Here is a 72,089-nt window from a genome sequence, read left to right as displayed (position 1 = left end):
ATTCCCCCTTGTGGTGAGAAATCCTATACCCGGATTTGAGTGTAACATAAGATAGGATGAAGAATGTGATCTCGGTGAAACCCTCTAATCTTGGTTCCAAAATCTACTCTTGTGATTTTCCTGGCTGGTTGTGATTAACTGTGCCAATGCATTCTAAGACTGATTTGTACCAGGAGGACCTAGAAACACTTTAACCCCACTTAAAGCCTTTTTTTAGGACGTAGAGCGGTGATTACAAAAGTAATTGTCACGCAGATACTACACTCAGAGAAAACTCTCTTGGAGATACTAGTCAATGTATCTTAAAGGTTGAGCAAAAGCTCTGAGACCCCTAGAACCCGTTCTACAGGTACAAAAATGCTTATCCTTAGTTTACCTTGGGGCGAGGTTAGCGACGTGACTCCATGACCACTATACCCTTCTACCCCATGTTTGATAAAAAATCTTGTGTGTGCATTCATGCATTCATCATAATAATAAAAAACAAAGAGTCTTTTTCGAGTTGTTTTTCAAGGAAACTAAATAACGAACGTTTTGAACTTCAGAGAGTAAAAGAGAGAAACGGAGAAAGGACTTAAGGATATATACCATGGATTACGGAATAAAGAGAGCTAGGAAATACACCTTCAAAATTCCTAAGGTCGAGGAATTGGAAAAGCTCGGAAAACTGGTGGTCAACCCCCAGGCTTTCAAAGAGAAGTATGGAAAACTTCTGCCTCTTCTCAATACCAACATTGTGGATGGGATCCTTCCCATGTTGGTGAAGTTTTACGATCCAACGTTTCACTACTTTACCTTTCCAGATTATCAACTCATGCCTACGTTGGAGGAGTACTCTCGTCTGGTTGGAATACCCGTGTACACGCAAGATCTGTACTCCGGTTTGGAAAAGAATCCTGACGACGTCATCATTGCTGCAACTACTCCCTCAAACGTAGTCGACGTCAGAACTCATATGGAAAGTAAAGGAGGAATCCAAGGATTTCCCTCCAAGTTCCTATTGGATCAAGCTCGGTACTTCGTCAGCATCCAAGATATGAGCGCTTTTGAGGACATCTTGGCATTGCTTATCTACGGATTGTTTTTGTTTCCTAACATTGACAACTTCGTCGACATCAACGCAATTAAGATCTTCTTAATTGGAATTCCAATTCCAACCTTGATTGTGGATGCTTACCACTCTGTGCATTCAAGAAACCTGCATCAAGGAGGATTAATCACATGCTGTGTACTGTTGTTATACGAATGGTTCATCTCGCACCTGCCGAAGTCTACCACTTTCTGGAACATGAGGGATGGCCTTTGCTGGTCACAGAAAATCATGTCCCTCACTCACTCGGACATTGATTGGTGTAGTCCTGACAACGACGAAACCAAGATCATCTACAGTTGCGGAAGTTATCCCAACGTACCCCTTATTGGAACTAAGGGAGGAATCAGTTATAATCCAGCTTTAGCCCGTCGTCAATACGGTTATCCCATGAAAAACATACCAAGTAGTATTCAATTGGAGGGTCTGTTATTCAAGAACATCAACGATCATGGTAACATGCTGAAGAAGGAAATTGTCCAAGTCTGGCGTCTTGTTCACACAAAAGGGAGAAGATTGTTAGGAAAACATCTTTGCATCTCCTTGGATCCTTACCTCCAATGGGTACGCGTCAGGGCATTCAAGCTCAGGATGCCATATCAGCGTCAAGAACCTATTCCCCTAAGGGAACCAATCTTCCTATTCTCCACCGATGTTGAGAAACTACAAGCGGCATTAACCAAGGTATGTGAAGAAAGGAATGCTTGGAGAAACAAGTATCGAATCGTCAACACGGAAAATGTTGAGATTCAAAACATCCTAAGAAGCAAGGATGAATTACTTGAAGTGCTCGAACGACAAGTGACACAAACGTCACTTTCTCATCATATCCCTCCTGTTTCCTGGATCATCGATCAGCTCACGTCAGAAAATGCTCAGCTCAAGAAACAGAAGAAAATGTTAGAACGTGAAGTTGGCTCTTCGTCAAAGTTTTAGAGTCCTTTCTCTCTGTTTCTCTGTATTTCCCTTTTCAAAGTGTGTAAAAAACGGCGTTTCGCTTAATCAATAAAAATTTTGATGTTTCATAACGTAATTATGGTGTTTTCTTGAAAAACATGAATTTAATTGCATGCATCGCTTTAGTCGTACGCATTTTTCACGGTTCTAATCGTCACTTTCCTTACTCCAAAAAGAGAGGAGGAGAAGGAGGTGAACAAAGGCATTCAAGTTGTCTCATTCATACAACACTCGTTCAAGTCGCAAGAAAAGAATGGACGACTTAGAGCAAGAGAATGGAGAACTCAGAGAAGAGGTCACTACTCTCAAAGAATCTGTTGAAAGACTCAACAACATGGTAGAAGCCCTGGTGGTTGCACAAAGTCAACCTCCACCAGAAGAACCACAAAGGACTGTGGTTTCCGAGATTGTTTCTACTCCTATTCTTCAGTATACCATGCCGCCCAACCGACCTTGGGGCATGCCATATAACTTTACTCCAGAAGGGTACATACCCCCAGTTTCTGAAGTTCCAAGAGTCACAATGGATATGCATCCACCGGAGGGTTACAGACCTCCAAAAATTGAAGTTCCAAGAGCAACAACAATGGGTTTCACACAACTGAATGCTGAGATACCAAGATTTGCTGCCATCATAACTTCTCCACAGCCGATTGTGCGTACTTTTCCTCCGCCAGGAGGAAAATTGTATCATCACGCTCCCAGTGAGGACGCTGGCGTGTATGAAATATTGGACGAGGACCAGATCTATTTGGAAAGAATGTTGCAGATCTTTGTCTGGTTCCAAATGTTAAGATTCCTCATAAGTTCAAAGTACCAGATTTTGAGAAGTACAAAGGGAATTCTTGCCCACAAAGTCACCTCGTGATGTACGCTCGAAGGATGTCAACTCAGACTGATAATCAACAATTTCTCATTCATTATTTTCAAGATAGCCTGACTGGTGCTGCACTCAAATGGAACATGAACTTAGACAATTCAAAGATTCGTACTTTTCGAGACCTAGGAGAGGCCTTCGTCAAACAGTATAAATACAATCTGGATATGGCTCCCGACAGAGATCAGCTCTGAGCCATGACTCAAAAGGATAAAGAGAGTTTCAAAGAATACGCTCTGAGATGGCGTGAAGTTGCTGCTCAAATTTGTCCTCCTCTTGAAGAGAAAGAAATGAAAAAGATCTATCTCAAGACTTTGAGTCCATTTTACTACGGACGAATGGTCGCCAGCGCCCCTAGTGACTTTACCGAGATGATAAACATGGGCGTACGTCTAGAAGAAGCAGTTTGAGAAGGACGCTTGAACAAAGAATCAGAATCTTCTATTAGGTCTAGGAAGTATGGAAGTTATTTCTAGAAGAAAAAGGATCAAGACGTCAGCAGTGTCTTACACAAAGCAAGAAAGAGGTTTCAACCTCAAGTTTCTACAATAACCCTGGTGATTAGCTCAGCGCCAGTTTATCAACCTCAGGTTTCTCAACAATCGTTTCAACAAAGGTCACAACAACCTCAGCAACAAGTTCGACCACCAAATTACAATAATCGGGCACCAAGGTATCCTGCCTTTGACCCCGTGCCAATGCTGTATGCGGAATTGTTTCCAACTCTACTGGCAAAAGGACTTATTCAGACGAAGAGTCCTCCTAATCCTGCAAATGAATCTTCGCATTGGTTCAAGGCTGACCAATCATGTCCCTATCATCAGGGGGCACCAGGTCACAGCATTGAGAACTGTTTCCCTTTCAAGGCCGACGTTCAAAGATTAGTGAAGAGTGGAATGTTATCCTTCAAAGATACTAATCCTAACGTCCAGGAAAATCCTTTACCGCAGCATAAAGAAGCTTCAGTAAATCTGGTAGATCAACACCCCAATGTCATTCAAATCTACGACATCCGTCAGATAGGGGAAAATCTCGTCAGAATGCACACTAAATAAGCTGGGTACGGCCACGTACCACCTCACAACTACTTCACATGTGAAATTTGTCCTAAGAATAATCAAGGATGTGCTGTAGTTCAAGCTGCATTGCAAGAGCAAATGGATTTAGGATGGATTCAACACATCCGAGTCAAAACTGAATGCGACATCAACATGGTTCAAGGATTTCCAGGAGAACACAAGATCTACAAAGTTAAAGATCTCGAAGGATCGGTAGTCAGGTTCCATAAGACTTTAAATGGACTTGCCTACTTTGGAACAGATTTCCATCCTTACAGTAGATTCCGAATTTGTCGAAGAAATTCACAAGGATGTTTGCGCGTCCACAACGACATTCAGATGCTAATGGATGACAATACCATTATAGTTCTTGCCAACAGAGAAGATGACGAAGCCTTTACCGTATCTCCTCAAATTAATCAAGTTGAACCAATGCAAGTTAATTATGACAGCAGGAAGACAACAATTGCTCCATTAGTCACTTACTTACTAGGTCCTGTACCGTATGAGTCTGACAAGGCTATACCATACAAGTACAACGCTACATTCATTGAAAATGGTAAGTAAATACCATTACCATCTGTTGTCAACATTGCTGATGTTAGTCGAGTCACTCGAAGTGGACGAGTCTTCAACAGAACAACAGAAAATGTAGAGAAACCTTCAGAAGATGCACCACGTAAGCAAGACAATCATCCGACCAATGCTGTTCAAGCGAAAGAAAATGATGACATCTTAATCCAGAGGAGTGAGTACAACATTGTAGATCAACTGCTACATACTCCGTCTAGGATATCTGTGCTTTCCCTACTATTGAGTTCTGAGGCTCATAGGGAAGCCCTACAGAAAGTTTTGGAACAAGCTTTCATAGAACCTGGTGTTACCATAGGGCAATTCAACAACATCGTTGCCAACATCTCCGCAGGAACTAATCTGAGTTTCTGTGACGAAGATCTTCCTGAAGAAGGAGTGGGGCATAATCTGCGAAAGAAAATGATGAGATCTTGAAGTTAATACAGAGGAGTGAGTACAACATTGTAGATCAACTGCTACATACTCCGTCTAGGATATATGTGCTTTCCCTACTATTGAGTTCTGAGGCTCATAGGGAAGCCCTATAGAAATTTTTGGAACAAGCTTTCGTAGAACCTGGTGTTACCATAGGGCAATTCAACAACATCGTTGCCAACATCTCCGCAGGAACTAATTTGAGTTTCTGTGACGAAGATCTTCCTGAAGAAGGAGTGGGGCATAATCTGCCACTTAACATCTCGGTCAGCTGCAAGGGTGATGTCCTCACAAGGGTCTTAATAGACAATGGATCCTCTCTCAACATCATGCCCAAATCAACATTGTCAAGATTATCCTTCAAGGATTTCCCATTAAGGTACAGTCACGTCATCGTCAAGGCGTTTGATGGATCGAGGAAGTCAGTTTTTGGAGAAGTAGATCTTCCCATAACTATTAGACCTCATACTTTCAAAATCACTTTCCAAGTCATGGATATCCAGGAAGCATACAGATGTTTGCTAGGTCGCCCATGGATTCATGAAGCTGGGGCAATTACTTCAACACTTCATAAGAAACTGAAGTTCATTCGAAATGACATTGTTAACTGTATATGGAGAAAGAGCTCTGACCGTCAGCAGCATGTCGTCATTCTCTGACATAGAACCAAAAGAAGTCGCTGGAACTAAATTCCAAGAACTTTCCTTGAACAAGGAAAAGGGTAAGGAGAAAGCAGCGTCTATTTCTTCCTCCAAAGATGCAATCCAAGTTATAAAGGATGGCACTACCAGTGGTTGGGGGCACATTGAGATTCCTAGCAACAACAAAAACAGAACAGGAGTTGGATTCTTTCCAACATCATCAAAGGCTACTCAAGGAATTGAGGTAGTCCTCCCAATTCAAGAAACTTTTCGTAGCGGAGGTTTTCTTCAACCTGTTCAACAAATAGTCAATATCATCGGTACGGAAAACACCAATGAGAATTTTGAAATAGAATGTATATCCTACCTTCTCAAAGCAGGATATATCTCCCTAACAGAGTCTGGTCCACCTTGTTATTATCCGACTAAAGGATCTGGAAGTAAGACTCAACCAAGCAGTGACTAAGTTACTAACAGCCTCGCCACCAGAGGTCGTGGTTCATCAGAGGAAGTTCCTCCTATCCCCGAAGAAATCTGGGATATATTAGGAGAACCAAGCGGAAAATTCGACTACATGGTGAAATACTCCGCTCCTGAAAGTTCAAAAATCTCTCTTGAAGACATTGTTCCAACTGGATGGAATATTGATCATGAGTACTTTGCTCAGCCAAAAGAGATACACAAACCTTGCTATTCATCATTAGCATCTGGTGAAGTCATCATTGAGGATTATATCCCCAAGTCACCTTCCGAGGCTACAGATTTAGAGTATACATACCTAGTCAATGCCATCTTGGGAGAAGAGCAAGATCAAAATATAAAAGAGGATGATCTTAAAAGTGTCTCCGACAACGAGTCTCTCCATTCAGAAGATTGGAAGTTTCCTCAAAAGAAAATCCGACATACTCCACTTGGAAATGGGTATGCTCACACCGCTCAGTCTGCTGAAGTAGAAGAAGATCGTCTGAGTGTTACAAAGACAGTGGCTGGTAAATCAAGACCTACCACGGGCCAACTCAAGCCTAAGGTGCCAGATTACATAGTGCACAATGGGGTTCGCCACTATTGGACGGCTGTTGAAGTTGCGACTGTTATTCGCACTCCTAAGTAGGAACTTTCACCGTTATTTTGTCCTCTCACCTTAGCCCATGGTGAAGAGATGTTTCATAGGGCTTTGCATTTTACTATTTCTTAGAAAAATGTCCCTCTTAGCTTTGCCCAAAGCAATAGAGTTTTGTTTTATAGGGTCTTTGTATCAAGAAGTGACTGTCGATAAATAAAAATGTCATTTTGTTCCTTCGTTAGTTTTTCCCTTTTCTTTTTTCGGAAATTGGTAATCCTAAAAAACACCCTTAAAAAACATCATAACATTATATTAACTACATATACAGAGTCTTCCCTCGTTGTCTAAATAAAACTCATCACACATATGCAGATTAATCATAAAACACCCCGTTGAAACGTGCGATCACATGACTTCTCCAAGCTTTGAGTTTCCTGTATTCGAGGCAGAGAAAGAAGAAGACGAAGAAATATCAAAGGAAATTTCTCGGTTGCTTCAACAAAGGGAAGATGCCATTCAGCCATACAACGAGCCTCTAGAGATCATTAACCTTGGTTCCGATGGAAACAAAAAAGAGGTTATGATTGGAGCTTCGCTCAATTCAGAGATCAGAGAGAATTTGATACAACTACTCAAAGAATTCTCAGATATCTTCGCTTGGTCCTATCAGGATATGCTAGGGTTGGATACCAGTATAGTGGAGCATCACTTGCCATTAAAACCAGAATGCCTTCCGGTTAAGCAAAAATTGAGAAGAACTCATCCAGAGATGGCCATGAAAATCAAAGAGGAAGTTCGAAAGAAAATCAACGCTGGTTTCCTCGTCACTTTAGAATACCATCAGCGGTTAGCTAACATTGTTCCCATTCCCAAGAAAGACGGAAAAGTCCGCGTATGTGTCGACTACAGAGATTTGAACAAAGCTAGCCCTAAGGATGACTTTCCTCTACCACATATTGACATGTTGGTTGACAGTATAGCAAAATCCAACGTTTTCTCATTCTTGGACGGATTTTCGGGATACAACCAAATCAAAATGGCACCTGAAGATATGGAGAAAACAGCTTTCATCACCCACTGGGGAACGTTCTGCTACCGCGTTATGCCTTTTGGACTAAAGAACGCAGGGGTAACTTATCAAAGAGCCATGACTACACTTTTCCAAGACATGATGCATAAGGAAGTGGAAGTCTATGTGGACGACATGATTGCCAGATTAGAAAATGAGAAAGATCATATACATAATCTGTCAAAGTTATTTCAATGCTTACGGAAGTTTCAACTTCTCCTGAACCCCAACAAGTGTACTTTTGGTGTCTACTAAGGAAAATTCCTTGGTTTCATCGTCAACAAACGAGGAATTGAAGTGGATCCAGACAAAGTCAAGGCAATTCAAGAAATGCCTTCACCCAGAACCGAGAAACAAGTTAGAGGATTTCTTGGACGTCTGAATTACATCTCGAGAGTCATATATCTCATGACTGCAACTTGTGCTCCAATTTTCAAGTTTCTATGGAAAAATCAAAGTTGCGTCTGGACAGACGATTGTCAGAAAGCGTTCGACAGCATTAAGGAATATCTACTCGAACCTCCCATCTTGTCTCCTCTAGTGGAAGGAAGACCTTTGATAATGTACTTAACCGTCTTAGAAGATTCCATGGGTTGTGTCAGTGGACAGCAAGACGAGACAAAAAGAAAAGAGCATGACATCTACTACCTGAGCAAGAGATTCACCGATTGTGAATCCCGTTACTCCATGCTCGAGAAAACCTGTTGTGTTTTGGCCTGGGCTGCCAAGCGTCTTCGCCAATACATGATTCGACATACTACTTGGTTGATCTCCAAGATGGATCCAATCAAGTACATCTTTGAAAAGCCTGCCTTAACCGGGAGAATTGCCCGTTGGCAGATGCTGTTATTAGAATACAACATTGAGTATCATGCTCAGAAAGCCGTGAAAGGAAGCATCCTAGCTGAGCACCTGGCTCACCATCCACTCAATGATCACAAATAAATCGGATTTGACTTTCTGGACAAGGACGTCATGTACCTCAAGATGAAAGATTACAGCGAGCCACTACCAAACGAAGGACCTGAGATAGGATCCCAGTGGGGCTTAATCTTTGACGGAGTGGGGGCAATCATTGTTACCCCTCGAGGTACCCATATTCCATTTACCGCCAGATTAACTTTCAAGTGCACAAACAATGAGGCCGAATATGAAGCTTGTATCATGGGTCTCGAAGAAGCCGTGGATCTGAGAATCAAACACTTGGATGTATACGGAGATTTTGCTTTGGTCATCAATCAAATCAAAGGAGAATGGGAAACACGCCAACCTAGGCTAATCCCTTACAAAGACTACGCGAGAAGATTGTTACCTTTCTTCGATAGGGTGGATTTTCATCACATTCCTCGTGAAGAAAACAACTTGGCTGATGCATTAGCCACACTATCTTCCATGATTAGGATAAATCATTGGAATGACATTCCTCAGATCAATGTCATGCGCCTGGATAGGCCCGCTCATGTTTTCACAACAGAAGCAATCATCGACGATAAACCATGGTATCACGACATCAAAAACTTTCTTCAAAGGCAAGAGTACCCTCTTGGGGCATCAAAGAAAGATAGAAAAACTTTGAGAAAGTTAGCTGGCAGATTCTTCCTGAATGAAGATGTTCTATACAAGAGAAATTTCGACATGGTTCTGCTCAGATGCGTTGACAGAAACGAAGCAGAAATACTCATGAGAGAAATACATGAAGGTTCCTTTGGTACTCACACCAACGGACATACCATGACAAGAAAAATACTGAGAGTAGGATATTATTGGCTGACGATGGAGTCAGATTGCTACCAGTATGCAAAGAGGAGTCACAAATGTCAGATCTACGCCGATAGAATTCACGTGCCACCATCTCTTCTCGTCATACTCTCTTCCTCTTGGCCATTCAACATGTGGGGAATCGACATGATCGGAATGATCGAGCCAAAAGCGTCCAACGGACATCGCTTCATCTTGGTAGCCATAGACTATTTCACCAAGTGGGTTGAAGCAGCTTCATATGCAAACGTCACAAGACAAGTTATCGTCAGATTCATCAAGAATCATATCATCTGTCGCTATGGCATTCCTAGAAAGATAATCACTGACAATGGGTCAAATTTGAACAACAAAATAATGAAGGAACTTTGTGAAGAATTCAAGATTGAACATCACAACTCGTCGTCTTACAGACCAAAGATGAGTGGAGCTGTAGAAGTAGCTAAAAAACATCAAGAAAATTATTCAGAAAATGGTCATCACTTACAAAGATTGGCATGAAATGCTACCGTTTTCTTTTCACGGTTACCGTACGTCTGTACGTACTTCAATTAGAGCAACTCCTTTCTCCCTTGTGTATGGCATGGAGGCAGTCCTACCCATAGAGGTTGAGATCCCATCAATGAGAGTCATGATGGAGGCAAAATTAACAGAAGCCGAGTGGTGTCAAAACAGATTCGATGAGTTGAACTTAATCGATGAAAAGCGCATGACAGCTTTATGCCATGGACAACTATATCAACAAAGAATGAATAAAGCTTTTGACAAAAAGGTTCTAGGGGCAAATGGACTCCCAATTTTGACGGCCCATACGTGGCCAAGAGAGCTTTCTCGGGAGGAGCCTTAATACTCATAACTATGGATGGAGAAGAATTCACCCGTCCTGTGAACGTCGACGCAGTCAAGAAATATTTCGCCTAAATAAACAAAATAACAGCTCGCTAAGTTGAAAACTCGCAAAGAGCGACTTAGGCAATAAAAAGAGCGTCTCGGTGAATCGAAAACCCGAAAGGGCAATTCAGGCAAAAGTTAGAGACATAAAAAATAATAAATCAATCCCGGTAGATTTAAAACCCGAAAGGGGTAATCTACGCAAAAGTTAGGGATATATGGCAAGTAATTGTATTCAGGATAAATTTGATCATCCAGAAAATCCATAACGGTCTTCTTGACCTAGTAAGATGTCGCAGATGTGAAATCCTACGCAGATGTTATTCATACATGTTTCACGCATCATGTCATATTTATCCATAGTCAGCATTGTCTAGTTAAAGCTCTAATCATATTATTGCCCGAGTCACTTGGACCTCAATTCAAGTTTCCCCGACAAGTCGACAAAGGACAGTCTTCTTCATGAAGACAGTTCATACACCAGGATTTCCCCAAAAAGGTTAACAAATGGCAGTCTTCCTCAGGAAGATAGTTTGTTTACTTTTGGAAATCCCTAGAAAGTCAACAAATGACGGTCTTCTGTTCACTTTTGGGATTCCCCAGCCAAGATTCTCCAAGCAGGTCGACAAATGGAAATCTTCCTCAAGGAGATAGTTTGTCCACTTTTGGATTTCCCCATGGAGTCGGCAAATGGCAGTCTTCCTCCAGAAGATAGTTTGTTCACCTCCAAGAATTCCCCAACGAGGCAACGAATGGCAGTCTTCTTTGAGAAGATAGTTTGTTTCGCTTAAGGATTCCTCATCTAGAGTCAACAAATGGCAGTTTTCCTCAAGAAGACAGTTTGTTCACTTTTTTACTTTCCCATTAATCGACAAATGGCAGTCCTTCTCAAGAAAGACAGTTTATCCGTTTAATCCCCAAGGAGTCGATGAATGGAAGTTTCTTTTCAAGAAATAGTTTGTCTACTTCCATGGCACTTATCCCCAAAGAGTTGACGAATGGGAGTTTTCCTCCTGGAAAACAGTTTGTTAACTCCCCATCATAAGTCGATGGATGGTAGTTTTCTTCCCGAAGATAGTTCGTCCACTTTCAAACAAAGTCATTAGCTCCTCAAAAGGACGCACGATCATAGGGCATTTCTTCGAAGAGATTGAATTGAAGGAAAGTATGATAAAGTTTCTTATCAACCATCAAATGGTATCTCTCTAACAAATACTGGTGAGAAGTTTGATGAGGAAACAGACTCTTGGAGATTTTCTCTTTATCTGAGATATCGTCCAAAATTATAACTGAGACCAGTTTTGCGATCAGACATCCGAAACGAGGGGAGGTTATCACAACTTAGACCGGTTTCGCGATCAGACATCCGAAACGAGGGGAGGCTGTTTACATTATTATAACTGAGACCAGTTTCGCGATCTGACATCCAAAACGAGGGGAGGTTGTTTACCTTTTTCTAAGTATCATCACTTAGTTAAACAAGATGGATCGCGTATTCTACATTGCCATCCATTCACCAGAATTCGCGTAGGCACATTTCTACAGGAGTTTGTCTCCCTATCCACCGCCGAGTGCGACAACGGGATCAAGTAATGCACGAGCATTTCATTATCACTACAACATCTCAGGAACGCCGAAAATTCGGGCATTCTTCGATATTTAAGTCTCTTTCACTCAGAAAAGATCAAGATGTCAATCTTTCTCCCTCCAGATGAAAGAAACTTAAATAGGGGCATCTGTCATACCCTAATTTTGACCCCCCCTGAGATGTCACACTTCCAAACATTTCATCAATCCAAGATAAGTGTAATACGGTGAACTGACTTTATTCGAAATGTCGCGGTAAGCAAGAGTCGCCACCGACTTTTATTTATCCAAATTAACAGAAAGGCTAAAAGAACAGGAAAAACTTTTTAAATAAAAACTGAGTTCGGGGGGTAATTTATACAAAGGGAAGGTGTAAGGCACCCTTTGCATCAGTGGTTTTCCATTGGATCTTAATTGCTTTGCTCTTTAGTTTTGAAGCCAAAATTTTTAGAAATGTAGAAGAAGAGAAACAAGGACTTTAGCTCGTAAATGAGCGTAGCCTTTTTGAATGTTTATGAAAAAAGTGTAAGAAAAAAGATTTAAGCCAGAGCAAGGCAATTAAGGGAAAATTACCTGGTTAGATGAAAAATGTTCTTTTAGCCTTTCAGGGCTATCCATACCATAAGAGGGTAAGGAAGTCCTTCGATTTGGAGGTTAACGGGTCATCGAATTATCATTCGCCACAAGACTGTCCCATGCCATGGAAGGGCAGGTAGACTAGGGGAAGGATCAGAATAGCCATTAGTTTAGGCAACCAGAGGATACCTCAGCACTTCGTAGGCAACTTCGAGGGACGAGATCATATTAGCGAATCGAAGGCAGCACCATTAGGGACTTATGATCTTTGAATGAACTGAGGGCAACATTGCTGAGGTATCCTCGTATTCGAGGGACTTGGCTATTCTGCATTAAAACACAAGGCAACATGCAACAAGAGGGGTACCATAAAAGCTGAATGGGTGCAACAATCGCGTGATCAGATTGAGTTATATTATCTTGTAATTAAATGACTCTAATTCAATTCAAGGTTACACTCCCTAAGTTACTAACCACGCATTATTATAATGCAGTTTTAAGTGCCTTCAAGGCCAAACAATACAACCTCGAAGCAGATACATAATACCATGGGGATGGGGAAAAAGGAATAATAGAACCAACAGTGCAATAGGTCTGACACAAGTAATAATTTAAAAGAAAAATAAATTGAGTTAGGTTTTAGGGTTACCGACTAGTCGAGCTTTGACGGCTGGCTAACCCTGAAAATTGGGGAAAAGAAAAATAAACACAAAAAGGGTGTGTATGGCCAGTTCATCGATCAGAAAGGCAAAGATAAATAATTGAAATTAAAAAGGCAAAAATAATTAAATTAAATTAACGGCAAAAATAAAAGTAAAAAGAGAAGGCAAAAATAAATGTAAAAAGAAATAGAATCGGGGACTTAGCTTTGATCTGATATGGTTCGTAGTCGGAGGAAATCCTGGTGCTAACCCTGAAAAAACTGCACAGCAAGAGAAAATTTCAGTGTAGGTGTGATCTTCGTAAACCCTGATTAAGGTACGAATTAGATAAAATTGGCAGAATAAATAATCAATTTAATTAATTATTGGATTTTTAACCTAATTAATTAATTCGATGGAAAAATAAATTTCGATTAAATATATGACCTCACCATAATTTTTATCAATTAAAAGAAATCAATTATGATTTATTAAATTATTTGAATAAATAAAATCAATTTAAACCAAATAAATTAGAATATAAATTTATTTTAATATTTGAAAAAAATAAGAATTTAGAAAAAAATAAGTAAAATAAGTTTGTTAAGAAAAATTATTAAAAAAAACATATATAAACATATATATCTATATATATAATAAACATAAATATTGGATTATGTAATAAAAAAAATTATAAAAAACTTAGCTTAGGATCTGGTGTGGCAAGGTTGAGGGCGTATGACATAGACCCAAATTCCTGGACGTCTGATCAAGAGTTGACCTAATCCAATGGCTCTTCTTTTCGGGTGCATCATGAACGTGTTGGGAGTGTATGCACTGAATCCTCAAACACTAAAGAAACATGCGCGCTTCTGGTTTTAAATTGGGCCAATGATAACGCGCCACGCTTCATCCCCTTCCTTGAAAATTTGCAGAAACGGTTCTACAGCGCTCTTTTCTAAAGCACTATAAAAGGTCCTTATCTTTTTACACCTGTGAAAACGCATAGCATCCAAAACGCAACAAAAATTTCTCGCGATCACACAGTTGTGATCGTCCAGATACGACGAGTCCACTGGTAACCAAGATCAGCCCTAATTTTTCCTAGAACAAGAAACCCTAATTTGAAATCCTAAACCCTAATAATGGCGGAACTCACATAACAGGGTATTAATGCAATTAATTTTCCATAATCGATCAGAGAGTCAATACAAACATGAATATATCATTAGAATTCAATTATGATGCATGTATCAATGGAATCGAAGTTGGTTTAGAAGTGCACAAACTGTGAGCTTTTTGGAGGCAATTCTGGGGGTGTTGAATGCGTGTGATGGTTCCAATTGCTTCAGAGACCTTCAGGGAACGTGTTGCAATGCTTGGAATGCCTTGAATCTTTGCCAATCTTCAAAACCGAACCTGACTTGCTCTTGAAAATTTGGAAGCTCCAAGGTGCTATTGACTGCCCAAAATTTTGTAACCTTTGCCTCTGGGAATTTTGTGATCTTATAGGGGGACGAATTAGGGCAACAATTATAGACTGAATCTCTTTGAATCATTGATTGGCAAATTGGCAAAATTTGATTTGAAATTCTTACTAAATTTGTCCAATATTTGATTCAATCACTCTTAATCCTATTTGCACAAATTTGATTGAATATTTGGTGTGAATGGTGATTGGATCTGATTCCCATATATTTCTAAATCAAATATTTGATTTTCTATACTTTATATGAATTTATTTATCACTTTTAATTGATTAGTAATTCATAAAATCAAAATAAAAATCAAACAATTCGTGGAAATCATGTTTGGGGCCTTGGATGACTTGTGGATCAAGTTTGGATCATAAAAACTTGGGCCCCTTTGTAAAAATATTCATTTTGAATCCTTTTTCTTCACATTTTTCCCTTCAAAATTAGTCACCTTTGACAAGGCATATCTCTCTCAATTTTTGAGGTATGGAGGAGTTCTAGGACTTTTTAGAAACCTTGAAGAGTCCTCTAACAAATGGTTGTGGTCTCATGTCAAAATAATTTTCCATGCTCCTTGTGTGCTCTTTTGAAAGAAATGACTTTTGGTTGACTTTTGAAAAGGACCTATAATGTTTTGATCCATATCTCTCAAATGAAGCATTTTTAGACTTGGCTTGTGAGAGACAAAATTGTAGGGAATTCAATTTCCTTCAAAATGAGCATTGGATGGAAAATTTCTGATGTTCCATGTAGGAGTTATGGCTGGTCAAAGTTTAGTTGACTTTCTCCTATGAAAACCCTAATTTAGAAACTTCTAGATTTGTTGACTTATGATCTTTTCGTGATGAACCATGATCAATCCTTGACCAAATGGTGAATGATACTTCATGATAAGGATGTTGACAAAAATCAGGAGTTTTGACTGTACTTTCACCACAATTGACTTTTAGGTCAAATCAGTCGACTGTTGACTTTCTGGGCAATTGAGTGGTCAATCTTTTGAATTGAGCCCTGAATTTTGTCATGGAAGTGGTTTAGAATATCATAGGCCATATAGGATGCCTTGGAGCTTTTGATCCATTGATTTCTCCTCAGAACAACAAAACCCTAGTTCTTTGAACCTTGCTTAGGAGGGGTGTCTTAGAGCCATGTGCCTTGACTTTGAATTTGAGAAAGAGAAATAGTATGGGCAAATTTTGGGGTATGACAATAAGTACCCAGAGCAGTTACTTGTTTACCTAATACTCAATTAAGGGTGTTCAAGAACAAAGAAGCTCAGGCAAAGGATCAATCAATAAAGAAAATGAACTCTAATACAATCATGGGACTCAAATGATTATTTTATCCACCTATGTTGATTAGACACCAATCATCAGGACTCAGGATTGCTCAGGTCACCAGACTAGGGTTTTGAGCCCATCAAGGACTGAAATCAGGGACCACATTTGGGAAACCCTAAAAAGCTCCAGGACATCACTCAAATGGTTCAATCATCTTCAAATGATCCATATGACAATATCCACTGGGCATTGTACTTCAATTCAAGATCCACAACTCAAAACATGGCTCCACAACTCAAAACATGGCTCAAGAACTTTTATTACCTCGATATAATCCATTAATACCATTCATTTGAGGAGGAGAGCTTGATTCATCACAAAAGTCCAAGATTTCACTCCATTTAGAAAAAGTCAATTGTACAAGATCACCTTTGACTTTTAGGGTTTTGGGTCAAACCATGACTTTTAAGGATCAAAATCATCAATATATGATTATTGAAGTCATTTGACCAAGAAAAATCAAGAAAATCAATCAAGAATCAAAAAGTAAAAGATTGACTTTTCATACTTAGAAATTTTTCTAAGTGTTTAAAGGTCTTATTTTTCAAAACTTTGGAAGGAAATATCTCAAAATTTCAAGTACAAACTGAAAAAAACTTCCAACATCAAAGTTGTAGATTTTGATCCAATGAAAAACTTTATCCCAAATGATTTTTTGGCTAGAAATCAACCATTGAAGAGATATGGAGCTTCAAAGTGACTGCCTTCATAAAACTAGCAAAGAAACCCTAGTTTTCTTCAAACTTTAAGCCCATTTTACACATATTTCCCAAATGATTTTGAAGAAACTCCAAACTAATGAATTGAAGTATATTTTAAGGGCTTTCCAAATTATGCTCAACCTCCTCTAAATTCATTTTGAGCTAGGAGTCATGCTTGTTCAAAGTTAGGCTCATGAAGTGAAATTACAAGTCATGACCAACTTTGGTTTTGGTCATTTTTGTGCAAAGGCCTACACTAATTGGTACATTTACACTTCAAATATATCAGAAGAGATTGAAGAGAATCGTTTGCATCATTTGCATCAAGATTCCAAAACACCCAAAAATCAAAAGCCATGTGATTATGTAATCAGTACATTTAGGAATTTATGGCAAGTGATGATTCATCAAATGGAATCTTCTCCTAAGACAATTAAAAGCCTCTACACATCAGAAATGTCTCCTAAGATCAGAAAAGTTCAATGGCTATGGAGCTTGCTCGGATTGGCCATCATTGCATTTGTGTGATTCCTTGAATTTCTTCATGGCCAAGAAACCAAAGTGACTTCACTAAGCAAGCTCACTCTCTCCAATTACACTGAACTCTTTTAATATAAATAGAAGAGTCATCCTCCATTTAATTCACACCAAAGCAACTCCAATTCTTGCTTTTTCTTCCTCCCTCTCATACTTAGATTTTTCAAAGGTCCTTTGGCAAGAAGACTCGGGTTCTTCAAACCAAGGCTTTTCCTTTGAAACTAAGCATTCAAACATCTCAAGGGGGTCCATTAGAAGTGATCCAAACCCTTGGAACACTTCTGTAAGTGCAAGAACATCATCTTCACTTTCAATTTGGAGCAAGGTCAGTTGGAGGTCTGTAGAGCAATTCAGAAGGTGTCAAAGCATTCTAAGCATTCCAACACATTCCTTAGGGTGTAGTGAAGCTATTCAGATGGTCGCAGCTCATCTGTAAGTGAAGAATCATCATCATCCATTCTCACTTGGAGCTCAAGCAAGAGGGGTCGAGCAAAGCATTCTTTCAAATCAATTTAAGTGCCCAGATAGCATCAACGAGGTCCCAAGATGCTTTTGCATTCATCCAATCATTGTCAGAAGCTCTCCACCATCCTCACGACCTTCAGTTTCAGAGGTAAGTTTTTGAACTCCACCTCTTTAATTCACGTACCTATTTTAATAACGCTCGATACCAGTTCATTCAGTATCATTAGAGGATCAAAAGCTCTCTATTCTCATGCATTTATTCATCAGCATCATCATTTAATTTTATTTTTGAATTTTAGGGTTCTTCACGTATTTTGTTTAATTCAGTAGATATAGTTAATATAAATTTATTTTAGTTATATATCTAGAATCGTGAGTGAATTTAGAGCAAGTTTGCTCTTTACATCTTTGAAAATGGTTGAGAATTGAGAGAGTTCAGAATTTCAAAATGTTGGAGCTTGAGGTTGAAGACGAAGATGGTGAAGCGCGCCATTTTTCAAACTCTCAGGGGAAAGTTTAAAATATAATTAATTGAAGGTGTATTCTAAACGAATACATAGTTTAGCTCACTTGGTCACATGCGCTTCTGTAATACGGTGAACTGACTTTTAATCGAAATGTCGCGGTTAAGCAAGAGTCGCCACCGACTTTTATTTTATCCAAATATTAGAAAGGCTAAAAGAACAGGAAAAACCTTTTAAATAAAATAGGGTTCGGGGGGTAATTATGCAAAGGGAAGGTGTAAGGCACCCTTTGCATCCATGGTTTTCCATGGGCTCTTAATTGCTTTGCTCTTTGTTTTGAAGCCAAAAGTTTCAGAAAATGTAGAAAAACATAAATAAGGACTTTAGCTCGTAAAATGAGCGTAGCCTTATTGAAGGTTTATGAGAAAGAATATATAAAAAAAAATTTAGAGCAAGGCAAAGCAATTAGGGGCAATTACCTTATAGTTTGAAAAAGAAGTTCTTTTAGCCTTTCAGGGTGAAAGGGTCTTTCCATGCCATGAGAGGGCAGGAAGCCTTTCATTTGGAGGTTGAAGGGTCATCGAGAGTTCGTTCGCCATAAGACTGTCCCATGCCATAGAGAGGCAGGTAGTCTGAGGGAAGAACCAGAATAGCCTTTCGTAGGCAGCCAGAGGATACCTCAGCCTTTTCGTGGGCAACTTCCGAGGGTCGAGATCATGTTTAGTGTATCGAAGGCAGCATCATTAGGGACCCATGATCTTAATCGAGGCAACATGGCTGAGGTATCCTCGTATTCGAGGGACATGGCTATTCTGCAAAAAACACAAGGCAACAAGGCAACAAGGCAACAGGCAACATAGAGGTTACCCCAAAAGTGTGCGTGTGTGCACCAATCACGTGATCAGTTCAGAATATATTATCTTATAATGATTAAGTGATGCTAATTTAATTCAGGGTTGCACTCCCTAAAATTACTAACCACAGCAATTAATATTAATAATTAAAATAATAATGGGGAGAGGGAGAATGAAACCAGCGGGGAAGGGAAATTGAAACCAGCGGGATAATAACGCTATAGGTTTAACACAAGTAATAATTAAGACCAGGGTTTAGGGTTACCGATATTCGAAGCTTTGGCAATTGGCAAACTCTGAAAGGTGGGAAAAATAAGAAACCAGATATATGTGAGTGCATTATAGTTCAAACATCGAATATGGTAAACCCTAATCAATAAAAATAAAAATACGAGGAAAGGGTAAAAATACTTAGCTTCGATTGATGAAGGTTGATGGGTAGAGGTTTGCCTTGAGCATTAAGCATTGACCCTGACCATTAAAGAATTGGCAAAAGAATAAAAGGGAAAAGTAAGTGTAGGAGGAGTTCATTGACGGGGGTAATCAAACCCTAATTAAATAAAAGGAAGAAAAATATTTAAATAGTAAAGACTAGAACTTAGCTTTGAATTTGACGTGGCGCGTAGTCGGAAGGCATCTGAAAAGTTAACCCTGAAAAGTTGCAAAAAGAATGAATTTTTCAGTGTAGGCGCGATCTTCGTAAACCCTGATTAGGTTACGAATTAAATAATATTAACAAAAAATATAATCGATTTATTTAATTATTGATTTTCAACCTAATTAATTAAATCGATGAGAAAACAAAATACAATTAGATATTAACCCTAATATATTTTTTATCAATTAGTGAAACCAATATAATTGGTTGAAGAAAGAATTTAAATAGATTAACTTAAATAAAAAACAATTAAAATAAATTATCTTAATAATAATTGTGTTTTTAGAAAAAGAAGTTTAGAAGAAATTTTGATTAAAAGAATACTTTAAAGGGATTATATATAAGAAAACAAGTAAATAATCAAAATAAAAACAAGTTATATATTTAAAAATAAGATAAAAATAAAAAAAAGGTTTAGAGGAACTCAGCTTGGATCCTGCGTGATGAGGCTTGAGGGTTCATGGTGAGGAGCATATCCTTGAGTGTTGGATCTCACGCTGGGAGATCTGGTGGTTGAAATTCATAGGTGTACCGTTAGCTTGGTGGAGACGTGGACACCAGATCAGTCTGCTAGCCATAACATACAAACTGCAAAAATAATAGCGTGGAGAGTAGGGTTCGAACCCAGGCCCTCACGCAAAGCATGGGAAGGCCTTAGCCAACCAAGCCAATTGCACTTGCTGATAATGAATTCGCGCGTGATCAATATAACCCATAAAACGACGCTAATTAATTTAAAAAATAAAATAGCGCGCCCAGACTTCGTCTTCCTCGTGGAGACTGGACTTTTGCCCACGGTTTCAGAACCTTTTACCTACAGATTTGCGCCATGGCTATAACCTGCAACCTTTCAATTCACGTTATAAGCCAAATAAATCTCAAATAAGAACCCAGATCGGACGAACACTACCCCCCAAGTACGAAAACCTCATTAATTTTAGTTAATTTGGCTTCTATTTGCGTGGCCCCAAATCATAACCTCGGAACCCTAGTCATGGTGAATTACTATACCTATAGCTTAACTCAAATCAAACGGTCCAGAAACGCTACCTGCTTCTACACAAACACGAATATGCAACAAAATCGTGCTAACAATGCGTAAATCATAGGATTCGAGGATTGAAAAAAAGTACATAAACCGTGATGTACCAGGACCGATTCTGCACGCTTTGAGTTCTTGTATCGATGGGGATTGCCTCAGAGATGTTCCACAAACGCGTTTTGACCTTTAAATTGAATTGAAAACGATTGTAATCCCAAAACCGAAGTTGGATTGTTCTTGAGTTTTTTTGAAGAATTGAAGATGATTCTTGGCTGCCAAAAAACCTCTCCTGCGTCTGACTTTGTTTATGCATTTATAGGAATGCATTAGGTTAACAAAAACAAGAGTAAATCTCCTTTGAATCCTTGATTTGCAAGCATCAAAATTTGATTGGAAATTTTCTTTAACTCTTTCCAATTTTGGCTAAATATCAATCTTTTTGTCTCAATCTCCAATTGCACGAATTTTGTGTCAAATATGGAACATTATGGTGATTGATTGTAATTGGAATAAGATCCTTAATTGAATATTTGATTTTCTATGATTTATATAAATTAAATATCACTTTTAAATAAAAAATCATATAAAATCAAACAAAAATCAAAAATTCGTGGCAAGCAAGTTTGGGGCCTTGGATGACTTGTGGATCAAGATTGGGCCATAAAAAGCTGGGCTCCTTTGTAAAAACATTCATTTTGAATCATTTTTCTTTACATTTTTCCTTTAAAATCGACCAACTTTGACAAGGCATATCTCTCTCAATTTTTAGGATATGGAGGTGTTCTAGGACTTTTTGAAAACCTTAAGATGTCCTCTACAAGCCACTTTGGAAGCTTTTTTCCATTTGAAGAATTTATCTTGATGATATTGGCTTTGACAAAAAACTGCTTTCGGTTGACTTTCAAAAAGGACCTATAATGTTTTGATCCATATCTCTCAAACGAAGCATTTTTAGACTTGGCATGTTAGAGACAAATTTGTAGAGAATTCAATTTCCTTCAAATTGAGCTTTGGATGGAAAATTTCTGGTGTTCCATGTGAAAGTTATGGCTGGTCAAAGTTCAGTTGACTTTCTCCTATACAAACCCTAATTTGGAAACTTATTGATCTGTTGATCTTTGATCTTTCCTTGATAAACCATGATCAATTCTTGATCAAATGGTGAATGATACTTCAATATTAGTATCTTGACAAAATCAGGAGTTTTGACTGTTCTTTGACCACAGTTGACTTTTAGGTCAACTCAGTCGACTGTTGAATTTCTGAGCAATTGAGTGGTCAATCTTTTGAATTGAGACCTGAAATTTGTCATGGAGGTAGTGTGGGGTATCATAGACCATATGAGATGCCTTGGAGCCTTTGGTTCATTGGTTTTTCCTTAGAACAACAAAACCCTAATTCTCTGAGCCTTATTTAGGAGAGGGTGTCTTTGAGCTTTGTACCTCGATTTGATTTTGAACTAGAGAAATAGTATGGGCAAATTTTGGGGTATGACAGCTTCCTCTCTCTCTTGCCATAAGGTCTGGGGTTCAATCCCCCCTCAGACCTTTTTATTTCATTTTTCAAAATAAACTTTGTTTTTCACATATAACCAAACAAAACCCCTCTTTAGTCACACTGAGCGTGTGGCTCAGTTGGCTTTGTTTTGTGTGATGGCCATGGGGACGTGGGTTCAAGCCTTGGTGGAGACAAAACCATATTTCTTATCACTTTTCCCATTCAATTTCTTCACAACTTTAACCATTTGATTCACACTTCAAATTAAATCATTTTCACTTGATTTTTCACACACTCTTCATTTAATATATATATTTTATGAATATCCAAAAAAATCATAAAAATACATTAATCTTAATATATTTTAATTAGGTTTAAAATCACATGTTTTTAAGTATGTTTATTACTTTAAAATATAAATTTCCCTTTGATTTTCAAACCTAAATATCTTTGTAAATATTTTGTGATAAAACCCTAATCATTTAGGTCTTAATTAGGTTTAGATTTTGTCTTTACCTTAATTAAGTTGACTTTTGTCAATTTTCAAACTGTTTTCAAATCTCCGATTAAACAAATGATCTAGGTTTTCAAACAACAAAACCTTGTATCTTTAAAAATCTTTCAACAGTAAATCATAAGACCAAACACCTCTTTTTAGTTTGTTTCCCAAAACATATTTAGACAGAAAACTCATCATCTGTTTTCAAAACTTTCTTCTGGTGTTTGAAGGGCATTATTCCCGGTGAAACTCTTCAGATACCTATATGACCTAGTGTCCATCCTCACTTCTTCTGTTTTTCAAAACAAAAACATTTCAAAACTGTATTCAATGAACATTCAACTGTTCACAATCAAACTCTCAAACTGTTACCAATAAACAACCAAGCTGATGGTAAAGCTTTGTACATACATCTTTCAAAGGTCTCCATTCCATCAAGGTTAGGCTTTATAACTTTCTATTTACAAGCTTTCATTTAAATTACTATTAAATATAAACTGTATATATATATATTGTTTAGAACTCCGTCTGAGTACAACCTTAGGACAAATAAACTATATATATATATATATATATATATATATATATATATATATATATATATATATATATTAGGGTTAAATATGTTTTTCGTCCTTATAAATAACCTAAAATTCGATTTTAGTCCCTATAAAAATTTTCTTCAAGGAATGGTCCTCCTAAAATTTTTCGTCTCCAATTTTGGTCCCTGCCGTCTATTTGCTCTAACGAAAGATGATATGGCACGCCACTTGTCATGACACGTCACTTAAAGTCAGCAGTTTGTATGACTGTAAAAAATGCGTCAGATTGCAGGAGTTTGAAACCTCCCTAAATTTAGTTATTTTTCTCGTCTTGCTCTTTTTCTTTTGATGCATTCCTCTCACAACCATTTCATCAAACAGTTGGCGTGCACTATGAATCAAACCAAAATCGTTTCATCCATCTACAAACTTTTTCCAGAAGAACACATTTGTACAACTATTTCATCAAAATATTGTTAGCAACGTGGTTACCACGTGTAGTAATGACCCTGAATTAAATTCACATTGTGTGGAAGGTTTATAAGAGGATGGTGAAGGATAGAAAAACACTTAGAAAGGGGGGGATTGAATAAGTGTAACTTTAAATCTTGGACGATAAAAATAAATTGCACAATTATTTTTATCCTGGTTCGCTGTTAACGAAGCTACTCCAGTCCACCCCCGCAGAGATGATTTACCTCAACTGAGGATTTAATCCACTAATCGCACGGATTACAATGGTTCTCCACTTAGTCCGCAACTAAGTCTTCCAGAGTCTTCTGATCACACACTGATCACTCCAGGAACAACTGCTTAGTTCACTCCTAAGACTTTTCTAGAGTCTACTGATCAACACGATCACTCTAGGCTTAGTTCACTCCTAAGACTTTCTCTAGAGTATTCTGATCAACCTGATCACTCTAGTTACAAACTGCTCAGCCAACTGCCAAGACTTCCTAGAGTATACTGATCAACACGATCACTCTAGTTCCTTACAACTTAATGTAATTCTAAGAGTTTACAAATGCTTCTTAAAAGCGATAATCACAACTGTGATATTTCTCTTAATCGTTTAAGCTTAATCTCACTAATATATTACAACAGCAATGTAGTGAGTTGATGAAGATGAAGATTCTGAGTTTTGATTTGAACAGCGTTTCAGCAAGTTTGATATAAGTTGTTTTGGTGCAGAATCGTTAACCTTGCTTCTCATCAGAACTTCATATTTATAGGCGTTGAGAAGATGACCGTTGAATGCATTTAATGCTTTGCGTGTTCCGTACAGCATCGCATTTAATGTTATACGCTTTTGTCAACTACCTCGAGCCTTGTTCACGTTGTGTCTACTGACGTAGCCTTTAGTAGCTTTAACGTTCCTTTTGTCAGTCAGCGTAGTCTGCCACGTGTACTTCCTTCTGATCTGATGTTTGTGAATACGACGTTTGAATATCATCAGAGTCAAACAGCTTGGTGCATAGCATCTTCTGATCTTCTGACCTTGAAGTGCTTCTGAGCGTGATACCATCTTCTGATCTTCAGTGCTTCTGATCTCATGTTCTTCTGATGCTTCCATAGACCCATGTTCTGATTCTGCTTCGACCATCTTCTGATGTCTTGCCAGACCATGTTCTGATGTTGCATGCTGAACCATTTGAGACACAACTTCTGAGCGCTGAATTATGCGTACTCTTTATATATTTCCTGAAAGGGAAATTGCATTGGATTAGAGTACCATATTATCTTAAGCAAAATTCATATTATTGTTATCATCAAAACTAAGATAATTGATAAGAACAAATCTTGTTCTAACAATCTCCCCCTTTTTGATGATGACAAAAACATATATAAGTGATATGAATTTGCGATCAGAAAGAGTAGACGGCAAAAGACAAATTACACAGCTATAGCATAAGCATATGAATATGTCTCCCCCTGAGATTAACAATCTCCCCCTGAGATAAATAATCTCCCCCTGAAATAAATACTCGAAGAACTTTGATAAAAGACTTCCCTGATTATTTCGGTAGAGACGATCATATAAGCTTCTGCCTTCAGAGAATTCATAGCTTCTGACTTCTGCTTCCATTGGACAGCTTCAGAACTTGAATTTCTTTAGATCCTTAGAACACTCACAGCTTCTGACTTCTGCTTCCATTCAGGACAGCTTCAGAACTTGAGTTTTCTGGATCTTTTAGAACATTCACATCTTCTGATTTCTGCTTCCCTCGGATAGCTTCAGAACTTTGAATGTCTACCAACATCACTTCATGCTAGATTTGTATCAGAACATTGTTGAATGTACCAGAGCATCATCAGAGCATCTCTACATCCTGGAATGTTACAGAACAAAAACTAAACGACAAAAGTCAGCATGAACGAGTTAGAACATAAAATGTATGTTTGAGCACATTATATGTATCAGAGCCATATAGGCTGAAATAATGTATCAGAGCAAATAATGTATCAGAACCATAACATTATATGTATCAGAGCAAATAGAATTTTGTCAGAACAGGATAGACAATGATATTCAAATTCTATTATCAGTGCTTCTGATTCATTCTTCTTTCTTGCTTCTGATCTCTGAAGCTTGACAGCACTCAGCTTGCTTCAGTTTCCAAGAGCTTATTCCTTTTACAGAATAACGCTTCTTATGGTTTTGCTTCTTGTGTTTGCTTTGAAGATTTTCTTCACTTCTTTGTACCTGCAAAACACTTAAACCATATAGAACTTGCAGTTCTTGTTAGTGAATGTGTGGGAGCCTTTACCCAGCAACTGATAGATTTAATCAAATCATTTATCATTTATCTTCTCCCCCTTTTTGTCATAACATCAAAAAGAATATTTAAAAAGATTCAGATGTATAAAACGACAAATAAAATGGAACACACGGAGAAAGAAGTTGATTTCATTGAAGTTTCAAACAGCAGGTTTAGAAGTACATGAGGAAAGGAAAGATCAGATGCACAAAGACAGATGCAACGAGAAGAAAGAAACAACACAGACTCAATCTAAGATGGCCCTAGTCTTGACAAGATCTTGGTCAGCATCTCTTGAACCATATTGTTGTGTCCTTCTTGCCTCACCATGAAAGCACTATACTGATCATTGAGTGAGCTTTGCTCATCCTGTCTCCTCTGAATCGCTTCTAGAGTCCTTGCAAGACGAGAAGGTTCATCAGAAGAAGCTTCACAGCTTTGATCCACAGGAATGACAACTTGATCTGCAGCTTCCATAGAAGTATCATTTGCTGGGATATCCTCAACAGGGTCTGATTCAACAGCATGATCTTCAGCATCTGCTTCTTGCATAGAAGCATCTCCATATTCTGCAGCAGGAATTTCAGAGTCTCCATTCTCTAGTGCCTGAAGAATGGCAGCTAAATTCCTGGGAGCAGAGGGACCTTCAACTTCTGGTGGGTCAACAACTTCTGGAATGACCAAGCTAGGGTCTTTCTTAGAAGGGTTTTCCCTCAGAAAGTCAAATAAGGTCTTGAAGTCTCCAAGCAGAACAGGATACTCAGGAATCCAGATAACCATGTCCCTGCATGGGTTTGCTTCCATTGCAGCAGCCAGTCTCAACTGTTCCATCTCATCCACAAAGGGCTTCTCCTCAGCAGCAACACAATTTCTGAGAGGATGGTAGTATATACCATTATCTTCCTCCAGAAGGTAACCAGGGTAACCAGGGGCAGCAGCCACTAGTCTTTTCTGAACTCCCATTGCTTCTACTTGAAAATCCTTGCGAAATCTTCTCCAGAGATTTCTTGTAGAAACATCATCCAGACCATTCAGGAATGCATCCTTCAGAAGGTCTAGACTGCTAATCACCTCATGTCTGAAGAGTTCCAGGTATGTAGAAGGTTCAGGTTCAGGCGGATTGAAGGTGGATTTGTAGTCAGGAAAGAGAAGACAGTAGGGTTGGGATTTTCTGGTAGGTAATGGATGGGATAAAGAAGGTGGAGGTGCGGTGGTTGAGGAGGAGGGAATATCTGAGAGAATGATTGATGAGGTTGGAGTGTCAGATGGGATGAATTGAGGAGAGGGTGGAGTATTTGTAAAGGGAATTGGTGAGGGGAAATTATCAGAAGGAGTTGGTGGAAGAATGCTCAACGGTGTGGGGTTTAGAATGGGAGAGGAGGAGGATGATGAAGAAGGATTTGGAAGAGTGAAGTTTACTTTTGGTTCAGATGGAGGTGATTGGAAAGATGGTTTAGGGACAGAAGGAGGTGGAGTAAAGACATTTCTGGAGATTTGTACAGAAGAAGAAGAAGATCTGGTTCTGCGAAAGGAATCTCTGATCCTTTTATCTCTTCTTTCTTTAGAGTCCACCTTGTCAGGATCATAGGTGACCCTCAACTTCTTGGCTCTCTCAACCTCATCTTCTTGTGCCTTTCTTTTTAGCCTTGCCTGACGTTCCTTTTTATCCTTTTTCAGAATATCATCTTTGGATGGAAGTACTCTGCCACGGATCCATGCAGGATCAACGTCTGATTGCTTCCTCACACAATCTTCCAAGTAAAACTTGACAACTTGATCAAGTTCTTTATGATACAAAGATATGAATCCTTTAACAGCAATTCTTCTTGACAGAATGTCCGGAAAGCTTGTGCACATAACAGGTACATTCTTAATGACTTCCAGTCCAAACAGATCAACACCATTGAAGATGGGACCATGAGTTGCTTCAAGAGAGAGCGATGCATTTGAATTCCTGACGAAGTCCACCACTTTGCTTTCAATCAGAATGTCTGAAATCATTCTTCCGAAAGGAATGGTTGTTCTTGGAATATGAGGGTACTTCGCCCTTTCATCTTCTCTTGACTCAAAGATAGAGGTTTTCAGATTCTCAAATAGAATATGAGAGATGTTGATCTCTATCTTTTTGCCAATGCAGAAAAGAGTATACTTGTGAGTAGGACTGATGTAGGAGGAGCAGCGCATCCTTTTTCTATGGTGAAGAGAACCCAGAATAATCTCAGCCCATACTTTATAAAAAGGCTTTAAGTTGCCCGTAAAATGAGAGTCAGTTCCAACAACCGTAGAGATTTGTTTTTCAACTAAAGTCCAGTCAACTGTATGGGGTTGAAACTCAGACCAACCTTCTTCATCATCAAGATTGTACAGCTTTCTGATGAGTTTCTCAGTGATAGTCACTTCATGCCCTAGCACGAATGAAATGATGGCAGTTGGGGTAACTGTTGCATGTACCCAAAATTCCTTTACAAGTTCAGGATAAATTGGACCAACCAATCTATCAAGATATTTTGACCATCCTTGCTCAAAGATTCTTGCATCACACTGAAAGCCATTTGCTTTAAGGTTGTTGACGTCCACAGCCGATTCACATAGAACTTCCAGTTCTTTCGTGGGTATTAAGCAAGTTTTCAACGGAGCATCATTTTTGCTTAAACGGTTCTGTGTGGAAGTGATACTATCTTTAGAGATTGATGAACGAGAAGATGGATTCATTATGATAATGCTTTGAGATCAAATCAAGAACTAGGGTTTGAAGAGAGATGCAACGAAGTGAATGCACAAAAGAGAGAGAAAGAGAAAAAAAAATGGGAATGAAGATGAAGCGGGTTATTTAAAAGATTTAAAAAGAAATCATTATGCATTTAATGAGAAATGACATTAGGAGAGAGAACACAGTAAATGAAATGATTTAATACAGTTACCTAGGTCGGCGTCTTTTCAACTGCACGCTTTGTACTAACCGTACAGATACGTGTTCACCATCAGATAATAGATGACAGCTGTAGATATCAGAGAGATTTTACGCCTTCAAATTCTGATTACTGCTTCTGAATTGATCAAGTTTCTCTTCTGGAAATACTCCTTCTGAAGTGTGCTGATATAAGTCTGAATGATCTTCTGATCCATTACTTCTGATGTACACAGCTTCTGGAGGTTCACTTCTTTGTTCTGCAGCTTCTGATAAGATAAAACTGTATCTGCAGAAATTCTTAAGCTCTTTGTTTCATCAGAAACAAGTTTATCATCAAAACAGATGTTTATTGATTTGTCCACAATCAATGTTTCAATGTTGTATATTCTGTAGCATTTAGAGCATTCAGAAAAATCAAGAATGAAACATCAATGCTTTTAGAGACAAACAAAACAGATGGTTCCAAGACTAATAAACTTTCTTTTCTGAATTCCTACAAACATAGTTTCTTCAACAGATTTAAGAACCAGAACTTGAAAGACAATCTTTCTTCCCTTCAAGTGTTGAGACCAACTTGAAACCAGGTGTCATGTCATGTTGAATGTTGTCTTCTTTGTTATCAAGAGAATCTGCAAAAGAAATAATCTTTTTCTTTGGTACCCACATCTTCTTGGGTCCTTTCTTGTTAGATTTTCTCAAGTTCTGATTGAACTTGGATTTAACATTGTAAGCAATAAGAGGAACAGCATGATAATTTTTAATATGAGTTTCATGATATTTCCTAGGTTGTGTCACATGCTTCTTGGTGTGTGTTATGTGAAAACTTTGTGCATGTGAAGTGTGCCTAATATCATGAGAGTGGCCATACTTGAACTGATCATACAATGGCTTGTATGTAATTTTCATTTCATCAACAGGTTCAAGTTTGTATGGGGTTTCACCCTCATAACCAATGCCAACTCTTTTGTTTCCAGATACGGCATATATCATAGAAGCTAGCTGACTTCTGCCAATACTTCTAGATAAGAACTTCCTGAAACTTAAATCATATTCTTTCAAAATATGGTTTAGACTGGGAGTGGATTTTTCTGAATCAGAAGGAGATCCAACGTTATTGGATAATTTTAAAAGTTTTTCTTTTAATTCAGAATTCTCCAACTCAAGCTTCTTTGTTTCAAATTCAAATTGCTTTTTCAGCTTTTTGTATTTGAGACTAATCTGAGACTTGAGTTCCAGAAGTTCAGTTAATCCGGAAACTAACTCATCTCTAGTAAGTTCAGAAAATACCTCTTCAGAATCTGATTCTGATGTAGATTCTGATCCATCATCTTCTGTCGCCATCAGCGCACAGTTGGCCTGCTCATCTTCTGAATCATCTTCTGACTCATCCCAGGTTGCCATAAGACCTTTCTTCTTATGAAACTTCTTCTTGGGACTTTCCTTCTGAAGATTTGGACATTCATTCTTGTAGTGTCCAGGCTCATTGCATTCATAGCACATGACCTTCTTCTTGTCAAATCTTCTTTCATCAGAAGATTCTCCACGTTCAAATTTCCTTGAACTTCTGAAGCCTCTGAACTTCCTTTGCTTGGTCTTCCAGAGTTGATTTAGCCTTCTGGAGATCATGGACAGTTCATCTTCTTCTTCAGATTCTGATTCTTCAGGATCTTCTTCTTTGGCCTGAAAAGCGTTAGTGCATTTCTTGATATTAGATTTTAATGCAATAGATTTACCTTTCCTTTGAGGCTCATTTGCATCCAGCTCAATTTCATGGCTTCTCAAGGCACTTATCAGCTCTTCCAGAGAAACTTCATTCAGATTCTTTGCAATCTTGAATGCAGTCACCATAGGACCCCATCTTCTGGGTAAGCTTCTGATGATCTTCTTTACATGATCAGCCTTGGTGTATCCTTTGTCAAGAACTCTCAATCCAGCAGTCAGAGTTTGAAATCTCGAAAACATCTTTTCAATGTCTTCATCATCCTCCATCTTGAAGGCTTCATACTTCTGGATTAAGGCTAGAGCTTTAGTCTCCTTGACTTGAGCATTTCCTTCATGAGTCATTTTCAAGGACTCATATATGTCATAGGCCGTTTCCCTGTTAGATATCTTCTCATACTCAGCATGAGAGATAGCATTCAGCAAAACAGTTCTACATTTATGATGATTCCTGAAAAGCTTCTTTTGATCATCATTCATTTCTTGCCTTGTCAGCTTTACGCCTCTGGCATTTACAGGATGTTTGTAACCATCCATCAGAAGATCCCATAGATCACCATCTAGACCCAGAAAGTAACTTTCCAGTTTATCTTTCCAGTATTCAAAGTTTTCACCATCAAATACCGGCGGTCTAGTATAACCATTGTTACCGTTGTATTGCTCAGCAGAGCCAGATGTAGATGTAGTCTTTTCACTTTCATCAACCATCTTTTAAATGAAGCGTTTTTCTCTTCCTGAATCTTTTCTAAACACGGTTAAGTGCTTGCACCTTAGAACCGGCGCTCTGATACCAATTGAAGGATAGAAAAACACTTAGAAAGGGGGGGATTGAATAAGTGTAACTTTAAATCTTGGACGATAAAAATAAATTGCACAATTATTTTTATCCTGGTTCGCTGTTAACGAAGCTACTCCAGTCCACCCCCGCAGAGATGATTTACCTCAACTGAGGATTTAATCCACTAATCGCACGGATTACAATGGTTCTCCACTTAGTCCGCAACTAAGTCTTCCAGAGTCTTCTGATCACACACTGATCACTCCAGGAACAACTGCTTAGTTCACTCCTAAGACTTTTCTAGAGTCTACTGATCAACACGATCACTCTAGGCTTAGTTCACTCCTAAGACTTTCTCTAGAGTATTCTGATAAACCTGATCACTCTAGTTACAAACTGCTCAGCCAACTGCCAAGACTTCCTAGAGTATACTGATCAACACGATCACTCTAGTTCCTTACAACTTAATGTAATTCTAAGAGTTTACAAATGCTTCTTAAAAGCGATAATCACAACTGTGATATTTCTCTTAATCGTTTAAGCTTAATCTCACTAATATATTACAACAGCAATGTAGTGAGTTGATGAAGATGAAGATTCTGAGTTTTGATTTGAACAGCGTTTCAGCAAGTTTGATATAAGTTGTTTTGGTGCAGAATCGTTAACCTTGCTTCTCATCAGAACTTCATATTTATAGGCGTTGAGAAGATGACCGTTGAATGCATTTAATGCTTTGCGTGTTCCGTACAGCATCGCATTTAATGTTATACGCTTTTGTCAACTACCTCGAGCCTTGTTCACGCTGTGTCTACTGACGTAGCCTTTAGTAGCTTTAACGTTCCTTTTGTCAGTCAGCGTAGTCTGCCACGTGTACTTCCTTCTGATCTGATGTTTGTGAATACGACGTTTGAATATCATCAGAGTCAAACAGCTTGGTGCATAGCATCTTCTGATCTTCTGACCTTGAAGTGCTTCTGAGCGTGATACCATCTTCTGATCTTCAGTGCTTCTGATCTCATGTTCTTCTGATGCTTCCATAGACCCATGTTCTGATTCTGCTTCGACCATCTTCTGATGTCTTGCCAGACCATGTTCTGATGTTGCATGCTGAACCATTTGAGACACAACTTCTGAGCGCTGAATTATGCGTACTCTTTATATATTTCCTGAAAGGGAAATTGCATTGGATTAGAGTACCATATTATCTTAAGCAAAATTCATATTATTGTTATCATCAAAACTAAGATAATTGATAAGAACAAATCTTGTTCTAACAGATGGTCCAAGGTAAAATGGAAAGTGTGTGGTTCCCGATAAGTTTATGTTCCATCCCAAAGTAGATAAGTTTGAACGGATATTCATTAATTCTTTTATCTACAATGGAAAAAAAGCTATCAAAAAAGAAAGAAAAAAAACATCGTGGTTAAAATTAATTTGTTGTAGAAAACTTCTTAAAGGATAATCCATTAACTTGAAAGATGTGGTTTAGAGAATGGCATTTGAGAATGATTGAAAGAGATGTAGTGCAACTCTAACATGCGAGCCTACCGGTCAATGCAATTGTAATGCAAGGATGTAATCTAGCAACCTTAACATTCACTCTGATACAATCCAAAAATAGTACTTAAATAAAAGTTTCATATGATAAATTTAATATTTCATACTTGAAGTTTCAGGGAGATAATCCAAAGCCATATATAACTAATTAATTATGTAATCTATCATACTTGAAGATGTCTAGTGCATGAATTATTGTTCTTGCTGTTTCCATCACCCATGTGGGTTAAGGTATATATGTTTGATATGAAATCCTTTAATTCTTATTATCTTCATTGAAAAAAAGCTTTATATGAAAAATAATAGTGTGGTTGAAATTCATCTGTTATAATGTCCTTCTACTGATATCAATATTCAACTGCTAATCAGTCTAGTGCAAACTATTTGGTAGTCTAACCGTAAAAAACGTTGTCTTGCAATATCCAAAAATAATTGTCCAAATTTTGAGCATATGAAAAGTGAAAGCCAAATTCTCAAAAGTGCAGCCATATCCCTTTATGACAAAAGTTAGTTTCTACTGTGATGCAATAATTCAAGTGCATAGAAATAAATAATTCTCAAATTCAAAATTGTTATAAATTATTATGGGTTAATTATTTCAGCATATAGACAAAGTTAAAGATCTGACAAGCATATTTTGAATAAAAAAGAAGCAACAATATTATACTAATAAATAAATAAATATCTTGCATGAACTGTTAACAATGATTGAGTTTCAACTGTTGAGTTTTTCAAAAGGGTAAATACACAAACACCTTATGTGCACTCTCCTGAATACTACAATTTCATGGTTCACATATTAGGTAAATTCGAATAACTTGATCTCATGTGGGAATTAATGAAAGAAATTCACAGATTGAAGGGTATGTGACATTGGTGCAGAGTTAGTTACCTCATTGTCAATAAGAAGGAACATGGGTTTGAGCAACATGATAAAAGAGAAAAAGAAGAGCAAGATGAACACGAAGAAGATCATTAGAATTAGGGAGGTTTGTAACTCCCTCAATAATGCATATTTTGTAGTCAAGCTAGCTGTAAACTTTAAGTGACATGGCGTGCAACGTGGCATGCCACATCAGCTTCTGTTAAGTGAAATAGACGGTAGGGACTAAAAGTGTAGACGGAAAATTTTAGGAGGACCATTCTTTGAAGAAAAGTTTTATAGGGACTAAAACCGAATTTTGAGTAATTTATAGGGACTACATACATATTTAACCCTATATATTATAGGACTATGGCCTAGGATTGAGAATGTCTTCCCGGTGAAGGCTCTTTCCTAATTAGAGATCTTTAGTTCAAACCTCAAGATGAATTATTCCCGGTGAAACATCTTGAAAAAGCCTTAGAATAAAAATAGGGCACATCCACCCAAGAGGAATTATTCCCGGTGCAACCTCTTACCCATTTGCTTAGAGCCAAAATAAGTTCAAAACCACATAGCTTTCTCTTGTGCTATAACAAGGACCCTCGATGACCCTCGATTAGCCTCCTCCTGGGCTTACAATACAAGGAGCCACAGGCTTCTTAAAAGCATATTTCCAGCTTTCTCTTGAGCTTGTATACAAGGACCCATCAGGTTTGTTATAAACATAGGAACAGGTCTTTAGTCACCTTTTAGCCTACCCTGGTGAGTTCCTTCTATTCTTCAAACCAGACTTTAAACAAGCTAAGAATGTCTCAAACTCAGTATTGAGTTCACCTTTTGGAATGAGAGACCTGGCCAGTCTCTGTCACCATTATTCTCAATCTCCAATAATTTTCCTCCTTAGCAGAGTCTAGGTTCCACATCTGTCTATCCTCAGTTAGAGTCAGCCTTAATCTTGGGCTTTAAACAAGAAGTCTAAAACATTTAATTAATACCCCTGGAAAGGGTCAGCCTCCAAAAATTCAACTTTCAAAAGATAAACTCTCCAGCTGAGAAAACCCTTGGAAAGGGTCAGCCTCCAAAATCAATCCTTCAAATCCAAAATTTCCTGGAAAGGGTTAGCTTCCAAAATCATCTCTCAAACCTTTAAGACTCCCCAATAGAGTCTAGGTCAATTACTCAAAAAAAACCCCAGTAGAGTCAATCTTCAAACCTGGGTCTTTCATTCATCAATCCCTACTTAACAAAAGCACAATCCCTAGAAGGGTCAACCTTTAGTCTCTAAATAAAAGAGAAATCCCCTCTGAGTCAAAAGATCCCATGCTGGTAGGTCTTTTCCCTATTAAGAGTCGGCCACAACCTTGGGCTTTGTACAAGGCACACACTCCCCTTGGAGTCAAAAACCCTACTCATAGGTGTTCCCCTATCCAGAGTCAGCCACAACCTTGGGCTTTGTACAAGGCAGATAATAGAGTCTCCCCAGTGAGTCTTTCCCCATCAAGTAGCCACAACCTTGGGCTTTGTACAAGGCAGATAAACATCATTCCCTATGTCAAAAGATTCCTAACCTTCAGGATCTTTTCCCTAGAGAGTCAGCCACAACCTTGGGCTTTGTACAAGGCATAAAATAAAGTAATCCATACTCAGTTTCCTCAACAGTCAGCCACAACCTTGGGCTTCATACAAGGCACAAAATAGAGTCTCCCAATGTAGAGTCATCCTCAATTCCGGGCTTTGTACAGAACACTAAATAAACCTTTCAATCAAAAACAAAATAAACACTCTCTAACTAGAGTCAACCTCAATTCTAGGCTTCATACAGAACACAAATTTCTTTAAGACAAAGTCAATTCCCAGTGGAGTCATCTCCCAGAGTCAATAAAAAAACCTTTTAAGCCTCAAGCTTGGGCCTCATACAAGCCAGCTAAAAATCAAATCTTTCAAACAGTAAATAGCCATGACTTATCTCTATAGAGAGATGTTTCTCCTATTTCACCACTTTCAAACAAACAAACAAACTTTTAAATTTTAATTTCAAACATTCTCCCATTTAGGACTTTGAAAGGCATGCTCTGGCATATCCCCAGACTTTTACAACTTTCCCTAATTTGGTCGAGAATCTTTCTTTCATTCAAGAGAGACGTGACTGGTATACTTGTACATCCAAGTAAGGTCCCTCTCTTATGAAACGAACTCAACTTTTCTGTCACTTTAAATGTTTGTGGTAGAATAGTAGAAATACCTCTCTGTAAAGATGATTTCATGTCTCTTTACTGTAAACAGAGATTTAACTCAAGCTTCAACCTTGAGCTTCAAGCAAGGCACCCAAAAACAATTAATTTCCCTAATTAGTTCCCCGAACTACAAAAAACTCTGACTTCCATTAGGGATATGTAGGCATGAGATTCACAAGGAATCTCAGCGAGCTAATCAAAAACCAAAAACAGACTGTCTTTCAATTCAATTCAATTCTCTCTCTTAATACAAAGGAGAAACTTTCCCAATCAAGCAGCAACACACACACATAGGCACAGAGAAGGTTCCCGTAGAGTACTTCGGATATGTAGGGTGCTTAAAACCTTCCCTATGTATAACCGACCTCCCGGACTACAGAATTTCTAGTCTAGGTGAATCCCCACACTTAGCAACTCTTAGGGTTTATTTGAGATCTTTTTCCCCTTCCTCCTCGTAGGATAATTAAAAAGTTCGTGTGCTATCGTAGGAAGAACTGGAATAAAATTCATCCCACAAGGGCGCTTCTCTCCTTCCAAATTTCGCGTGAAGGGTTTAGCGCGCCGTCCTCCCAAGTGAAACGGGGAGGTAAAAAAATGACACCACAGATATCTAACAATATAATACGATGCATGATAAATAATATAATAGAAATCATATCATATAATTTACCACTTCACAACTTTCAAACAACAATTAAAACAACAATTATAATCACAAATAGCAACAACAGTTATAATAATAGTTATAATAACTATTACACATCTTCCCAACAATATTTTTCACAATAAATCGTTAGTATAATTTCACACTAAGTCATCAACAACGTATTACAACAAAATAATCAATTTAATACAACCTTTATCCATCATCACAACAACATCATCAACAACAACAATTAATCAACTCGAAATGCGACTCATAATAATGCACATGTATGTGGTACCATTGGAGCAAAACTCCCAACTTAAAAACCGCTAATACATGCCATCGTGTTTGCCATTTTCAGGCCATCGTCGTTGCCATTTTCAGACTATCGTCATTGGTACCATTTTCAGGCCAAGGCATAAGCCTTCATCACAAAGTATGAAAATGTATGTGACTCAATGAATGCAACAATCACATACAACACAACAAAAATCTCATCACGAGGCATACGCTTATATTACTGTTATTACCAATTATTAAAGGTAATCATCATCACAAAAGGCATTAGCCTATATCGTCACTACAACACTGGTAATAGGCCTACAACATCATCATCGTATCAATAACATATTCATAACGATAATATAATCATAATCACATCACAATATTAACAACGTATTCAACATCATAAAACATTTGTCATAAGGCCTATAATTAACGGTGTCCATAAATCGGACAAATCAACTTACCCGGTTGTACCTGCAAGTCAGCATTTTCGACATAATTCCAACAAAATAAATCAGCCGAATTTACTTACTAATTTATCTTAGTTACCCCGTAAATTTTCATTTAATTTCGGACAACTAATTGTACCGCCTAATTCGGCTAATTCGACCAAACGGGACTGTTTCCAATTTAATACTAATATTTCTGCTATTAAGTACTAGTCATGTTATAAACACCAACTGTTATTTCTACTGCATATGTACACTGCTATTCTTTAATCGAGTTGATACTAAATTATTTTACTACTGATATTGATTCATTATTCTGTTATGTAATGCTTCTACTCTACAACTTCCATAATTCCTACTGGATACCGATTCAATAATTAATATGAACTAATTTATCTTAGTTTAAACTATATATATTGACTATAGTTAATATAAACTAACTAGTAATTTAATATGTTGCATGGATGAGTAAAATTATATTAATATACTACTTCCTATTCATTACCTATAATTATTAAACTATATTAGTGATATAACATGTTCCTAACGACACATCATCATTGTCTACCACCAACATCTCATGACTACCCTTACGCCTACCACCATTATCTCATGACTATCCTTCAATTTATCCTGACTACTATCCAATTTATCATGACTACCATATATAATTAATGTATACTACGTGGAAGCTAAAAAGAAAAGAAGAAGTGTCTCTCAAACAAGTATGTCGAACGGCATACTCCCTCCACCAAACTTGTGTTGATCGACACATCTACTGCCGTTCGACAGGGCTTCTTATGACGAACGTCACCCTTTTTCCAACGCAGTTTTTCCAGTTCAAGTCTCCAATTTATTTAATAATACCTGCATCTATATTCCTTCATAATCTCTTCGCCCAATAATTCCTGGTCAATACCACGTCCAACCGTAATTCCAATTCCAGTATCAATTAATTTCATATATACCGCAACATATATTTTTACCACGAACATCAACACAATTTTACATAATCCAAATTATTTGAATCAATCAATTTTAGCATCAACAATAACAATCACACACAAACAGAGGCGGTTATACAAACCCAATCCCACATGCAATTCATCATAAATCCCATTATAGAATCGGAACCCCACCCTTACCTTAGTTTGGACACCGCTCTAATATCCGACTGAGAGCAATCCTTTGCCCCTTTGCCTTTTTCCCATTAATCATCGATCAATTCCTTCTCTCGGCCAAAACCTCGTTCCTCTTTTGTTTGCAACTTCGCTTCACGATCTATTCCCCAAAAGCCAAAACCTTATTTTCCACAGAGACCTAATTCCCATATATTCTTTTTATTCCTTTAATCCAATAAATCTAAATAATAATAATATAATTACTATTATTCCAATAATACTCTTGGGCTTAATTTACACCTCCACATTGCTTCATACCACCCACCACTAAACCGACTTAAATAAATAACAGTCCAATAATAATATTATTCCTAATATTATTTCTCTAACATAACAAACCTTATTAATCTTCGATTAACTGACTAACTAATCCAATTACGCCGACAATTCCCAAACTTCAACTAAATTCCAATAATTAAATCCTTAAATAATTTAATTAAATAATTAATTAAATTCGGGGCGTTACAGACTTAGGCAAGATTAGGGTTTTGAGACCCACAAAGGAGCTCAAACATTCTCATATGCTTAAATGATTATACCCAACAATATTCAAGTCCAAGTGTGGCTCAATTCAAGATTAGTCACTTCCAATTTCATCTGGCACACAAATTAGGGTTTTTGACCTAATTCCTCTGGAGGGTTGACTCTTAATCAGGACATAGCTCCATGGCTCAAAACATGATTCAAGAATCTTCAATGCCTTATTATGATCAACTCATGTCATGAATTTGAAGAGAAGAGCTTGATTCAATTGAAATCCACAATAATGCAATTCATTTGGAAAAAGTCAATTGTCCAAGACTACCTTTGACTTTTGGGAAATTTGGTCAACTATGGACTTTTGAAGATAAAAATCATTAACTTATGATTATTGAAGTCATTTGATCAAGAAAAATCAAGAATAAAAAGTCAACAAAAGTCAAAGTTAGAAAATTTCTGTGTTTTTCAAGTATTTTTAGCCATAACTTCATGTGCAAGTAACTTCAAAATTAAAGAAGGAACTAAATAATATTCCAACATGAAAGTTTTAGATCTTGATCCATACAACAACTTTGTCACATATAACTTTTTCCCAAAAAATGAATCATTTGAGAGTTATGGGATCATGAAGTTTCAAGCAAAAAACTTAGAAAATTTCTAAGTGTTTTAACCTAGTTTTCCCCTAACTTTATGGACATTTTTCACCAAGATCCAAGATGAATTTGAAGGGGATCCAAAGACCAAAGTTGAAGAGTGTTTCAAGAGCTTTCCAAAGAGACCATTAGCACAATATTTCAATGCTTGAGGTAAGAGATATGAATTTATGAATAAGGCACCATAACACTTGATTTCAATCCATGAACATGAAGGACCAAGCTTGCAAAATACCATTTCAAGCATAAAGCCATGACTTCCATTTTGGAAAAGTGACTTTAATCACCAACAACTCTTGCATTGAGCTCCCAACTTGTTTGATCACACCAAAAGCAATCTAAACACAAAAAGCAAACTCCCAATATGCAGAAGAATTTCTCCAAGCATGCTTAAAGGTTGTACTTCACTCTTGAAACCATAACTTTCACATTTCTTCATCAAGAAGAAAAGTGGGATAACTTTCACATGTGATCACCAATTGATTTGATTCTTTCACCCACAAACCCTAATTTTTACCTATAAATAGAAGGCTTTGCCTCTTGCATCAAACACACCATAATTCTCCAAGTCACCCTGTCGCTACCGCGAAAAAATGGAATCAGAGTCGCCACTAATATATTTATCCCATCGCGGGAAAGGAATATCAGAAACCTAACTCAGAACAAGAACAAGGTCTTTCGACCAGAGAACAGGGCACGGGAGTCGGTTACGCGAGGGGAAGGTGTTAGCACCCCTCACGCCCATCGTACTCGATGGTATCCACCTATGTTTGTTTCTATCTAAAGGGTGTCTAATGTCTAAAACCTAAATGCGAATGCATGCAAAAGAAATACGAGGAAAAGAAGGAATTATTTACAAGTGTGCTCGCTTAGGCCCCGCGACCCAATGCCTACGTATCCCTTTCGGGAATCAGAACGACCGTAGTTCGGCTCCATAGTTTCCATGTGTTTTGTGTTTTTTAGTTGAACAGAGGTTAAGGTCACAATCCACGATGCTCGACCTTTGGAGACTTATACGCCTACTTTTGGAAAGGACTTAACTTGTTCTTAGGCGCCTAACAAGGCAAAAGAATGAACTTGGGTTTATGTTTTTTATGTAACTACATGATGAACAAAACCCAATACAAGGTTTCGCACCACTTCGTCACTTTGTTTTAATTCGAGCCTTTATTAAGTGTTTTAAATGTTTTTGGTTGGGTATTTTTTAAGGGAATTTACTTTGTGATTAGAATCACATAAAATGTATAATGATCGAGAAGCAGATTAGGGAATGAATCCCACTCACTTCTATCCCATTATATAATGTTCAAGAAACAGATTAGGGAATGAATCCCACTCATTTCTATCCCATTAATTAATGTTTGAGAAACAGATTAGGGAATGAATCCCACTCATTTCTCTCCCATTAAGTAGTGACCGAGAAACAGATTAGGGAATGAATCCCACTCATTTATATGCCACTAAGTGATTGAGAAACAGATTAGGGAATGAATCCCACTCATTTCTCTATCACTTTCTTAATGTGATTCGCCTCTTTATTTATTAGTGTTTTAAAGTTGAAAAGAAAAAGAATGAACAAAGGGGAACTAACCTATTCTCTAATCTAAGTTATTCTATTCTACAAGTGACCCTAAGGTCAAGGATAAGGGATATCTACCTATGTTATCATGCATAGACTACAACCTAAGTTGTTCTATGTGACTAATCTTAATGAAGATTGAAGTCACCACCCTAAGGGAACATGGTAAGCATATAGTAAGAGATAAGAAGAAGCAACAAGCAAGGTAGGTGACTTAATGAAGTCCCTAACCAAGTCTACTCCTAAGAGAGACTACACACAATGAATCCCAAGAGAAAACAATCCACAAAAGGTGGAGGAAGAACAAACAATCGTCGCCTCTTTAACTAACAACAATCAAAGTGTGAAAGAAGAGGCAAAGCATAAGAAAGAGGGAAGAAAGCCTTAGGGCAGTAGCAAAACAAGGAAATAAATGTCCTAAATCAAACACAAAAGCCATATGGCACTACACGAAAATATTCACAAAGAGTTACCAAGGTATCGCGTAAATCGTCACTTAACAATTAGCGAACAAACATCCATTAATCAAAACAAAAAGCAAATGAAAACATGAACAAAGCTTAAAGTCAGTAGCAATTAGTTCATTTATAGGTCCAAGACCTTGTACCAATCTATGTTAGTCAATTAACTTGAAACAAACAAAGTTCTAACAAAACTATACAAGACTAGGTCAAAACTAGTTAATAGAATTCAAATGGTGAATGAAGTTTAGAAAAATGAAATCAAATGCTATGAGTCAGTAGCTAATGACCTCTAAAAGGTGTCTAAGCAAACACAAAACAAGTCAAGAAGTTTCATAAAAAATTATAGGTCATTCGGACAAGTTATGGTGCAATCGTTAACCAAAGGTGAGTTATTTCCAAGTAAAAAAGAAAAATCAAGTAAAATAAGAAAACATGACTTGAAAAATTCAACTCCAGGTCTTAGGACCTCTAAACATCCCTACTTATATGTACCAAAAGAAACTAAGTCAATTGCATAAAGGTAAAGCAAATTATAGGTCAAATTCGCATGATTATCCGTTTAGGAACGCACATAAATCGGGTATAGAAAATCTAATGAAAACCTAACCAAAACATAGAATTAAACTTTTATTTTTTTCACACAATATGGTATATGAGCCTACTGATATCACACAAAAAATGGCAATACTCCTAAGGTATTAAACAAAATTAATTTGAAAAACCGATCAAACTTAAAAAACACAATGAACACACTAAAGAAAATGATTTATTAAAAACAACAAACTAAGTCCTAAAAATCTAACAAAAATATCAAAAATTTCTACACACATTATTCTATTTAAAACATATTTTTATTGATTTTTTATTTGAACCAAAACAGATTTATGAATCAAAAGTTGTGGAAGAAACAAAATTAAAAATAAAATCTAAGTCTGTCTAGAACTGGGGGTGAAAAAGTAATTTGAAGTGAACGAGCCTCTAGTTCATAGCGCGCTGGGCCTGTTTTATGGGGGTGTGGAAAATAAATTGCAAGCCCAAACTAACTCACGCGTGGCCCAGTTTATTTATCATCTTGTCCCAAACGAAATTCAGCAAGCATAAAGAAAAATTTGTAACGTGAACCCTTACATAAACATATCAATTGGTCAAGTTTCATTAAGTGACTAAAAGACAAAAATAAACTTCAGCCAATCACGATCCGCCACATAGCCATGCCAATCATATGAATGAGACAAACAAACACAAAATAATGGGAAACAAGCCAATGGATGGGCGACACATACGCAATCGGTGAGAGAAAAGGGGCCAGAGATTCAGACGCCGGAGCTCCGCTCTGGTCGTCTTCTCCGGCGGCTTCCACGGCGGAGCCAGACCATATTTCTCAGAAATACAAAAAGCCAACGTCTTCCTCTTCGGAATTTCACGCTGGTTACGGATCCGGTGTCCAATTTCACCAAGCTTGCCGCTATTACGCAAACTGAGGGCATCAAGTAAACCCTAACAAGAACTAAATTCACCAAAGCTCAATCTAAACATATCACTGCACTCACAGTCGATCATAGGAGACGAAAATGTGACTCAAGCATTCAAACAATCATCATCTTAGCGAAAACGAAATTGAATTCAAGAATCCACAAATTCCATACAAATGCAACAAACACTTGAAAACATGGTGGTACTAATTCCTAACCCAATCCCTGATGACGGGTTCCAGGCCTATACATGCTTCTAATGCCATGGAAAGAATCACTTACTTGGGGAGAATATTGATCAAGATTTGAGGAGAAATCCGAGTACTCTTTTGTTCTTTGAAGAAGATGAATGCGAAGCTTTTCGAGATATATCCCTATCCGAGAAATAAACTCGGATTTGTTGAAAATTCGAACTTGACCAATCCACTAGTAATGAAGAAGGTGATGGATCTTGAGATGCGTATCCATGGAGAAAGATCCGGATTCTTGAATAGGAGTGTGGAGAGTGATGGTTGGTCAAGAATGAAGGAGGTGGTTGAAGAAGAATGGGAGTTTGTGGTGGTGGTGGAAAAAAAGTGGTTATGGTGGTTAGAGAGAAGAGAGAATGAGCAAGAGTGAATGATGGGTGAGAGGTTTTTGAAAACTGGAAGAAAATGAAAAAGGTCCCTCGTGTGTGACATGTGTAGAGTTTTTATAGTGAGAGTGTGGGTGTATGGTATGGAGTGTTGTAGTGTAATATATTCTTTTACAAACTTAATGAACAAGGAGTGTATACTTGTGGTATGTTTTATGTAAGCTTTTTGCATTCAGTGAGGTTGCATGGGCAATTGGGGTGGTGCCGTGGTATGCTGCAGTATTTTTCTGACTTGATGTTTTTGTTGTTGTGGCCATGATGCTCACTTTGTGCTCACATATTATTAGTTAGGGCTTACCGTTGGGCTCGATTTTTGTACCACAGTGAAGAAGACATGGAATAGCAAAGGTTTCATGTTGGAGATCTCTTGAAATAAAGCTTTGAAGTATGAGCAATATGATCAAAAGTATGTTGAATCCTCATTGCATGGGCCTGCGTGAGCGTGGCTTGGAACTGTGCCTTTGTTTTGGCCAAACGTGACTCGACGAAGTCATAACTTCAAGGCTCGATAAATGATTCAACTCCTATCAAAATTGCTTAATTCTTGAACCAATGGATAGACAACATGGGGATGAAGAGATCCATACTAAGTTTGCACTTTGTGGGCCTTTATATTTCTCTAAAATCAATCTCAAAGTCAGCACACCACGTGCTTGATCATTTGCATGCGATGGCGAAAAACTGCCTGGAAACTTGCCCTGATCCAGTGGTAATCTTCCCACTTTGAGCTTCTATATCTCTTGATCCTTGCCCCATATGGAAAAACTCCCAACTACAATATTGTAGAGGGCCATGAAAGGAACAATGTTGCTCTTGAACTTGTCTCGAAATAAGGCCTAGATCCCTGTGTAAATATGACCTGAAGTCAGCTGCCCAGCTAAATTTTAGAATTTCAAAACTCCCCAAATTTTTCTAAGTGTTAGAACTTTCTATTTGTGGCAAGATCAATTTTTAACTAACTTTCCATATTTGGCAACTTTGAATATTTCTTGATTTTATTTTGTTTTGTTGACTTTTCTTTGACCGATTTTTCACCATGAGTCAATATTTACCAGTTGACTTTGACTTTGACCAAAAAGTCGACTTTTCTTGATTTTCCCGATTCCAGATAAATTTCCCGATTAATCCATTTCTGATCTAATTCTCAATCAATTTTCAACCAGAGAAGCTTCAATGAACAGGACAACCATATTTTGCATCCACAAACATTTTCCTGATTAAATTTTGACCAGAAAGTCAACTGGGTTGACTTTGGTCAAAAAATCCTAATTTGACGACCCTGATGAACATGAGATTTGTATCTTTTAATATGAACCCTGTCTTGGAGAGAGTGAAATCCTGATCTTTAGGGGAACTTCCATGAGAATAGTATTGTGCAGTCAAACTCTCAATCTCTCTCCTTTGATCCCAGATGTCTCACACATAGAAACTCTTTTTCATCAGTTTTCTTGGATAGTAACAATGATGTGAATGAATGTATTGGGTGAATGGCCTATATGAGGTATGCACATGAATGTGATGTGAAAGCCAATCAGGAATAAATAAATGGGCAAATTTTGGGGTGCAACAGCTGCCCCTATTCAATCTTCTTGGACCTGAATGTACGAACGACACAAGTTCTGGACATTTGAGGTGTAAGTGGATTGAATACTCGAAAGTACCATCAAAATTTGCATTCTGCGGTAAATCAAAGAGTGTTGAATGTTATCAAAGGATACCAGCCGAAGGTGGACCTTACACAGGTTGCTAACCACAGTTAGACTTCAAAAGGAGACACAGCCGAAGGGTGACTCGATAAAGGATGTAACCAGCCGAAGGGGAAACCGATCCTAATTTGCTAACCTCAGTTAGACTTCAAAAAGAGACACAGCCGAAGGGTGACTCGATAAAGGATGAAACCAGCCGAAGGGGAAACCGATCCTAATTTGCTAACCTCAGTTAGACTTCAAAAAGAGACACAGCCGAAGGGTGACTCGATAAAGGATGAAACCAGCCGAAGGGGAAACCGATCCTAATTTGCTAACCTCAGTTAGACTTCAAAAAGAGACACAGCCGAAGGGTGACTCGATAAAGGATGAAACTAGCCGAAGGGGAAACCGATCCTAATTTGCTAACCTCAGTCAGACTTCAAAAAAGAGACACAGCCGAAGGGTGACTCGATAAAGGATGAAACCAGCCGAAGGGGAATCCGATCCTAGTTTGCTAACCTCAGTTAGACTTCAAAAAGAGACACAGCCGAAGGGTGACTCGATAAAGGATGAAACCAGCCGAAGGGGAATCCGATCCTAATTTGCTAACCTCAGTTAGACTTCAAAAAGGAGACACAGCCGAAGGGTGACTCGATAAAGGATGAAACCAGCCGAAAGGGAATCCGATCCTAATTTGCTAACCTCAGTTAGACTTCAAAAAGGAGACACGGCCGAAGGGTGACTCGAAATCTAGAAGGGTATGCCAATAATCATTGGACTTGGCGAAACACAAGAACTACAAGGTTCCTTCAGGCCGAAAGGCGGGATGTAATTGTACAAGAGTGACAATCATTCGGATTGCCATACACAAAGTATGAGTTATCTAAACGATTGAACTCAGCAAACGGGAAATCACCAAGGAGATAATGATCTTTGTGCAGAATGACTTTGTATCCAATCCACACTGGAGTGAGACTTCTTTTGGGAATATATTATCTTGTGCCTTTTAGAGCACATACAAACTTGGCTTATGCATTGATGCATGTTTGAACTTTCTTTACGTAATGCTCCATATTCATGGGAATGCTACGCTTTTGAGGATGCAGTGTGAATGCAATGATTACTATATGCAAAGTGCCAAATAAAGGCATTCGTGTGAACACCGGAGAAAGTCTTTTATCTGATGAACTCTGTGGGGATTCTTTTTGACTTTTTGACTTTGTGAGGCCATCAGATGGTTTCTTGGACGACCCCCAGTATGTCACTTCTGTGGGGGAGGACTTACACCAGAGGGGCCGTATCGTCATCTTGCTTGGAAACTTTGAAGATTGCACCTCCCCTTTTGAACTTCCACATCTTTGTCGAAGAATAAGGGAATCTAATCAACACTGCGGAGCATTTGAGCCTTGGATGAGAGTTCCCCAGAGAAGTAAAGGAGACCTTTGGGTTCCATATCGACAGAGCTGTTTGGTTGATGCCGCTTGAGGCGTAGGTACTGGCATCCGACTGTGCTGAATGATCGGAGATTCCTGCAAAACAAATCAAGCAAATATGCCCCAGGTATGATGGTTCTACCTCGTCCACCATCCCAAGTACTCAAAATCTTTAAACAATTCTATTTGTTTTAGCTCATGTTCTTTTTGTAGGACTTCGATGTTAGAAATGCAATGCTTACCAAAATAATTGGATGCTTTTGTAAACAAAACAGTAAAAATAAAACGATGTAGGAATTTTTGAGTGAAATATCTTTTTTATTAATGAAAAGAAATGCCTAACATAGGCGAGTACACCAGGAAGCGGCCCCTTAAGGAGGTGGCCACCAAAAAGGAAAACAAACAGCTTTTACAAACATGGCAACGTAAGAAAAGATTCCATTGGGTTCCAATCTTGCTATGCTCTACAGATCTTCGATATTCCTTCTGCTTTGCTTTCTGAAATGGATGAATGGATTGATCCTTTGCCCTTGTGAGCCCTCCAGTTATGGTGACTAACTATGCTCGAGGATCTAATGCACGACGCAGTCATTCGCTTTTTGTCCCTCTTTTGCCTGGACCGCCCTTTCGGGTTTTCAATCCACCAGGACCCCTTTTTTGCCTAAGTCGCCCTTTCGGGTTTTCAACTTAGCGGGTGTACTTTATTTCTTTTTCATTCTTTTTCCTGATCTTTTCCTTTTCTTTTATTTTTATTTTTTTGATCAGGTTTATGCGAAGTATTTTTTAACTGCGTCGGCATTCACGGGAAGTGGGAAGTCTTCGCCATCCATAGTTGAGAGGATCATGGCGCCACCTGAGAAGACTTTCTTTACGACATAAGGTCCTTCGTAATTCGGAGTCCACTTTCCCCTAGGATCGTTGTGAATAGGCAGGATCTTCTTGAGCACAAGGTCACCAACCTGAAAGTGTCGAGGTCGAATCTTCTTGTCGAAGGCTCTCTTCATCTTCTTTTGATAGGCTTGCCCGTGGCATATGGCTGCTAGTCTCTTTTCATCAATAAGGTTCAATTGATCAAATCTGGTCTGGACCCAATCAGCTTCACTGAGCTTCACATCTGTTAATACCCTTAATGAAGGAATCTCAACCTCAACCGGAAGAATCGCTTCCATGCCATATACCAACGAGAAAGGAGTTGCCCCTGTGGAAGTGCGCACCGAGGTACGATAACCATGTAAAGCAAAGGGCAACATCTCATGCCAATCCTTATAAGTGACCACCATCTTTTGCACAATCTTCTTGATGTTTTTATTGGCCGCCTCAACTGCGCCATTCATCTTTGGCCGATACGGGGAGGAGTTATGATGCGTAATCTTGAAATTCTCGCATAATTCCTTCATCATCTTGTTATTGAGGTTGGATCCATTATCAGTGATAATTCTCTCAGGAACCCCATAACGACAAATTATATGGTGCTTGATGAAGCGAGTCACTACTTGCTTGGAGACATTTGCATAAGACGCAGCTTCAACCCACTTGGTGAAGTAGTCAATAGCAACGAGGATGAAACGATGTCCATTAGAGGCGGTGGGCCTAATTTCCCCAATCATATCGATGCCCCACATAGCAAATGGCCAAGGAGATGTCAACACATTCAGAGGAACCGGAGGTACGTGAACCCTGTCTGCATACACTTGACATTTGTAACATACCACCACATGGTTGAAACAATCATGTTCCAAGGTTGACCAATAATAACCTGCTCTCAATATTTTCCTAGCCATGGTGTGCCCACTTGCATGTGTACCAAAGGATCCTTCGTGTACCTCTTGCATGATCTTTGCTGCTTCGTGTCTATCCACGCATCTGAGCAACACAGAATCAAAGTTCCTCTTATACAAAACACCTCCAGCCATGAAGAACTTGGCAGATAGTCTCTTCAAGGTTTTCCTATCTGTAAGGGAAGCACCTTCAGGATACTCTTGGGTCTCCAGAAATTTCTTAATGTCATAGAACCATGGTTTCTCATCAGGCACATTGTCAATGACGCCGCAGAATGCAGGTTCATCCAACCTTTTGATCACAATGGACGGCGCTTCATTGTCCCATTTGACTTTGAACATGGATGCTAAAGTGGCCAAAGCATCAACCAAGTGATTTTCCTCTCGAGGGATGTGATCAAAGGTGATCTCATCAAAGTATTGAGCCAATTTCACCACATGTTCTCTATAGGGAATCAAGTTGGGGTGGCGTGTTTCCCAATCTCCGTTGATCTGACTAATCACCAAAGCAGAATCTCCATAAACTGCGAGATTTTTAATCCTCAAATCAATGGCCGCCTCAATACCATATATGCAAGCCTCGTATTCAGCCACATTATTAGTACAATCAAAACAAATCCTGGCCGTAAATGGAATATGAAAACCTGTTGGAGAAGTAAGCACAGCCCCAATACCATTACCCAATGCATTAGAGGCACCATCGAACACGAGCGTCCATCGCGCCCCTGGTTCAGGTCCTTCCTCTTGATCTTGACTTTTGGAAGTTTCTGCCACGCACATTATATCTTCATCAGGAAACTCAAAGTACATAGACTGGTAATCGTCCACAGGTTGATGTGCCAGGTAATCAGCAATTACGCTACTTTTAATGGCCTTCTGAGTAGTGTATTGTATGTCATATTCTGTCAAGATCATTTGCCAACGGGCGATTCTCCCTGTCAATGCCGGTTTCTCAAATATATATTTGATTGGGTCCATCTTTGAAATCAATAAAGTAGTGTGAGTCAACATATACTGTCTCAGTCGGCGAGCAGCCCATGCCAAAGCACAGCAAGTTTTCTCGAGTAGTGAGTATCTTGATTCACAATCGGTAAACTTTTTGCTAAGGTAATAAATTGCGTGCTCTTTTCGACCGGACTCGTCATGCTGACCCAGCACACACCCCATTGAATTCTCGAGGACTGTCAGGTACATAATCAAAGGTCTACCTTCCACTGGAGGCATGAGGATTGGAGGCTCTTGCAAATACTCTTTAACCTTATCAAACGCCTTTTGACAATTGTCATCCCACTTTATTGCCTGATTCTTTCTCAATAGCTTGAAGATAGGTTCACACGTGGCGGTAAGGTGTGAGATGAACCTTGCAATATAATTTAACCTTCCCAAGAATCCACGAACCTGTTTCTCAGTTCTCGGCTCAGGCATCTCTTGTATAGCTTTTACCTTGGCGGGATCGACCTCGATACCCCTTTCACTTACGATGAAACCAAGCAACTTTCCTGATCTCACTCCGAAAGTGCATTTATTGGGATTCAACCTTAACCTGAACTTTCTTAACCTTTCGAACAATTTCTTCGGGTGAACAAGGTGCTCCTCTTCTGTATGGGACTTTGCGATCATGTCATCCACATAGACCTCAATCTCTTTATGAATCATGTCGTGAAACAAAGTCACCATAGCTCTTTGATAGGTTGCCCCAGCATTCTTCAACCCGAATGGCATGACCTTGTAACAAAAGGTGCCCCAAGGTGTAATGAATGTTGTCTTTTCCATGTCCTTGGGTGCCATTTTTATTTGATTGTAACCAGAAAAACCGTCCATGAAGGAGAAAACTGAGAACTGAGCAGTATTATCTACCAATACATCAATGTGAGGAAGCGGGAAATCATCCTTCGGGCTCGCCCTATTCAGATCTCGATAGTCGACACACATTCGTACCTTCCCATCTTTTTTAGGTACAGGTACAATGTTGGCGACCCATGGTGGATAAACTGTTACAGCAAGAAAACCTGCATCAAACTGCTTCTGAACCTCTTCTTGGATTTTCTTGGACATATCAGGACGTGTTCTCCTGAGTTTCTGTTTGACGGGCGGAGAATTTTCTTTAAGGGGTAGCCTGTGCACAACAATATCAGTATCTAATCCAGGCATATCTTCGTAAGACCATGCAAAGATATCAGAATACTCCTTCAACATTCCAATCAACTTTTCTTTCACATTCTCATTCAAAGAAGCCCCTATTTTAACCTCCCTTCTCGTCTCTTCGGTGCCAAGATTCACCGTCTCAATAGGCTCTTGATGTGGCTCGATCACTTTCTCTTCTTGTTTCAACAATCTGGCCAACTCATCGGGCAATTCACAATCTTCTTCATCCCCTTCTTCAGCGGCGTAGATAGGTTTGCCAAAGTCATGACGAGGCATAGCAAGATCGTTGTCAATAGAATCTGGAGGAGAAGTGGATCTGCACGGATTATGATTTATGCTTTATTTTAGAATGGGGGGATGATGATGAATAAGAAACGTTGCCATTTTTTTTGATTAATTATAAATATAAAAGTAAAAACGAAAGACAGGGAACAGAATATTTGAATGCAAAAACGTCCTTTTATTAATGATTTTAACATTGAAAAACAACAAATGAGGCCCTACATATGTTCACTGTGTCTTGGGCAGAACACAGGAATTATTGCATGATAAACAAAAACAAACATTATTACTTTTGATCAAGAGCAATTGAGATGATGTCTTCGGATGACCAGTTGAGAAGCTTCTGTCCCGGGACACACGGCTTGATCCATTCTTCAATGTCATAATCACTATCCATATCATCATCAGCAGCGCAAATATGATCCTTGACAATGCTAGCACTAGAGAACTTGATCGGAACGAAGGTTCCGGCCTTCTTGAAGGACCCATCAGAAGAACTCTGCCCCAACTGATATCCAATCCCACACTTATCCTGCTTGATTGGTAGATCCAAGACTCGGCCCCATCCTTCAGGATGACCAGATTCAACCACAGCTTTGGCTTCCTTTAGTGAAGACATAGGAGCCTCCAACTTCTTCTTTTCAACATAAGGGATCTTGATAGTCTGGACAGCCTCAAACGCTTGACAAGGTGTTTCGTGGACCTCCCCTTCCACATCAATATATTTGAAAGACGCAAGATGGCTTACCACATGCTCTTCCTCCCCACATATCGTGACTATCTTCCCCTGAGTGGCAAATTTGAGTTTCTGATGCAATGTGGAAGTCACGGCCCCAGCAGCATGGATCCATGGACGCCCCAGGAGACAACTGTAAGCCGGGTGGATATCCATCACAAAGAAAGTAATAGTGAAGAGTTGAGGTCCTATCATCACTGGTAAATCAACCTCCCCAAACACCGACCTCTTTGAGCCATCAAAGGCTCTCACAGTTAATTCGCTTGGCCTTATCTCTACACCAGAATAGTCTAGCCTCATCAAAGACGACTTTGGTAACACATTCAAAGAAGATCCATTATCAACGAAAACACGAGATAGCATAGTCCCCTTGCACTCCACAGATATGTGCAAGGCTCTATTATGTTTTCTACCTTCAGAAGGCAAATCTGCATCAGTGAATCCCAATCCATTTCCAGCATTGATATTAGACACAACCCCTTCAAGCTGATTTACTGAGATCTCAGGAGGGACAAAGGCAGTGCTTAAAAGTCTCAACAAAGCGTTTCGATGTGTCTCCGAACACAAGAGCAACTGCAAGATCGAAATCTTTGATTGAGTTTGACTCAATTGGTCAACCACTTTATACTCACTTTTCTTGATGATCTTTAGGAACTCTTCCATCTCTTTGGCCACAGTATCTTCAGAGTTAGAGCTTTTCCCCTGATCCACCGTATCTTCTACCACTCTTTTCCCTTTTGCTTGAGCTAGAGCTTCTACATTGTCATCACGAGTATTCTGGGGAGGATTGAAAATACGACCACTTCTCGTCATTCTTCCAATGCCCACAACATTATCAACATCTTCTTTCTCAACCGGCGCTTTAACCTCATACTTGGCCCCTTGGTAGAAAACTTCTCCTCCATAATTCCATGGGATCGCTTTTTCACTGTTATATGGGACGGGACCAGGAAGTGTGATAACCAAAGGAGGTGCTCTCGTAGGAATTGGAATCTTGGCAGGAGTATACGGGATAGATGCCACATTAACTGCGTTTTCAACCATTTCAGGACGTCGCACACGCTCAAACTGTAGATACCCACTATCTATCAACTGTTGAATCCCATCTTTCACCTTATCACAAACTGATGAAGTGACCATGCAATTAGGACAGAATTCTCCACAACCAGCGTATAGTCTCATCCTCAACAATTCCTTCTTCAATAATGGCAACAATGAACCCAATTCGATCACATCCTTAACCAGGTGAGTGTCTTCAACAACCTCAATAGCATTTGCCGCGTGGGTTCCATGGGGAGGCATAGGATTCTGAACAACATTAGGTCCTTGAGTAGGAGTAAACTCGATGGCTTTGGAGTCGAGCAAATCCTGGACTTTATGCTTCAACGCTTTACAGTTTTCAATATTATGTCCAGGTGACCCAGAGTGGAATTCACACCTTGCATTAGCATCCCAATTAGGAGGCAGCTTAGCAGGAGTGGCTAGAGTCCTCAATTGGACCAAGTTCAAATCGAGGAGATATGGCAATACTTGTGCGTATGTCATCGGGATCGGATCAAAAGCTCTTTCTGGCAATTTCGGTTGTTGTTGGTACTGACGCGGCTGATACCCTTGTTGTTGATGTTGGAAAGGAGCATTTGGGATAGTCACAGCGGCTACTTGTTGATGAGCCTGATTTCTGCCACTTCCATAGTAAGCAGCACTCGTTTCACCTTCTCTTTTCTTAGCAAATCCATTATATGGCTTCTTTCCACCAGCCCCAGAGGAGGAACTAGCAGCACTCGGATTCTGTATTCTACCAGCCTTAATTCCACTTTCAATTCGCTCACCAATCATAACCAACTCGGCAAAACTCGAGGATGCAGAACAAGCAGAATAGTATTGACCTTCCAAAGTATTGGTGAACAGGTCCATCATTTCTCTCTCCAACATAGGTGGTTGAACTCTGGCTGCCAACTCGCGCCATTTTTGCGCGTATTCTTTGAAGGATTCATTAGCTTTCTGAGATAGATTCTGCAATTGAGTGCGATTGGGTGCCATGTCAACATTATATTGATACTGCTTTATGAAGGCATCAACCAAGTCTCTCCAGCTTCGAATACTAGCTCTTTCCAGCCTCATATACCATTCCAAAGATGCCCCAGTTAGGCTATCTTGGAAGAAATGCATCAACAGCCCCTCATCTTCAGAATAGACATGCATCTTGTGGTAGTAAGCTCGAACATGGGTCTTGGGACAAGTATTCCCCTTGTACTTCTCAAAATCTGGCACCTTGAATTTCGGCGGCACACGGACCCCAGGAACCAAACCCAAGTCATTAATGTCCATACCAAGTCCTTGGCCTTCCATGGCCCTCATCCTTTCCTCCAGTCCTCTGAACAACCTTCCAGCATCATGTGGAAATCCCAACTCACTTTCAGGAAACAGATCCTCATGTCGATCCTCTTCCAACACGGGGATGGCAGCAGCTCTTCTGATTTGTTGTGTGGCTTGTCCTTCAGGAATGGGCTGGGGAGGCCCATAAGGATTACCTTGATTAGTAGCAGGAGGAATCACACCAGGTCCTCCGATCACAGGCTCACCATTGACACGAATATCAGCAGGGTTTCTTTGCGGGGGGTCCGCAACAACCTGAGCAACTGTGTCCATTCGGATCCTGAGCTCTTCTTGTCGATCAACCATGTTTTGCATGACTTCCATGAACTGAGCCATCTGAGCAGTAACCTGAGTTCTCATATGGATAAGATCGTCCCTTAACTGATCCATTTGCAGTGAGTGATTAGCCCTTGTGTAGTAGCGATGTGTAGGCGGAGGTGCAATTGCTGAAAGGGAAAACTTGATCAGTCAGATAAGAACACCATCTGATGTACCTGTTTGTGCATGATGTGCATGAGGTGCATGTGTGCATATGATGTGAGGTGCCATTTTCAGAGTATCCAAAATATTTAATATTAATCAAGAATGTTTAACAATGTGACAAAAGATAAGCATCAAGAGGAAACAAAAAAGACTCAAATTTCATTAATAATCTCTTTTTGAGTTTGGGCATACCCATACATTGACAAGATAGTTCAAACAACAGAAAAGACAAAGGACCCCATCCAACAAGCCTGGTGGTGGTCATGAAATACAAGCTCAAACACTAATCCATCTTGGTGTAAAACAAAGGTCCTCCTTGTTTAAAGTGCTCGTCGCTCCACTTCTTAGTTTCATCAAACATCTTCTTGGTCACTTCTCGATCTCTTCCTTTGACAAAACTTTGAATCACCACATCTTTGCGAAACAACTGCCCATCTAACATATCACAGTGGGCCACCAAGCTCTCACATCCTTTGCAATCAGGGAGGGTATTCTTTTCAGATGTGCTTTCCATTTCTGCTATCTGGTTTCTGAGCTTTGCATTCTCTTCTGTTAGTCGAGCGGAACGGAGATGACTATCTTTGAGTTGTGTCTCCACGGCTAACCTTTGAGTAATTTCCTCTTCAAGCTTCTTCTTGATTGCTACCCTCTGAGTGGTTTCCTCTTCAAGCTTCTTTTTCAAACCCTTTACCTCGGCCCTAGCCTCTTTCTCTACTCTGAGCTTGTGAGCCCTTAAATCTTCTCTGTACTCTTGCTTGAGCTTTTCTTCTGCTTTCTTTACCGCTTCTTCTATAACCCTTTGATGGTCCTCAATACGAACAGTGGTAACTCTTTCACCCTTTTCAGTTCTAGCCCTTTTTTGAACTCTGGAAGATCCTCCTTTCAGTATTTTAACCTCATGTGCTAATTCAGCCCTTTTCTGATCCACCAAGAAGTACTTTATTTTAGCGTCTTCCCCTTTTTCTCGCAACCTGATATTCTCCACATGTACTTGGTTGTACTCCTCAGCTGGTACAGTGGCAGTTAAAATCTCAGGTGGTTGTTCATATAGAGGGCTAACCTTCGGGAAAGGCAGCAGGCGCTCCTTAACTCTTTCTTCAACCCATTCAGTATAAGCTTTCTTAGCAATAGCATTCTTTCCCCCCAAGGTAGTTCGGTCTTCTGTATGAATTTTGTTCCACGCACTCCTCACTTTCTCCAACCCTTCTGGATCGGTTCCTTTTTCAAAACAAACGGACTCAAATATCTCTTTTTCCAAAGGCTTGTCCTTCAGTGCAAAACCCAACTGGCGCAGTGCTAGCTTCGGATTATAGTTGATAACTCCTTTTGTCCCTATGAGAGGAACATTGCCAAAACTTCCACATCTGGTTATAACTTGCTCGATGTCCGTTCGGAGGTGATACCAAACAATATCATTAGCAGTAAGTCCCATAATCCTTTGGGGCCACTTCTGTGAATCTCTCGTAGTGACAAATGCTCCGCTTTTAGGCAAATGTGAAGAAAACCATTCGTACAGTATTGGCAAACAACCCCCAACTGATCCCTTTTTTCCATACCTAGAATGGATGGCATAATAAGTGTCGGCCAACAGAGTGGGTACAGGATTTTGATCCATGAAGAGACAAATGGCAGTGAGATCAACAAAATTTGGAATATTCGGGAACATCACTAATCCATAGATCATGACGGCCAGGAGAGCATTGAATTCTTTCCACTTTTCCTTATCAGCAAGGGTTTCGGCTTCCCTCATCAGAAATTTCACATAGAATCCATGGGTCCCACCATTAGGCTTCCAGTTATCCTTAACGTCTTTCATGCTCAAATAAAGAGCACCAGCAATGCGATCCATTTTGGGCTTTTCAGGTGCACACACAAAAGGAACCTTATGTTGAACTTTGATTTGAAGAATGTGTGCATACTCCTCGAGGGTAGGGGCTAGTTGGTAATCTTGAAAGGTAAAGCAACGCAGCTCAGAATCATAAAACTGAAGAAGAGTGTAGAGACCCCACTCATCAATACGAGTAGTTAACATAAGCAGAATGTGGCCATAAGTCTTTCTGAATTCATCCAAATTTTGCCCAGTAACTCGGGTGCCCAATCGAACCAAAGGTGTGATATCCTCACGGTAGAAACTGCAAGAGAAGGTATGCTTCGTAGTCTTTTTGTTGACGGTCACACTGTTAGCCATTCTTGATGAGAAGTGTTGACTTTGGATACCTGAAAAATGGCATGCATATGAATATTAATCTCTTTTCTTTTTCTTTTCTTTTTTTTCTTTTTTTCTTTTTTCTTCTTTTGAAATTAAACATGCTATGATGATTATGATGCAATGAAAGATCCTCCCCACATAGGAGAAGTATATGTTTCTTCTGAACAGGATTGGATGTTGCAGGACAAAAAATCCGGCATAGATACCGCAAATGAGAACCATAGTCACCAACATAACAGAACAGTCACCAACGGTACCTGTCATGAATATCCCACCCCACTCACAGGTGAATCTAGGTCCAGGTAGGTCAAAAGGTCTCCAGCGTTAGCAACTCTCCTGAAACACCATCATTGTTGCAAATACATGCCAACAACGGTATCCCATTCGAGTCTCAGCTGGTCGTGGGTCTCATGATCGCAATCAACAGAACCTGACATTCTGTTGGCGTCATGACTATCCACTCTATCCTAGGTATCCTATGTGTTAACTCTGGCCTGGGTATTGGGCCTTTTACCTCATAGAACAACCCACCCAACCTGCAAAACAGAACAGAAGACCCCAAGGAACACAGAATATAATCCATATGCATGATGTGCAAACAGAAATAAACATGATATGCAAGCAGAAAAGTAAACATGTAAACATATATACAAGGTATAGACATAAAAACAAATGAACACCCAGTAAATAAACAAACAAACGCAGGCTAGGATCGACTCACTAAGGATGGACCAGCAACAGGTCTATCAACATCCCCAGCAGAGTCGCCAGCTGTCGCTACCGCGAAAAAATGGAATCAGAGTCGCCACTAATATATTTATCCCATCGCGGGAAAGGAATATCAGAAACCTAACTCAGAACAAGAACAAGGTCTTTCGACCAGAGAACAGGGCACGGGAGTCGGTTACGTGAGGGGAAGGTGTTAGCACCCCTCACGCCCATCGTACTCGATGGTATCCACCTATGTTTGTTTCTATCTAAAGGGTGTCTAATGTCTAAAACCTAAATGCGAATGCATGCAAAAGAAATACGGGGAAAAGAAGGAATTATTTACAAGTGTGCTCGCTTAGGCCCCGCGACCCAATGCCTACGTATCCCTTTCAGGAATCAGAACGACCGTAGTTCGGCTCCATAGTTTCCATTTGTTTTGTGTTTTTTAGTTGAACAGAGGTTAAGGTCACAATCCACGATGCTCGACCTTTGGAGACTTATACGCCTACTTTTGGAAAGGACTTAACTTGTTCTTAGGCGCCTAACAAGGCAAAAGAATGAACTTGGGTTTATGTTTTTTATGTAACTACATGATGAACAAAACCCAATACAAGGTTTCGCACCACTTCGTCACTTTGTTTTAATTCGAGCCTTTATTAAGTGTTTTAAATGTTTTTTGTTGGGTATTTTTTAAGGGAATTTACTTTGTGATTAGAATCACATAAAATGTATAATGATCGAGAAGCAGATTAGGGAATGAATCCCACTCACTTCTATCCCATTATATAATGTTCAAGAAACAGATTAGGGAATGAATCCCACTCATTTCTATCCCATTAATTAATGTTTGAGAAACAGATTAGGGAATGAATCCCACTCATTTCTCTCCCATTAAGTAGTGACCGAGAAACAGATTAGGGAATGAATCCCACTCATTTCTATGCCACTAAGTGATTGAGAAACAGATTAGGGAATGAATCCCACTCATTTCTCTATCACTTTCTTAATGTGATTCGCCTCTTTATTTATTAGTGTTTTAAAGTTGAAAAGAAAAAGAATGAACAAAGGGGAACTAACCTATTCTCTAATCTAAGTTATTCTATTCTACAAGTGACCCTAAGGTCAAGGATAAGGGATATCTACCTATGTTATCATGCATAGACTACAACCTAAGTTGTTCTATGTGACTAATCTTAATGAAGATTGAAGTCACCACCCTAAGGGAACATGGTAAGCATATAGTAAGAGATAAGAAGAAGCAACAAGCAAGGTAGGTGACTTAATGAAGTCCCTAACCAAGTCTACTCCTAAGAGAGACTACACACAATGAATCCCAAGAGAAAACAATCCACAAAAGGTGGAGGAAGAACAAACAATCGTCGCCTCTTTAACTAACAACAATCAAAGTGTGAAAGAAGAGGCAAAGCATAAGAAAGAGGGAAGAAAGCCTTAGGGCAGTAGCAAAACAAGGAAATAAATGTCCTAAATCAAACACAAAAGCCATATGGCACTACACGAAAATATTCACAAAGAGTTACCAAGGTATCGCGTAAATCGTCACTTAACAATTAGCGAACAAACATCCATTAATCAAAACAAAAAGCAAATGAAAACATGAACAAAGCTTAAAGTCAGTAGCAATTAGTTCATTTATAGGTCCAAGACCTTGTACCAATCTATGTTAGTCAATTAACTTGAAACAAACAAAGTTCTAACAAAACTATACAAGACTAGGTCAAAACTAGTTAATAGAATTCAAATGGTGAATGAAGTTTAGAAAAATGAAATCAAATGCTATGAGTCAGTAGCTAATGACCTCTAAAAGGTGTCTAAGCAAACACAAAACAAGTCAAGAAGTTTCATACAAAATTATAGGTCATTCGGACAAGTTATGGTGCAATCGTTAACCAAAGGTGAGTTATTTCCAAGTAAAAAAGAAAAATCAAGTAAAATAAGAAAACATGACTTGAAAAATTCAACTCCAGGTCTTAGGACCTCTAAACATCCCTACTTATATGTACCAAAAGAAACTAAGTCAATTGCATAAAGGTAAAGCAAATTATAGGTCAAATTCGCATGATTATCCGTTTAGGAACGCACATAAATCGGGTATAGAAAATCTAATGAAAACCTAACCAAAACATAGAATTAAACTTTTATTTTTTTCACACAATATGGTATATGAGCCTACTGATATCACACAAAAAATGGCAATACTCCTAAGGTATTAAACAAAATTAATTTGAAAAACCGATCAAACTTAAAAAACACAATGAACACACTAAAGAAAATGATTTATTAAAAACAACAAACTAAGTCCTAAAAATCTAACAAAAATATCAAAAATTTCTACACACATTATTCTATTTAAAACATATTTTTATTGATTTTTTATTTGAACCAAAACAGATTTATGAATCAAAAGTTGTGGAAGAAACAAAATTAAAAATAAAATCTAAGTCTGTCTAGAACTGGGGGTGAAAAAGTAATTTGAAGTGAACGAGCCTCTAGTTCATAGCGCGCTGGGCCTGTTTTATGGGGGTGTGTAAAATAAATTGCAAGCCCAAACTAACTCACGCGTGGCCCAGTTTATTTATCATCTTGTCCCAAACGAAATTCAGCAAGCATAAAGAAAAATTTGTAACGTGAACCCTTACATAAACATATCAATTGGTCAAGTTTCATTAAGTGACTAAAAGACAAAAATAAACTTCAGCCAATCACGATCCGCCACATAGCCATGCCAATCATATGAATGAGACAAACAAACACAAAATAATGGGAAACAAGCCAATGGATGGGCGACACATACGCAATCGGTGAGAGAAAAGGGGCCAGAGATTCAGACGCCGGAGCTCCGCTCTGGTCGTCTTCTCCGGCGGCTTCCACGGCGGAGCCAGACCATATTTCTCAGAAATACAAAAAGCCAACGTCTTCCTCTTCGGAATTTCACGCTGGTTACGGATCCGGTGTCCAATTTCACCAAGCTTGCCGCTATTACGCAAACTGAGGGCATCAAGTAAACCCTAACAAGAACTAAATTCACCAAAGCTCAATCTAAACATATCACTGCACTCACAGTCGATCATAGGAGACGAAAATGTGACTCAAGCATTCAAACAATCATCATCTTAGCGAAAACGAAATTGAATTCAAGAATCCACAAATTCCATACAAATGCAACAAACACTTGAAAACATGGTGGTACTAATTCCTAACCCAATCCCTGATGACGGGTTCCAGGCCTATACATGCTTCTAATGCCATGGAAATAATCACTTACTTGGGGAGAATATTGATCAAGATTTGAGGAGAAATCCGAGTACTCTTTTGTTCTTTGAAGAAGATGAATGCGAAGCTTTTCGAGATATATCCCTATCCGAGAAATAAACTCGGATTTGTTGAAAATTCGAACTTGACCAATCCACTAGTAATGAAGAAGGTGATGGATCTTGAGATGCGTATCCATGGAGAAAGATCCGGATTCTTGAATAGGAGTGTGGAGAGTGATGGTTGGTCAAGAATGAAGGAGGTGGTTGAAGAAGAATGGGAGTTTGTGGTGGTGGTGGAAAAAAAGTGGTTATGGTGGTTAGAGAGAAGAGAGAATGAGCAAGAGTGAATGATGGGTGAGAGGTTTTTGAAAACTGGAAGAAAATGAAAAAGGTCCCTCGTGTGTGAGATGTGTAGAGTTTTTATAGTGAGAGTGTGGGTGTATGGTATGGAGTGTTGTAGTGTAATATATTCTTTTACAAACTTAATGAACAAGGAGTGTATACTTGTGGTATGTTTTATGTAAGCTTTTTGCATTCAGTGAGGTTGCATGGGCAATTGGGGTGGTGCCGTGGTATGCTGCAGTATTTTTCTGACTTGATGTTTTTGTTGTTGTGGCCATGATGCTCACTTTGTGCTCACATATTATTAGTTAGGGCTTACCGTTGGGCTCGATTTTTGTACCACAGTGAAGAAGACATGGAATAGCAAAGGTTTCATGTTGGAGATCTCTTGAAATAAAGCTTTGAAGTATGAGCAATATGATCAAAAGTATGTTGAATCCTCATTGCATGGGCCTGCGTGAGCGTGGCTTGGAACTGTGCCTTTGTTTTGGCCAAACGTGACTCGACGAAGTCATAACTTCAAGGCTCGATAAATGATTCAACTCCTATCAAAATTGCTTAATTCTTGAACCAATGGATAGACAACATGGGGATGAAGAGATCCATACTAAGTTTGCACTTTGTGGGCCTTTATATTTCTCTAAAATCAATCTCAAAGTCAGCACACCACGTGCTTGATCATTTGCATGCGATGGCGAAAAAACTGCCTGGAAACTTGCCCTGATCCAGTGGTAATCTTCCCACTTTGAGCTTCTATATCTCTTGATCCTTGCCCCATATGGAAAAACTCCCAACTACAATATTGTAGAGGGCCATGAAAGGAACAATGTTGCTCTTGAACTTGTCTCGAAATAAGGCCTAGATCCCTGTGTAAATATGACCTGAAGTCAGCTGCCCAGCTAAATTTTAGAATTTCAAAACTCCCCAAATTTTTCTAAGTGTTAGAACTTTCTATTTGTGGCAAGATCAATTTTTAACTAACTTTCCATATTTGGCAACTTTGAATATTTCTTGATTTTATTTTGTTTTGTTGACTTTTCTTTGACCGATTTTTCACCATGAGTCAATATTTACCAGTTGACTTTGACTTTGACCAAAAAGTCGACTTTTCTTGATTTTCCCGATTCCAGATAAATTTCCCGATTAATCCATTTCTGATCTAATTCTCAATCAATTTTCAACCAGAGAAGCTTCAATGAACAGGACAACCATATTTTGCATCCACAAACATTTTCCTGATTAAATTTTGACCAGAAAGTCAACTGGGTTGACTTTGGTCAAAAAATCCTAATTTGACGACCCTGATGAACATGAGATTTGTATCTTTTAATATGAACCCTGTCTTGGAGAGAGTGAAATCCTGATCTTTAGGGGAACTTCCATGAGAATAGTATTGTGCAGTCAAACTCTCAATCTCTCTCCTTTGATCCCAGATGTCTCACACATAGAAACTCTTTTTCATCAGTTTTCTTGGATAGTAACAATGATGTGAATGAATGTATTGGGTGAATGGCCTATATGAGGTATGCACATGAATGTGATGTGAAAGCCAATCAGGAATAAATAAATGGGCAAATTTTGGGGTGCAACACACCCCCTCACTTGAAAGTCCAAAAATTGGTCATTTGCATAAACATAGCTATTTTAAAATCTAAGCATTATTGGTGTCAAACAACCTTTGAGGTAGCTTCTAAACATCATTTGGAAGCTGTCTATCACAATCACTACCCTCAAAAACATTTCTAACTCAGAATCACCATCAAACCTCCATTGTTGGAAACCTTCAAACCTTAAACACCAAACTCATCCCTGGTCCAATCATTATCCAAACTCTCACTCTAGATACCTTCTATACATCATATAAAATTTGTCCAAAAACCTAAATCATTTTTGTAACACTTGGAACATAGATTTCCATTTCAAACCTTTGTCACTTGCAGGTACAATTGAGCAAGCCATTCCAGGTGTGTTCAAGTTCAAGTAAACATCCATTTAGCTTCTATAAGGTGCCAGGAAGCTATCTAAATCATCAAACCAGCTCTATAACACCTCTAACCAAGGATGAAGGTTCTAAAAACACAATAAAGGGGGTTGGATTGGGTTTTTGATAAAATAAAAACTTATGACACGTTTGGTTATCCTGGTTCGTTTAAACTCAAACTACTCTAGTCCACCATATCAAGGTGATTTCGCCTCTCTCTTACGAGGTCTTAATCCACTAATCAAACTTGATTACAACAACATTCACAATGACAACCGTCAAAGTTTTCTTGAGATAAACTACAACTCGATTTCTTAAGGAACAACTATGATGTATACACAATGTTTAATAACAATGCACACAAAATAAAAGAATGAATGAATAATAATTTGAGAGCTCTTCGTAATTGTTTGTGCGTGAGAATTCTTGGTTCAAACTTCACTAGTATCTTCAATATATAGTGAAGCTTTGGATCCATTAAGAGACACACTTCGTTGTTTTTGGAAGGTTGATATAATTCCTTTTGAGTTCTTTCCAAAATTAAGGATTATGTCTATATAATTGAAGTTCCATCCGTTACTAGAAGATCTTGAATTAAATGACTTATAACAGAACTAATTATCATAATATTATGTATCAGGTCATTACGTCAGCGTTTGGTGCAAGAAGCGTTTTTCTTATCAGAGCTTGATCAAAACTTCTGCTACTGAGAAATCACAGTCAAAACCTGAGTAATCGACAACCTCACTACTTTGATCTTGGAGAGCTTGTTGTAGTGACCTTCAGAACATGATCTTCTTAGAAAGGAGATCAAGTGGCAAATACTTCTTGTTCTTGTGCTTCTTTCAAAATTTGTTTCTTATTCTTTGATCTGGGTAAGCATCAAAACTTCTGTAACATAAATAAACAATTAGGGAGCATATATGTTGTTATTAAAATTATGTGTTTGTTATCATCAAAACTATTTCAAAGATGTAAAACCAAACTTTGTTCTAACAATCTCTCCCTTTTGGATGATGAGAAAAACTCATATACTTTGAATAAGTAAATAGCATAAATGATTTTTAGAAACTCCCCCTAGTTAGAAACTCCCCCTGAATTTAATATTCAGAAGAGACAGGATACTTCCCTAATTATGTCTCCTTGAATTAGAAGTTCGGATGAAGCTTATAAGTATCCTTATCAAGAAGTTTCCTGTTCTTAATAAATGATCTAACAAATATTTTAAATAAAAATGTTTGAGGCATTATTCCAGGTAAAATGCTATGAATTCAAAATATTCTACGTTATCCCCATTTTTGTCAATAATCAAAAAGATGCATAAACATACACAATTAATATAGAGACAAAACATTCATTCATTTAATAAATCCGATGAAGCGAGAACAGAACATTAGCAAACATAACAATAAAACAGACATAATAGGATACAAACAATTAAGGTTGTGAAGCAGGTATGAGTCTTGTAATCAAAGTAGCCAGAAGATCCTTGATCTCATTGCTGGATTTCTCTTGTGCGCCCAAAATGCCTTTGATTTCCTTATTTGTTTCATCTTGTTTGTCCAGCCTGGCTCTAATAGCTTCATTCTCTTTCTTTAACTCATCTAGAGTTTTAAGGAATAGAGAGGATATAGCGATGTTAGAAGATGAAATGGGAGACTTAGAGACTTTGTATTCAAACACAATCATGGGTTAAGGTTCATGAGACTTTTCTCTATCTTCATTTTCTGTGGCTCCACCCAGGGTTGGTTATCCAGATGAAGAACTAGTTTCCTTTCCTAGAGATTCAGACTTGATCCTTGAACACCTTCATATAATCACGAAAATTTTGTTGGGCAATGTCATAACTCAGTTCCTTTAGCTTTAGTGGTTCTATGTTGAACCACTTTCTGAACTGGGTCCAGAGAAAATCAGAGGCAGCTGGATTCGAATTAACCATGAAGGCTTGCTTCAGAGAGTTAATCCATCCCTGTATTTCAGTCTAAAAAATCATCATAGATTTACCAACATATGATTTTGAATATTTTGGTTTGGGAATGGCTATTTTTTAAGAAGACAAGACAAGTTTGTCCCATGCTTCAAGGTCAATGATGGTTCTCAGGAGATCTTCTGATGGTTTTGAAGGAGATAGAGATGGAGAGTCATGAATGACAATGGTAGGGTCAGGAGAAGTTGATTCATAGGGAGAGGGAATATCTGGGATAGAGATGGGGTTTAGAAGGTTTTATGATAATATGTAGGGGTTGCATGGTGTTGAGAGGGAGATCAATTCCATGAACAAGAGATGTGGGAGCAGATGTTTGTTCAGATGGGTTAATTGGATTTTCTGTTTGGGGAGTGTCAAATGGTGGTTCGAAGTGCTCAATATCATGTAGAACTTGAGCAAGTTCTGGTTGAGGGGAGGAAGGGAGGTTTGAGGGGTTTATTAGAAAGGAGTTGTCAATTACCATGTCAAAATCATCAATTGTTTGGGGTGTTGGTTGGTCAGAAGGTTTGGGTGAAGTTTCATATGTTGATAAAAATGTAGATTCTACAACTGAAATAAAAGATGAATTACCTTTCTTTTTAGCAGCTTTTGGGATTTTCTGAGACGTTCCTTCAGCAACTTTCCTCTTCTTATTCTTTCTGATTACTACTTCTGGAGCAGGTTTCCTGAGGTCTCGAATGTTGACTTCTGGAATGGTTCCGTCACTTTTACATGTTTCCAAATATCTGATGAGAATGTCTATGGTAGTCTCTGCTGAGAAGAGAGGGAAATCATCTAGAGGCACCCTTCTGGTGGTAATGACACTTCCTTGGTTGTGAGAGAGGGATCCTTTTTAATCGCTTCAATAATCTTCATCTTTTTGAGATTCTTCGCGTTGAATGGTTTTCCAGCGATTGCTTCTAGAAAGTCGATTTGTTGTGCTTTTGTCAGATGTTCTATCAGCCCGTTTTTTGCTAGAATATCTGAGATTAGTCTTCCCAGAGGAATCCAATCTCTTTTGGTTTTTACTTCTTCTCTTGTTTTTTTGACACTTGTTTTCAGATGAGAGAAAAGTGAGCGAGGGAGATGAACCTTCTGATTTGTGGAGATGAAATACAACATGTATTGTTGATCAATGTTGATGTAATCTGATGAGCTTGTTGCTTTGCGATGGTGAATGCAACCCAGAAGTATTCTGGCCCAGATTCTGAGATTGCTTTTCAGATCTTTGAATTTGTTGGAGGGTTTCCCAGAAGTGAAGATTTCTTTGGAGATGATTGCTAGGTCGGAGTTCTTGTTTGCCATATTAGTATACTTAACACCATTTCCATCGTGGCTTATGAGTTTACCAATAAGATCTTCAGTAATGACGATCTTCTTCCCCATTACATAGGAGGTTACTTGATGATTTGAAGCTGTTGCATGGATCCATAATTCTTTTACTAGTTTGGGGAATACTGGACCAATGAGCCTGTCAAAGAACTTTCCCCAACCTCGAAACGCAACATATTGAGTGAGATCGCAACCATTTTCTTTCATGCTTTCAAAATCCACCATCATTTCACAGAGAACCTCTAGAGAATCAATGGGAGTGAGAAGAGTTCTTATAGGTTTGATATACCTTTCTTCAGTGTTGATTTGAGCAACAGAGTCGTGAAATTGTTGTTGCTGAGAGGAGTAAGCCATTGGTCACACAAACTTAGGGTTTTCAAAAGAAAAGAGTGTTTTATGGTTCTCAAGATAGAAACAAGAGATGCAAGTACACACAAATTTCAGCAAAGAGAACGTGATTTACGGTGGGAAGAAATGTGAGAGTGAAGTGAAGTGAGTATATATACATATCAAGCCAACGAAAATAAAACATAAAATTAATTAACAATAAAGAATTTAAATATAATGATTAAGCAAAGTAATGATTCTGACGGAGTAATGGCGTAAAATTTTATTGAAAACAGTTACCGATGTGACTCGTGCCTCAATGCATCAACTCAAACGATTTCAGCCATTCGGATTCTGAACACGTGTTCAGCCTAAGATGATGATTTGTCCTTTAGGTTGATAGATGTTGATATAGAGAACTACAAGGTTTTATTTTCCTTTTCACAAGAAGTTTTGAAATACTTTACCTTCTGACTTATGTAGGAAAGTTTATCAGATGTTCTCAAATAAAATAGGCTATCAGAAAGAAGGGATTGTGAACAGAAATACTAACTTGCAATAATTTAGTCAGAGTTTCAGAAGGCATTACTTTATCTCGTCTGTTTCTATGTTTGTTAGAGCTTGAGTCATCAAAATTAGAGAGTCTTACTTTAGTACCCATAATTTTGGAGCTAATCATTTTTCTTTCTGATTCCCTTTTTGATTGCCTCCGAAAACTACATAACCTCCATCTTTAAGTTCCAGCCTTTGGAACATATGCTTTTTTCCCGTCATGTGTCGAGAGCATCCAGAGTCCAGGTACCATGATTAGTGTTTCAGTTTTGTTGTTCAGTACATCTGCAACATAAATTATTTTATCCTTAGGTACCCATATCTTTCTGGGTCCTTGTTAGTTAGACTTTGCTAAATTCTAATTGAGTTTTGATTTCTCACCAGAATTTGTGATATAAGAACTGCTAGTATATTTAATGTCATGTGTGTGACCATATGTGAAGTGAGATTCTAAAGGTGTGATTTTTATGATCATATCGTCAACATGTTTACGTTGATATGGTTCTTTTCCTTTAGGTTTCACATACCCTATACCTTTTCTAGTATTTTCACTAACTCCATATATCATTGAAGCCATCTTGCTTCGATCTATACTGTTAGCTAGAAATTTTTGAAAACTATGGTCATATTCTTTAATAAAATTATCAGAATATGCAGAAGCTTTTAAGTCATATTCTTTTTGAGTTAGTTGTAGCTCGTCTTTGATAACCGAGTTTTCATTTTTAAGTTTAAAAAGACTTTCTTTTAAATCAGAATTTTCTGCTTTAAGCTTTCTGGAATATTCATAATCAGATACTCGACCATGTTTCAGGTTCTTATATTTGATTCGAAGTTTCTGATATTTTTCAAGAATTTCTGATAAACATTGTTCCAAATGAGATCTAGAAACTTTAGAGAATACCTCTTCTACTTCTGAATTTGATTCGGATTCAGATGAGCTGAACCCACTTGATATGTTGGCCATCAAGCCAATGTTGGCACGCTCATCTTCTATTTCTTCTTCAGAAGATTCTGAATCGTCCCAAGTAGCCATACGACTTTTCTTCTTTTCTTTGTTGGAGTTCTTCTTTGGCTTTTCCTTTTGTAGTTTCGGGCAGTCGCTTTTGTAGTGACCAGGTTCATTGCATTCATAACAAATAATTTCCTTGTTTCTAGACTTTCTGTATCCAGAAGGTGATTTAGAGTAATCGTTAGATCTTCTATGATTTCTGGGATTCCTTTGTATGTGCTTCCAGAGTTGTTGGACTCTTCTGGATATGAGAGATAGTTTGTCTTCTTCTGATGAGGAACCTCTAGAGCTTTCTTCATCTTCCTGAAAAGCGTTAGTTTTAAATTTACTTTTAGATTTAAGGGCAAGAGACTTACGATTCTTATGGGGTTCATCTTCTTCTAGTTCTATCTCATGACTTCTCAAGGAGATGATAAGTTCTTCGAGAGAGATATAGCATTCAGATTTTTTGCAAGCTTCAAAGCTGTGACCATCGGTCTCCTTCGGATCAAAAACTTTCAGATTTTTTGCAAGCTTCAAAGATGTGTCCAAAACTTTCAGTCCAGTAACCAAAATTTGAAACCTTGAGAACATGGTTTTAATAGTTTCATCTTCTTCCATTTTGAAAGCTTCGTACTTATGAATGAGTGCAAGAGCTTTGGTTTCTTTGACTTGAGTGTTTCCTTCATGCCTCATTCTCAGAGAGTCAAACATATCCTTTGCAGAATCTCTGTTAGTGATTTTCTCATACTCTGTGTATGAAATAGAACTTAGAAGTATAGTTCTGGCTTTGTGATGATTTCTAAACTCTTTCTTTTGTTGATCATTCATATTTTTCTTTCGATCTTCTGACCGCTTTCATTGACCTTATGTTTGTAACCATCTGTTACCATATTCTAGAGATCAGCGTCGTGAGCTAGAAAGAAACTCTCGATTCTGTCTTTTTAGTAATCGAAGTTCTCTCCAACGAACATTGGTGATCTACCACTGATTTTGTCTCTATCATCATGATTGTCATTGTTGTTGTTCTTGACTGGTTCCACCATAGTGTTTTTCGTTTAGGATCTTTTTCTGACACAGTTAAGTGTATGCACCCAGAACCAGGCGCTCTGATGCTAATTGAAGGTTCGAAAAACACAATAACAGGGTTGGATTGGGTTTATGATAAATAAAAACTTATGACACGTTTGGTTATCCTAGTTTGTTTGAACTCAAACTACTCCAGTCCACCCTATCAAGGTGATTTCTCCTCTCTCTTACGAGGTCTTAATCTACTAATCAAACTTGATTACAACAACATTCATAATGATAACCGTGAAAGTCTTCATGATATAAACCACAAACCGATTTCTCAAGGAACAACAATTATAAACTTACAACTAGAAAGTGTTTAAGAATTGCTTCTAGAAAGCTATATCACAACTGTGATGTATACACAATGTTTAAGAACAATGCACAAAAAATAAAAGAATGAATGAATAATAATTTGAGAGCTCTTCGTAATTGTTTGTGCGTGAGAGTTCTTGTTTCAAACTTCAATAGTGTCTCCAATATATAGTGAAGCTTTGGATCCGTTGAGATACACACTTCTTTGTTTTTGGAAGGTTGATATAATTCATTTTAAGTTCTTTCCAAAAATAAGGATTTTGCCCGTAGAATTAAAGTTCCAGTCGTTACTAGAAGATCTTGAATTAAATGACTTGTAATGGAACTAAGTATCAGAATATTATGTATCAGAGCATTACGTCAGTATTTGGTGCAAGAAGCGTTTTTTTATCAGAGCTTGATCAGAACTTCTACTTTTGAGAAATCACAGTCAAAACCTGAGCAATCGACAACCTCACTACTTTAATCTTAGAGAGCTTGTTGTAGTGACTTTCAGAACATGATCTTCTTAAAACGGAGATCAAGTGGCAAATACTTCTTGTTCTTGTGCTTCTTTCAGAATTTGTTTCTTATTCTTTGATCTGGGTAAGCATCAGAACTTCTGTAACATAAATAAATGATTAAGGAGCATATAGGTTATTATCAAAATTATGTGTTTGTTATCATCAAAACTATTTCAAAGATGTAGAACCAAACTTTGTTCTAACAAAGAATTCAATTTCCAGTTTCAGAGGTAACATTTTCAAACTCGAGCTCTTTGATTAAGGTACCATTTTTAACAAAGCTCGATAAAATTGTGTTTAGAATCATGTGTTTAGAATCATGTAGATCATTTAATTTCATTTTGAATAAGGCTAAATTACAAATTTGGTCCCCCTGTTTTGGTATTTTCACGATTTTAGTCCCCCCATTTTCTTTTTAAACAATTTTGGTCCCTCATCCCAATTTTGATCCAACTGTTCATGTACTGTTCATGTACGGATCATGCACTGTTCATGAACAAAATTGAGATGGGGGACCAAAACTGTTTAAAAAGAAAATAGAGGGACCAAAACCGTGAGAATACCAAAACAGGGGGACCAAAACTGTAATTTAGCCTTTGAATAATTAGGGTTCTTGAGGTTTCTGGAAAAATTAAAGGGCCACAGTTAATATAAATTAGTGTAATTTACATATTTAGAATCGTGGTTGAATTCTGAACATGTTTCCCTTTTGAATTTCTGGAAATGGTTAAGTTTTGATCATGTTTGAATTTTCTGAAATATGTAGACGTGGGGTTGAAGATGAAGTGAAAATATGATTTTCAAAAATTTGTTTATTTTATGCTTAATTGTGTTCATTTCATAAACGACTTCGTCGTATAGTTCAGTTGGTTTGTGTGTGTGTTTGAGGCGTGTGTATAAGGGCGTGGGTTCGATCCCCCCTTTTGCAACTTTTTTCATTTTAACCATTCAATACATGTTTTGATATACTATGAATTGAGTGGGCCTTATGATCACCAATTGGCGCTTGACCTAGTGGTCAAGTTTTGAGCTGTTGAAGGTATGGGTTCAAGTCCCTTTAGGGCCAAAACCAATTTTTTAGCACTTGTTTATTTTCTTTTTTAACCAACTTTGATATTTTATTAAAAATAGTAAATCAACTTAATTTTAAGTGATTTTTTGCGTGCTTCTTATTTAGCTTGTTTATTTTATGAGTATATTTTAAAATCCCAAAAATATTATTTATTTGATCATTTTAAAGTTAAATAAAAAACAAGTATTTTATATGTTAAAAAAACCTTTTAAAATCATTTCTTTTAACTCTTTTTTCAACAAGTAAATTGTTAATATATTTGTGTGAATTAATTAGGTCTAGGTTAAAATCATCTTAATGATACTATATTCCCTTAAACCAATCCTCTTATAGGATTTGGCTTTTAATCAATCTTAAAATCAATTAGGTTTAGGTGTGTTTCAAAACCCTAAATTGAAATATCTTTTGATCTTTAGCTTCACCGTGTTGATATAACTTGTTGCTTTGATCTCTTTGTCTATATTTGTACATATACTTGTTAATTTTTATCCTTGTACATATGTACTTTGTTTACTAACCTATATGCATGAGATACTTATTCATCCATCATCACATCACATTCATTCATACA

General features: G+C 38.3%; 2 protein-coding genes across 2 annotated transcripts; both read right to left on the bottom strand.

The window, feature by feature from the left end:
- Positions 1-47,653: 47,653 nt before the first annotated feature.
- Positions 47,654-57,065, bottom strand: LOC131624888 (uncharacterized). The gene is made up of 4 exons (XM_058895809.1): positions 55,773-57,065; positions 55,277-55,526; positions 51,573-54,840; positions 47,654-51,316 (listed from the first exon to the last, which is right to left on the bottom strand). Exons 1-4 carry the CDS (start codon positions 57,063-57,065, stop codon positions 47,845-47,847), a joined length of 8,283 nt encoding a protein of 2,760 aa, XP_058751792.1. The 3' UTR covers positions 47,654-47,844.
- Positions 57,066-67,927: 10,862 nt separating this feature from the next.
- Positions 67,928-69,388, bottom strand: LOC131624887 (uncharacterized). The gene has a single exon (XM_058895808.1). It carries the CDS (start codon positions 69,386-69,388, stop codon positions 67,928-67,930), a length of 1,461 nt encoding a protein of 486 aa, XP_058751791.1.
- Between the last annotated feature and the right edge of the window lie 2,701 nt (positions 69,389-72,089).

This window comes from Vicia villosa, unplaced genomic scaffold (assembly GCF_029867415.1).
Source record: "Vicia villosa cultivar HV-30 ecotype Madison, WI unplaced genomic scaffold, Vvil1.0 ctg.000168F_1_1, whole genome shotgun sequence".
In the NCBI taxonomy this organism is placed as follows: domain Eukaryota; kingdom Viridiplantae; phylum Streptophyta; class Magnoliopsida; order Fabales; family Fabaceae; genus Vicia; species Vicia villosa.
This window is presented reverse-complemented; position numbering and strand designations above follow the sequence as displayed.

Coding starts and splice junctions, on each gene's coding strand:
- LOC131624888 (XM_058895809.1), bottom strand. CDS start 57,065: ATGGCTAACAGTGTGACCGTCAACAAAAAGACTACGAAGCATACCTTC. Junction 55,527..55,772: donor GGGCTGAATTAGCACATGAG/GTTAAAATACTG, acceptor GAAACCACTCAG/AGGGTAGCAATCAAGAAGAA. Junction 54,841..55,276: donor CAAAGATGTGGTGATTCAAA/GTTTTGTCAAAG, acceptor TTTCCCTTTCAG/CAATTGCACCTCCGCCTACA.
- LOC131624887 (XM_058895808.1), bottom strand. CDS start 69,388: ATGAATGATCAACAAAAGAAAGAGTTTAGAAATCATCACAAAGCCAGA.